The sequence below is a fragment of the Plasmodium coatneyi genome, chromosome 9 (assembly GCF_001680005.1).
Source record: "Plasmodium coatneyi strain Hackeri chromosome 9, complete sequence".
Lineage (NCBI taxonomy): Eukaryota > Apicomplexa > Aconoidasida > Haemosporida > Plasmodiidae > Plasmodium > Plasmodium coatneyi.
In genome coordinates this window covers 19,212-82,562 of record NC_033564.1, presented here as the reverse complement: position 1 = coordinate 82,562, position 63,351 = coordinate 19,212, and the positions used below count along the sequence as shown (strand labels likewise).

The 63,351-nt window shown below is 35.2% G+C and overlaps 7 protein-coding genes across 7 annotated transcripts; 3 read left to right on the top strand and 4 right to left on the bottom strand.

Annotated features, from left to right (window-relative positions):
- Nucleotides 1–13,262: 13,262 nt before the first annotated feature.
- PCOAH_00023470 (Uncharacterized protein) lies at nt 13,263–14,917 on the top strand (the record flags this gene model as incomplete). The annotated part of the gene is made up of 3 exons (XM_020059154.1): nt 13,263–13,409; nt 13,567–14,436; nt 14,675–14,917. 3 exons carry the CDS (start codon nt 13,263–13,265, stop codon nt 14,915–14,917), a joined length of 1,260 nt encoding a protein of 419 aa, XP_019914975.1.
- A 1,062-nt stretch (nt 14,918–15,979) lies between these two features.
- PCOAH_00023460 (SICA antigen) lies at nt 15,980–17,213 on the bottom strand (the record flags this gene model as incomplete). Its single annotated transcript, XM_020059153.1, has 3 exons — nt 15,980–16,318; nt 16,353–16,664; nt 17,208–17,213. The coding sequence occupies 3 exons, from the start codon at nt 17,211–17,213 to the stop codon at nt 15,980–15,982; spliced, it is 657 nt and encodes a 218-aa protein (XP_019915112.1).
- Nucleotides 17,214–21,629: 4,416 nt separating this feature from the next.
- PCOAH_00023450 (hypothetical protein) lies at nt 21,630–24,305 on the top strand (the record flags this gene model as incomplete). Its single annotated transcript, XM_020059152.1, has 3 exons — nt 21,630–21,635; nt 23,387–23,419; nt 24,030–24,305. The coding sequence occupies 3 exons, from the start codon at nt 21,630–21,632 to the stop codon at nt 24,303–24,305; spliced, it is 315 nt and encodes a 104-aa protein (XP_019915189.1).
- A 727-nt stretch (nt 24,306–25,032) lies between these two features.
- Nucleotides 25,033–25,914, bottom strand: PCOAH_00023440 (SICA antigen; the record flags this gene model as incomplete). Its single annotated transcript, XM_020059151.1, has 2 exons — nt 25,033–25,527; nt 25,894–25,914. 2 exons carry the CDS (start codon nt 25,912–25,914, stop codon nt 25,033–25,035), a joined length of 516 nt encoding a protein of 171 aa, XP_019914847.1.
- A 92-nt stretch (nt 25,915–26,006) lies between these two features.
- Nucleotides 26,007–29,015, bottom strand: PCOAH_00023430 (SICA antigen; the record flags this gene model as incomplete). The annotated part of the gene is made up of 7 exons (XM_020059150.1): nt 26,007–26,060; nt 26,098–26,231; nt 26,496–27,368; nt 27,582–28,128; nt 28,273–28,364; nt 28,592–28,605; nt 28,810–29,015. 7 exons carry the CDS (start codon nt 29,013–29,015, stop codon nt 26,007–26,009), a joined length of 1,920 nt encoding a protein of 639 aa, XP_019915032.1.
- Nucleotides 29,016–53,130: 24,115 nt separating this feature from the next.
- On the top strand, nt 53,131–55,047 carry PCOAH_00023420 (KIR protein; the record flags this gene model as incomplete). The annotated part of the gene is made up of 3 exons (XM_020059149.1): nt 53,131–53,916; nt 54,761–54,934; nt 54,955–55,047. 3 exons carry the CDS (start codon nt 53,131–53,133, stop codon nt 55,045–55,047), a joined length of 1,053 nt encoding a protein of 350 aa, XP_019915173.1.
- An 880-nt stretch (nt 55,048–55,927) lies between these two features.
- PCOAH_00023410 (SICA antigen) lies at nt 55,928–58,222 on the bottom strand (the record flags this gene model as incomplete). The annotated part of the gene is made up of 4 exons (XM_020059148.1): nt 55,928–56,359; nt 56,871–56,977; nt 57,232–57,285; nt 57,490–58,222. The coding sequence occupies 4 exons, from the start codon at nt 58,220–58,222 to the stop codon at nt 55,928–55,930; spliced, it is 1,326 nt and encodes a 441-aa protein (XP_019914767.1).
- Nucleotides 58,223–63,351: the final 5,129 nt, after the last annotated feature.

Here is a 63,351-nt window from a genome sequence, read left to right as displayed (position 1 = left end):
TTCCTATATAAGGTAGTAGTAATTGTAGTATAAATATAAATAATAATAATTTTTTCAGCATTATTTTTATATGAATAATAATAAAAGTATAAAAAAAAAAAAAAAAGAAAGTGCCTTTAGTTACACATATATATATATGTGATATGTGTGGTATGTGTTATATATATATTTTCACCCCTAACGCCACCTTCCTTCCTTACACCCTTCATTCTAAGACCTCTAACAATCATCCTTCCCTTAGGAACTACCTTCCTTCTTCCTTCACACCTTAACATCACCTTCCACCTATCACCCCTAACAACCTTCCACCCCCCTCCTCTTTACACTCACCTGCACTATTTTCTTCCTTAGTATACAAATTTATTCTCTGGAATAGATGGCACCTCCCGTAAAAGCAGAAAAAGAAGATCGGCCATCTCTAACTTTGACAACACTCTAACAGATGACACCTCAACGTATGATTCAACCGACGTTTCGACAGTAGCATCTGTAACAGATGAATCTACCGTATATGGTGGGTCAACATCCACAAGAGGAAGGGGAAGGACAAATAATGGTAGAAGAGAAGAAAACAAGGGCAGGAACATTAGTTATCAAAGCATGTAATGGCACTTCCATCAAAGAACTACACGAACCTGCAACGTGTTTTAAATGCCTTGTATAACAGAATATTCCATAGTGCGTTACAACAGAATATTCCACAGAGAGTATTATTCTCTGTGCAGTTCAGAAGAAAAAAAATAATAATACAAGGAGTGAGCAAAGACGAAGAAATATAAATTACCGTCACACACACATATAATGTTTCCTTCCCCTTCGTTAATTATAATGATATACACTTTTTTTTAAGTGCACATTACCACAGAAAATATGCTATAACACAGTGTCTGAAAGAATAAAAATGATGGAAAAAAAAAAAAAGGGAATAATATAGATTACTGTAGCATATAATACTCTCCCCCAAGAAAACTATACAAGGACTTGCAAGTGTTTAGGTGATTTATCTGGGATAAAAGTACGCAATATTAACAAGAGCATTACAAAATTCTGAAGAATCAAGAAAAGAAGAAAAACAATAAAAAGAAAAAAAAAAAAAGAATTGAAAAAAAAAAAAGTGTAAAAAAATGAAGCAAAAAGGAAGACGACTAAGAAATATTTTCGAAGAAGGTGATCAAACTCCGCGTAATTAGGCGGGGCGTAATTTCTACATCAGCTATTTTTGATTAGCAAATTTTTTCTTTTTTTTTTTTTCTTTCTTTTTAATCTTGTTTTTTTTTGTGCGTTGAATCTTTAATTGTTTTTCTTTGCAACATTAATTTCATTGATGACTTTTTTTTTTCTTTTTTCTTTTTTGTAACATCAATTTTACTCATGGTTTCTTTTTCTTCTTTTTTGTTGTTTGATTAATTTTTTTTTTTTTTTTTGTAAATATTTTACGCCAAGTAATTTTCCTTTCTGCGCGCGCGCTGGTGCACGTTGCACTTTTTTCCCGCACAGCTCCGACGGCAAGGACGGAAATCCTTTTCCCACGTTTCATCATTCGCAGTTTTCATTTTAACTGTGTTCACATTTTTACACAACTTTCATTGTTAACTGTGTTTACACATTTTACAAAGTTTTCATTTTAACTGTGTTTACATTTTTTACAGTTTTTCGTTTTAACTGTGTTCACATGTTATACAGTTTTCACTTTAACGGTGTTCACATTTTTGCACAGTTTTTCATTTTCACTGCGTTCACATGTTAACACTTTTCATTTTCACTGCGTTCACATGTTAACACTTTTCATTTTAACTGCGTTCACATTTTTTACAGTTTTTCATTTTAACTGTGTTCACATTTTAACTGCGTTCACATTTTTTACAGTTTTTCATTTTAACTGTGTTCACATTTTATACAGTTTTCATTTTAACTGTGTGTTCGTCGTATTTGGAACAATATCATCATCAGTAATTCCGGAACCATAAAGGAGGGTATACGCATAAAAAGAGGAAAAAAGGAATGAAAAAAAATATAAAAAAAGAATGAAAGAAAAAGGAAGAAAAAAAAACGAAGAACGAGAAATGCTATTCTGTTCTTTACACACTGTATGAACTACCTTGTCATTTATGTCCCCTAAAAGGGGAAAGGAGGAACATTGCAAATTCAATGTGTTACATTCCAAATATGCGTGTTGTGCTCTACATACGTTGATAACGTATATTTTTATTATGCGGTTGTCTTCTATTAGTATTTGCCCCACTTCCCCTAAGTGTTCTGTGATATATGGTAGATTCATCCGTAGAACCAGTGGTTGAGGCATCTTCTGTGGAATATTCCGTTAAGGTCTCTTCTGTGAGCGCATCGAAATTGCGTCTGATGGCAGATTTTTTCACTCTTTTGTTCATAGTACTGCTATTGTTCCGAAAGAACATGTTTTTTATGCCAGAAGGCAAAAGATCATACTACGAAGGATGTTAGGGTGTTAGGGTGGAAGGACATAAAAATGTGTAGTTATATATATATATGTCTACATATATACATATGCAAGTACATATATATGTATTCAGATATATATATGCATATGTATATATATAGTTATATATATATACAATGTATGTAAATATATATACATGTGTACATTATGTACTTATATATATGTGTGCTGTTAACATATATAAATAATACTAATCCGTTTCTATTATGTATGTGGGTGCGTGTGGACGTGTGGGTGTGCTTATATTTTTATTATAATTAGGATTGTGATGGTGAAGATGATGGTAATTACTTTGCCTACTTTATATAGAAGGAATACCATTGTTGGTAGTGCCAATGTACCCAGTATAGAAGAAACCACTGTACCAGTGGGGGTGGAGGTGGTGTTATTCGTACTCCCTTCCGTCCCTGAACGTTGTGACGTTGTAGTATCGACCGGTGTACATTTTAAGTTTAAATTAGGGGTATTCTCATAATCCCAGAAATATGTTCCAAAGGGTTCACACCATTCCTTCCATTTGTTCCCATCGTTTTTCACACAATTTGCACGTACAGTTTCATAAGCATTTTTTACTTCCTCCAGGTAAGTGTGATATTTGTCATTACATTTTTTATTCCCTCCTTCTCCCAGTTGTGTACCTATAGCATCCTTGTCTTCCTTATAATCAGCTATTATTTTCCATGTTTGGAAATCTCTTTCATTAGTACCGTAAGTTTCTGGGAAGAAGGGAGGGATATAACCCTCCTCCCCTATGGTGGAAATCATATCTTTACACTCGTTCATAATTTGTACAAAATTCCCATTCTTTTTGGATGTGGCCACTTTTTCTCCAAACCAATAATAGAGAAAATTCTCATCGTCAGCGTTCTCATCTGTGGTCTTTAAAGTACCAATATAACATAATGTGCCTACGATTTGATTAATAATGGTTTCATCCACTTTAGCCGTTTTTAATGTGGACTTTATTCCAATTGTTGACTCTGCTTTTTTACATTCCCTCGAGTATGTATCCAGTCTGGTGTATATTTTTTTGGAAGGTAACCCTTCCAAATTCTTTTCCTGCATATATGTGAAAATGTGGCGAAGAACATATACATATAGACATATGTGTATATATATGAGTACATATATGCATGTGCATATTTCCATCTTCCCATCTGTTCATTATTATGTGGAATATGGAAATATTCCATATGTGCAATATGGGACTATTCGTTTGCACAGGATGAGGTGTTTTTTTACCGTTAATTCCGCTTTCGCCAGTTCTGGCATTGTTTAATTGTACATGCACTCTACATATGTAATGGAATTTATGTTATGAAATGTGCGCTCTTCCTCTTTTTGTATATTGCGCATATTTGAGAATTGTGCATATTCCATGACTATTATTCATGAATACATATATGTCAAAATTTCTCCTTTTTCCTTTAATAGTACAGATTGATCATTTTCTAATGCAATTATAACACATCATATATGTATATATGTAAGCCAAATGTCTCTTTTTTGTGTACATATAGTTAGGGGAGGGTAAAAGTAAAAATATAGGAACAACTGTGAGAGGGAAGTAAAATGAAATAGAACAAAATAGAATAATAATGGGCACAAAGAACGGGAAGGAATTGAGAGAAGGGAAGGAAGGTTGGAAGAAGAAATATATACACCTGAATAATACTTTTATTAGCACAATATTCTACACTCCTTCATTCTTTTTCTGTTTATAATAATATAACAGTGATAACATTTTTTTCCTCTTTTTCTGTTTATAATCGATGAAATATAAAGACTTTTTTTTTGCCCTTTCCCCTGCCATGAGTAAACTATAAACAACTCATTCATGCAATATATATATATGCATTATGTATACCATTTTGAGATATTTCCTTCCCTCCCTTTTTTCCCCTCTTATTTCTAAGTGTAGATTATATTCTTTGTGCACATATATATTAATATATTCTTTATTTCCTTTTTATTTTTTTAATTTTTTTTTTTTTTTCCCATATACATTCTTTATAGATTTAGTATATTATTTCATTGTATCGTATGTGGTTGTTCGTTTGGAATAGTACATTACTATTTACACACTCTACTTATTATGTTTACGGAGGAGCGCAATTCTTCCTTCTTTTATTTATGTGTTATTTAGTAATAAGAAGTTTTTTTTTTTTTTTCCTTTTTATCGTGATGAATATATTATATACATAAATCATTTATATAGTATTTATATATATATAAAATATACATTTTACATTATTTGAGCTGTTCCTTCACTACACCCCTACCCTTCTCCCTCGCCTCTTTCTTTCTTCTAAGTGTAGATTATATTCTTTGTGCACATATATATTAAAGTTTGCTTCCCCTTCCGTGTTCATTCCATTTTATTTTTTCTTCTTCTTTTTTTTTTTTTTTCTCATGTTAAAATATTATTTTGATCACATGAAAAATTTGGTGCATTTGTGCATTTTATGCATGTAGGTCCTACATATACGAATATAAACCAAGAAAGGAACCTACAGAGTGAATTTTATTTTGGGTTACTTTTTTTTTTTTTTTTTTTCTTCCTCTTTTCCTTTTTTTTTTTTTTTTGTTTTTGTTCCACTTTGAGAACGCTAAAAAAGATCTTTGAAGGATGTTAAAAAGGATTTTTGAAGAAGGTCCAGGAAGATTGAACAAGGTTCAAGGGAACGTTTCTACACGGTTTAAAGGAGTATTTAGCACTTCCGTACTCCTCCCTTTTTTTTATATACATATAATACTTCCAGCACATGTACATATAACAATGATAATATATACACATATACATGTAGATATATAACAATGATTATATATGTACATATATATGTAGATATATAACAATGATTATATATATACATATATATGTAGATATATAACAATGATTATATATACACACATATATGTATAATGGTCGTCATCTAAAGTGAGGTTATTACGGCCATTTATGCCGTTTTTCCTTCTTTTCTCCTAAAGAAAGAAAAGAACTTATCTAATATATGGAACAGAATACACTGTGTTGGCATCCGACATAGAATCATCGTTCGTTGCTGTGGAAGAAGCATTATACGAATATTCCGTTGTTGTGTCGTCGTCGTCTGTTAAGGTGTTTAAATCGTGTTTAATTGATCTTTTCTTCCTTCTTACACTGGAGTGGTTATTCCCCTTAAGGAAGAAGAGGTGTGATTTATATTTGTAAAAAAAATATGCCAATGTTGGTAGTCCTACTGCAGCTAATGCAGAAGGAACTGCAATGGTGGCAGTGCTGCTAGGACCAGACTCTTCCCCTTCTTTTCTGTGACTACCACCACCGTCACTCCCTCCTTTTCCTTCTCCACCAGAGACACCATCTGCTAAATCGGCATCGGAGAAGCTGCCACTACTACCAGCTTGATTTGGATTGGGATTTGGACAAGAGGAACCTCCTGTGCAGGTTCCTGTAGAACCGGAACCAGAAGAACCTGGGTTCCAAGTTCCCGTAGAACCGGAACCGGAAGAACCTGGGTTCCAAGTTCCCGTAGAACCGGAACCGGAAGAACCTGGATTCCAAGTTCCTGTAGAACCGGAACCAGAAGAACCTGGGTTCCAAGTTCCCGTAGAACCGGAACCGGAAGAACCTGGATTCCAAGTTCCTGTAGAACTTAATACCGGTCCTTCTCCATTTATTGCAGTACATGTTTCTTTCGATAATGTTATATTACTGTATTTATCATACTTGTTATAGAATTCCGTACAATAGGAACTTCCACTACCTGTGCGTGCACAGTGGGTGTTCATACCGCCGTAGGCTGAAATAGCTTCCTTTAGTTGGGCGCTGTATTCTTCAATATAGGAACTGCTGCTCCCTATATATTTGCATATAGTACTAACATTATAATCACAATCGAACATATTTTTCATTTGATGGAAGTATAGTTTGTCGAAGTCAGGGTGCAGATTTTTACAGTTCCCTCCGGGTATCCAATTCTCCAGTGATCCATATATATTATTCATAACATCATTAAATTCAGCTGTGTTTCTGCATGCCCCATATACCATATCCCCTACCCAATAATAGAAAAAATCACAACGCACATTATGGTTTGGATTACTACTACTCATTTTGGATACATAACACCAGGTGTCCAGAATTATATCAACATCCTTTTTAATGTTACGGTGCCCTCCTAACTTCTGGTTTAAGATAGTCTTCTTTTGTCTGGTGTCTATGCTATAGTGACTGCATGGAAAGGAACGCCCACTAAGATCATTGTACATTCTCTTCGAATATGAACTGTTCCCACATGGAACCTACAAGTATGAATGGGTAAAATATGTGTATATGTACGTACAAATTCCTCCTATTATTATATGATATACACGCGGGACATTATAGGTACTCATATATTACTTTATATATACGTTTCTTTTTAATAGTGTAAATGAATTGTGGTATTATGAAAAATTTCTGAGTTACCATGGTTCCTATATGTGGATATATATATTCTTCCTATGTATATATATAATTAGATTCAGTTTAAAATGTGCTCCTTATATTTTTATATAATGAATATTTGAGAATTGTATACACCTTATAACAGTAATTTGTAAGTAGCTATTAAATTTTTTACCTTCCCCAACAATGACCACATTTCATGTTGACCAAAAAGAAAGTGTCAACATATATATTTTTATGCTTAATTGTTTTTTTTTTTTTATAAAAAAAATTAATCAAATAACTTCTAACAATCATTGTGTAATACATATATATATATAGATAGATATAGATATATGTGTGTGTATAGATATATATGTATGTATACTTGTATATGTATATATATGTACATAGTACCCCCATCTCCTTTCCTTTCCTTCCCCTTTTTCATGGATGATCATTTTAATAACAATATATATTACCATTTTAATAACAAATATATATTGTCATTTTTATAACAAAAATATATTATCATTTTAATAACAGAAAGAAGTTTTTTGCTTGCTACCCCTGTATATTTTTTTTTTTTTTTTACAAGTTGTTATCTTTATAATTCTTTTCCCTGTTTGTGTTTTTTTTTTCTTAAAAGGAATATAGAAAAGGAAGGAAAAAATATACAGAATAAAAAAAAAAAAATAAAAAAAAGAGAAAAAAAATAAAAGCGAAATAGGAAAGAATAACGGAAATAAAAAAAAGGAGGAAAGCCTATTTTGCCTTTTATATACTTTTTACACTTTGTGCGCGGTTATTTTTTTTTATCACCCCCTTCGCGAGGCGGAGAGGGGGGGGGAGAGGAACGCATTTACACACGATGGTAAGCTACATTTTGGTGATTTTGCCCCCTTCTTCGTGGTTGCTGTTGTTGCGATCTGCTATTTCCTCTTTCTGTTCTTTCTGTTCTTGTGGTGGTGGATGATGAAGATGGTGGTGCACTATATTCGGATGCTGTGGAATATTCTGTTCCATCATCGTCATCTATTGTTAGAGAAGCACTTTCTGTGATAGAGTCGTCCAATTGTGTTTGTTGTTGTCGGGTGGTAGATCTTTTCTTCTTTCTTCTACTTTTATTGTTACTTCCTCCAAAGAGGTTTTTTATTCCAGAAGGTAAAAGATCATACTGAATGAAAGAGTAGTGTAAGGGAAGGAAGAAGCGTGGATGGAAGGATGGAATATATACTTCATATACATACATATATTAAGTATATATATACGGTCTATATATACATATATGTGTATATGTATATATATAGGTATATTTTGTACATTTTGTTGTGGTAACTTTACCTTATATAGAAGGAATGGAACAGCGGTCATTCCGAGTGTGCCAAAGATGGAAGAGATAGAAGAAGTGGTGGTGGCTTGACGAACAGCTTGACGTACAGCTTCGTCTTTTTCTTTTGTTGCTTTGGTGGCAGCTGCTTTTGCTTTTTGCAGTGCTTCATTTTTCTGCTGCTCCATATCTCTCCGTAATCGTTCTAAATTAGATTCCAGTTGATGTTCCTTATTACAGTAGAATTCTGACAGTTCTGCCGTATTACAGGGGACCCCATACTTCGTTCCGAAATCCTTACAATATGCAGCATCCTTTGTTGTACCTCCCCCTGTTGTGCAATATGTGCTCATAGTAGAACATGCTGAAGAAACTTTCCCTAGGTAAGACGACCAATCATCATTATCACGGAACTTACATTCCTTTATATTCTCTTCTATGGTATTATAATCGTAGTAATAATCGTGGATTGTTTTTCTATGAGTGAAAGTGACTCCGTCCATCTCTTTACAAGGAATTCCACATTTCCCTCCATCACAGAGCTTATTAATCTCATCGCATATAGATTTTATATCACTTCGGAAGTTGGTATCATTCTGCCCACTTTTGGGTAATTTATCTCCCAACCAATAAAATAGGAAATGATAGGCTTCTTCTTTGAATAGTTTGCTACTGTTTCCCTTATACTTCGTGCACGCATGGCATATTGCGTTCTGTACTTTGTCCTTATTTGCTCCTACTTTGGTGCTGTAACTGTTGAGTTTATCTTTTTTCCCATCGCATCCATTTCCACAGGTTGCCGTTCTCCCTTCTTCGTTTTCGAATATACCATAGAAGTCGACCTTGGAAGATAATTTATCCAACTCAGGCGGCTACGAATATAATTAAAATACATATATATATATGTAGACATATAAATATACGTATTCCTTATATTCATTATATTATGTACATGCAGGGAAGTTTGGCGTACATCATATGTGCACAATCATTTTAAGGAGGTAGGATATATAATTTAAAATTCTTCTCCTTACTGTTTCTGACATGGCTTATAGGTGTATACTTTTATATATAATGTATCTATATTGGAGTGTGTTCTTTATATATATTCATATATTTCTTGAACACACATACATATATGAAGGAATTTTGAAATAAAAAGGAAGATAGCAAAATTTTCATACATTTATTTTTTATAAACTATATTATTATCTTATACACGTTTAATCCAAATATTGAATTCCTATTTATACACTTCCACTATTACGTGCATGTAAAGGAGAAGGGACGGAATTTTCTCTGAGCAGGAGAAAATATTTGTTTATGTATTCTATTCATTTATATGTTTCATTGTTATTTGAAAAGTGTGGGTTATAAAAAACTATTAACAGGTACTATACACAGTTCATATATGTGGAATCCCCTATGTATTCCCTTTTTCCTTCATATTTACATTTATTTTAGGTAAGATTGTGCATTTACAGAATAATTAAGAAGAGGAATGGGGGTGCAGTACAGGAAGAGCTCACCAATATGGAACGTGCACTATACTACCTGAGCTGCCCTTTATTTAATATATATTATTCCTTCACATATTAATGCGCATTCTTCGTGGGGTTCCCCTTTTTTTTTATTTAATTATAAAGCAATTAAGGAAGATTTGATGAGGTTTATGGAAGGTTCATAAAGTTCAAGAGGTTTATAAAATTCATGATGTTTTATGAGTTCTTCCCCCGTCATGCACAATATTTCATCCAGCACATGTACATATATAACAATGATTATATATACATACATAAATACATGTAGCAATGATTATATACATATGTACATATATAACAACGGTTACATAAATACATATATGTATATATATAACAATAATTATATATACATATATACGTAAGAATGATTAGTTACACATGTATAGTGGTCGTTATTTGTGGGGTCATCATTTATAAATTTATTTACGTGTGGAGGGTTGTTGTTGTTGTCTTTCATGTATATGTGGTACAACAGCAACTATTTGTGTGGTAACGATATATTTGTTTGTAGTGTGGATTATTTTGTTGTGTTTGTTCATTCTTATATATGAAATAGTGTACGTCTCTATATTTTTGCATGGAAGGAAGGAAGCGGAAGTGGAGCAGAGAGGCAAATTACACATTTCTACACACAGAAGGAAAAAAAATTTTTTTTTTTTAAAACTTAAAAAATTTTTTTTTTTTCTGATTTTCTCCACTAACCCAATTAATACAACAGGACACACTAAAACCCAAATCAAAGGACAATAAGAACAGCAAACACTAAAATCCAAATCAAGGTGCAGTATGTTTTTTTTTACATATTGTTATATATATTGTCAGGAGGAAAGTGTATTAACTGAAATTTAAGAGTAGATTCTGCGCATGCCCCCTTTCCTCTTGAGTAGTACTATTGATTTTTTATGGGCCCACAGTACTCTGTATATATATTGGGGAGGAAAATATATTTTTTTGTACACAAGCAATGTGTGCTCCGTTATGTTGCACTATCGATTCCCCTCGATCCATATTACCTTCTATATATGTGGGGGTAGCGAAAGGGAAATTTACCTATTCTCCTGCACACAGTGCATAAATGATAAAACGATACCAACTTCCCCCATAATGTGTAGAAGGCATTTCCACATGTAATCAGTGTACGACCATTATGTATGTCTACTTCCACGACTGCCAATATTTGACACAGTGAACATACTTTATAGTCCTGAACAATGTTAGATTCAGTCTACACAGAGGTATTGTTTGTGTTTCCTATAGACATTCCCTATACGTTGTCTCCCCACATACATATAGGGGGTTCCTCTGTACACATTTATATGGGGATGTTCCTCTCCCACACATACATACATACATACATATATGGGGGGTACCCCTAAATAGGACTGTAAGGTCTTGAGCCCACTTAAATGTTTCCATACTGAATACACATAGGAGGGGGACGCACTCTCTCCCCACCCCCTCCCCTCGTCTTCAATAGAAGGAGTACACCGCACAGTGACCCCAGAATTATTCTTCAACAGAATGAAAAAAAAATGAATGAATGAATGAATGAATGGCATAGATGAACAACAATTTCTAGCGCGACCACATACACATACACAGATGAACAACAATTTCTAGCGCGAAAACGTATACATATGAATAGGGTGTTTGGACGGAAAATGCATTTTTAAGCAGTTCGATACGATCCATGTACTCAATTTCCTTCCTTTTTTACTAAATACTACCTTTACTTTTCACTAAATACTCCTTCCTAAGGAACTTTGTCCATAGTCCTACATATATGATAATATTATTGTTGTATGCGCGACACAACACGCATATGCACATATACCATGAATGAATTATTTATAAACATAGTCACATCAAGCGAATAGAAAGGAGAATGGAAAAAAAATAATGAGAAGATCTATTATTACTGTTAGAATGGTAATAAACAGAAGAAAAGGAAGGAAAAGTGCGGTGCACTGCAAAAAAAAATATTGTAATTGGAATATATATAAAATATTTCCTACAATACATAGTGCAAATTACTGTATTATATCCCTTCCTTTATGCATTCTATAAGTGCACGCTCCATATACCACATATTTTTAAGTGCGCGCACAATGTGCAAACATTCGACAGGAAGGAGAAGGGAAGGAAGGCAGAAGAAAAGTGCTCTATATGTACGGGAATTGTATGTGTTAATTATATGTGTTAATTGTACGGGTTAATAACTCTTAATATTACTTTCTAATAAAAATAAAACAATAATAATAATCTGTGCTGAAATTCATGTTTCAAAAGGGAAAAAAAATTACGTCCCTCTTACATATATATATAATTGCATATTATGAATAATAATATAATGTACCGTAGAATTTTTTTTTTGCGCAGTTCACAAAAAATGTATAATTAAATGAATAAAGGAGTATATATAAGGGGAAAAAAAAAAGTGTATTCTTCTTCCTTCTTCTTCTCTGCCGCCCTTTGTGCTTCGTATTATGCATTACACGTGGGTGGTTGTTCTTGTATTTTTGCCCTAGTTATGTATGTATGATCCTTTGATATGCATGTTATATGATACACTTTAAAAATTGAAAAATACGCATTATATTAGGAAGAAAGAAAAAAATAAAACATTTTTTATATACTTTATTCATTAGTTAAAATTTCCCTATGGAAAAGGCAAGGCAGCTTCCTAAAAATGTATGTGTATATATGTATATGTATTCTGCATATGAACATATATATAAACAACCTTAATATGAACATATTTTAACATAAATTCACATTATACACATAAAAAAAAAAGAACACCATTAAACCATGTCAGGAAGAGGGAAAACAGAACTAAGGGTAAATCTCATCTGCAAAGTGAATGAACGAGCAGTAGACGTGAAGTACTTCACATGTAATAGTGGGAGGAGGTAAAAAGTACATCAAAATATACATATTTTACTTATTACATTTATAGGAGGAGGATTTGAAATATGCACCCTCACAACAAGTGTACAAGGCATTGGACAGCAGCAAAGTCGTGTATGTTAGCAGTATTTATCCTGAAGTCAACCCAATAAAGAGTAAAATAAATAGTGTAATAAAGCAATATTCATATTTAAGTAGTTGCGAGGATCAAATTTCAACAGCATGGTATTATATAACCGCAATGATGAACAGCAGTAAGGATCCTACTGCTCATAGGGAACGTTATCATTTCTTCTATTGGTGGTTGGGCCAACTCATATATAACAAAATATCGGACAAAAGTCAATTTAGTACCGCTTTAAATGCAATAAGCCAAAAATTGGATTCATCTACCTATGGTCAGAAATATGATTTTAAATATGAGAATAGTAGCAAACACGGGTTCGATCAAAGAAAAATCATCTTTGATTATTGGTACAACCACAAAACTATAAAAAAGAGTTGGAAGAGGAGGGTGGCTACGGCTGTAAGAGAATGTACTTGAATTACCTAACAAAAATTGACCATGACTACAATGAAATGAATAGTTATTGCTTGCGGCAGAGTGGGGGGAATGATCCCTACTGTACAAAAATTAATGAAATATTTGGTAGTGGGAACAGCCCAGGGGAATTAAAATCAAAATGCTTATCATTGTATAATGCGAGAATTGCCTCATTGACAGGAGTAAGGGGGGGAGTATTGACCATTATGTCCTGTTCAATGAATATACACAAATACTATAAATGTACTACTTTATTCGTATTTTAATATGAGTACAACAATGCAGGTGAACGTATACTCATACACTCCACTCTTTTCTTTGCTAATTACATATTTATAGGAAGGGGAGGAAGACTGTTTGAAGGGTTTACCTTCACGGGACATGTACAATAAACTTAAAAGTGAAAAATGCGACAACTCGGATATAACTATCTTCTTCAGCAGGAAGAAGCCTAAATTGGAGAGTTATTTTAGCCTTATGACCATTGAGGATTATTTGGACCTTATTGTAAATGCTTACTGCTACTCAACTATAGGAAGCAGCGAAAAGACGGTCGACGCGCAGCGTTGCACTGCCCTATACCACTTTATTGGAAGTTTGCTACCTAACCATTCCAATACTAATGGCTTCTCACAGCAAATGAATAAAATTTACAGCGAACTGAATATGAATTATTCGCCTAAAAATTGTTCCCTTGATGATGGTGGCTGTTTTAATGATAGTAAAATTCCCTTCCCTGAAAGAAAAACCATCTTCGACTATTGGCAAGACTACAGTCAATTACAATCACTAATAAAGGATAGTGAGCAGTCCTCATGTGGTCAAAAATATAGGGAATATTTGGACGCAGCTGATTCAGCTTATCAATCTATAAATGGAACTTGTACCAGCACCAACACCGGCACCCCACCAACTCCTAATGACATTTTCTGTACAGAATTTAATAGTAAATTCAATACTACTGCTCGTAGTGACAGTGGTAGTGGAAGTATTAAGAAACCATCAGAACTAATATCCGAACTGGAACCTAAGCTGCAGCTTCAGCAGCAGCAACAACAGCAACAACAACCTCAACCTCCACAATTACCATTCCCTGCTGGTGGACCACCAGCAAGAAGAGGAGGAGATGCTTCCAGTGTCGTACCTGGTGCTGTGTCTGGTGGACTTGCTGCAATAGGACTTCCTGCAGTTCTTTTCTTTTTATATAAGGTAATAATTATAACTACAGTGGAATTATATAAAAATATTTATTATTAATTCTTCCTTATTTAAATATAAATGTAGAATAAACAGTGCTTTATTGTACATATATAATGATCACAATCTATATAATAATTAGTATATATACACATATATATAACACTATATATATATATACATATGTATGTGTATACAGAACATATTTTTACACTCTCCTTTCTTTTTTTTTTTTTTTCTTTTTCCTTAGTATACCAATTTATTTTCTGGAATAGGTGGCACTCTTTTCAGTGGGAAGAGCAGAAGGGGAAAGAGATCTGTTAGGCAAAACTTAAGCACATCATTCTCAGACGACTCGAGAACAGAATACTCCACAGAAGCTTCCACAATAGGAGACTTGACAGATGCATCTATCATATATGATAGGCAGCACAATGAAAGGATAAATAATAGAACACCAGGAAACAGGAATGTAGCTTATCAACGTATGTAAAACACAGCACACATTGTGTGTGGAATGTAAAACGTCACATTTGTAATGTAACAACACACATACATTGTTTGTGTGGAATGTGTAAACAACAAAACACACATTGTATGTGGAATGTAACAACAACACACACATTGAATGTGTAATGTTCTCCCTCTGGGGGGAAGGACATTCATTAATTACGGCGCATTATGAAAAGGGCATTCTGCGCAGAGGCAAGAGGAAACATTGTATGTACGCATCCCTATCGCCTCCTTAATTTCTTTCCTTCGTTTTTTTTTTTCTATTTTTGCATCCTACATGTTAGCCAATTATTATTATATGACATAATATTCTGTTCTTCTACTTTTCTGTAATATTCCTTTGCTACACCTTCCTGTTACATTTTTTTTTTTTTTTTTTTCTTTTTTGGTTGTGCCAGTGCTTGTCCTTAAAATATTGATTCTTTTTCGTATACACACATACATGTGTGAAATGGTAAAAAATTTGTGTAATTGTGTACACAGTTCTTTCTTCTTTTTTTTTTTTTTTGTAAGAACACACTCTTTCTTTTTTTTTTGCGAAGGAGAAGCAGAAGCGCGCATGTGTGACATGATAAAAAAATTGTGTAATTGTGTACACAGTTCTTTTTTTTTTTTTTTTTCTTTTTTGTAAGAACACACTCTCTTTTTAATACACTTTTTTTTTTTCTTTTGGGGGAAGGATAAGCGCCAAGCATGTGGCATGGTAAAAAATTTGTGTAATTGTACACACAGTTCCGTTCTTTTTTTTTTTTTTTTGCGAACCTTCGCGAGCCCTCGCGCACAATTTGAAACACACTTTTCAAATGTCCATAATTAGAATTAGGAAATAGAAAATAATTAAAACAAAGAAAAATTATGAAAATAAAAAACTATAACAAAAAAATTTAACAAATTTTTGATCCTTCAATAAAGAAGAAATTCACCAAACAAGTCAGAATAAAGTGGCCAAGAAAATTTTTTTTTCCGCTTATATATACAACACATGAAAGTGCGCAATTTCATTCAATACAAAAAAAAAAAAGAAAAATATATTTACTACACCCTAAAACCCGGAATCTGAACTTGGAACATCTTCCCTAGAAACACCTTCCTTAAGAACATGTTCCTCAGGGGCATTAACCCTAAACCCGGAACCTGAACTTGGAACCTGTTCCTTAGGAACAAAGTCTTCCTTAGGAATAAAGTTTTCCTCCCTAAACGCGGAATCTGAACTCGGAACAGTTTCCTTAGGAAGACTTTCCTCCGCAACAAAGTCATCCTCCCTAAATCCGGAATGTGAACATGGAAACTGTTCCTTGCGAATATCTTCTGTAGGAACAAAGTCTTCCTCCCTAAACCCGGAATCTGAACTTGGAACATCCTCCTCAGGAACATTTTTTTTCTTTTATGAATTCGGGTCCCATAAATTGCTCAACCAAAATTTCAAAAAAGTCTTCCTTCGTCGAATGCAAATCCATTTTTTGACATTCGTTTAAGACTTCTAAATGAATATCAATAATCATGCGGCGACGTACACCAGGGTGACGACCAGCACGGCAGCGACCAACGCCCCGTTTTTTCCTCCTTTTTATACTCGTAGAATGAGGTTTGCGTTCCTTTACTAAATAATATTCATGTGGACCAACGTCGTCCACATGGTCAACAATCTGCTGTTCTAAGGGAAGTGGACCACGTACCTGATGAGCTCTTTTGTAACGTTTTCTTCTCTTACCAAGCATTACAAAGTACTAAAAAAAAAAAAAAAAAAGAAAAGAAAAAATATTTCTTTAATAGGGATTCAAAATGTTACTCACACCACAGTAATACGTACTTCACACCCTAAAATGCGAAATCCTACACATACACCCCTAAAATATCAAATCCTACACATACACCCCTAAAATGTCAAATCCTACATACACACCCCTAAAATGCGAAATCCTATACACACACACCCTAAAGTGCGAAATCCTACACACACACAACCCTAAAATACGAAATCCTACACAGACACCCTAAAATACGAAATCCTACACAGACACCCTAAAATACGAAATCCTACACAGACACCCTAAAATGCGGAATCCTACACAGACACCCCTAAATGCGAAATCCTACACATACACCCCTTAAATGCGAAATCCTACACATACACCCCTTAAATGCGAAATCCTACACATACACCCCTTAAATGCGAAATTAAACACATACACCCCTTAAATGCGAAATTAAACACATACACCCCTAAAATGCGAAATTAAACACATACACCCCGCCGCTAATTTATTCACATTCATTTTTTTTTTTTTTTTCCTTTTATTCTTTTCCTTCCTTCTCTTTTATTCCTTTTCTTTTCCTTCCTTCTCTTTTTTCCTTTTCTTTTTTTTCCTTTTCTTTTTTTCCTTTTCTTTTTTTTCCTTTTCTTTTTTCTTCTTCCTTCTTAAAATTCTTTGGCCCTTTCTTTTTCTTTTTTTCTTTTTTTTCTTTTTTTTTCTCTTTTTATTTCTCTTTTAACTTTTGTTCTTTAATTTTTTTCTATTTTAGAAAAAAGAAATCCTTCGGTGCATTTCTTACCTTCCAGAAGAGATAACTTATGACGGAGGTGGCGATAGTCAGAGGAATTAAAGGAAGGTATGGGATTAGGAGGTCAATCTTGTTATGAACGTGGGCAGGAACAGGAGGGGTGGCGGTGGCTCCGCCATGTCTTCCTGGACCACCTAGTTTTTCTGAAGTATCAGCTCCAGCTTGATGCTCTGGATTTTTTTGACCATTTAGCTTATCATCCTGAGCGCTTGGAGTACCTGGCCCAGGGACTACTGGAATAGCTGCTCCTGGGACACCTGAAGCACCTACGCCAGCAGCATCGAGTGCTACGGCGGGGGATTCCGGTTTTTTCTTGGGCGTTTCCTTATTCACAGATATTTTATGTCCAAATATTTCTACTTCCCTTTCTCCTCCTCCATATATAGTTCGACCACATTCGGCCTCTGATTTTATTTTTTCTATTTGTTCACTTACTCCATTTTTCAATAGCCACTCCTTAACTTTAGAGGTCACGTCCTCCTTCCCCACGTAAAAATTTTTATCCACCCCATATTCACACTTCTCATAATCTATTCCCATAAATTTCATAGGCCCTGCAAAATTTCCCATTACATCCTTAATATACTTATAAATACCCTCTGGATCACATTTCGTATCTTCTTTATATAAGTCTATCCATAAATTTAGAATTTGACACCGTACATTTGGATCAATATTTTCCATATATGTCTCTTTATTCTTGATTAATTGGCCAAGGTCCTTTATGGTTGTCTTTACAAAATTCCTTAACATTACTTTACAGAAATATTTGTCTTTCTCTTCTACACTTTCCTTTCTCCTTCCTTTCTCTTCATCCTCGCATACACTTTTTAGTTCTATTATTTCATTGTTGTCATTTATTTCTTCCGACAGGTCTTTCATAAATTTTTCAATTTCAGTTGCATCTTGCTCCTGTAGAGAAATAAATTATATTCATAGACATATACATTCCTTAATGAATAATACCACTTAAAGTTCACTGTTCATATATAAATAGTATAGTATTTCCTTCATGGACATTCTTCATTCTATACAAGTAGATAGGTCATTATATTATACCTGCCACAATTCTTTAATTATTTCGTCTATTGTCTTCTCTCCCTTATTCTCATTTAGAGTTGCTGGTTGTGGAGATTGTGGTGGTTGGGGCCTGTTCAGTAACCCTGGTACGATTTCTTCAATAATTTCCTCAAGAAACATGCGTTCTGCTTCCTCCTCCTGCTTCACTATGTCCCCTATCTTCTTAAGATCATCTTGCAATTTCCTTAACTCCTGATTACTCTTCAATACTATATCATCCTTTCCATTGTCGTGACGCGCACGAACCTGAAATTCTGGTGCATTGAAGCGAGTCTGCCTTGTACTATAATCAGTACACCATTTATGTTTGGTTACAATTCCTACTCTATTCATAATAACATTACTGTGCAATAAATCCCATACCTCAGGTAGCAAGTCCGTGTCTTCTCTATAAAGGCCAAAATATTTTGTATAATCGCACGGTACATAGTTCTCATTCTTAAAAAAATTCGTCTTCACTTGATGGACTCCTTTAAAAGCGTATTCCATAACATTCCTAGGAGCACACAGATAATTCATGTATTCCATCCACACCTTCAATAAACTGCATAGTGGAATGTTCTTTACTTCCCTTTTGCATGGTTCCTGCCCCGCTTCCTTCCTATGTTGGTTTCCAGCAGATGTAACTAACATGGCGTTCCTAACCATGATTTTACAGAACTCACCATATTTCTTTAAGTCTACTTCAGTATTATTCTTAGAATCCTCATCAGGTTTACACAACGCTAACATATGTTCCAATTCTTTATAGTTTAATTCGTCCGCGTCGGACACATTGTTAGAAAACTGTGTGAACCATTCCCCAATAGTGACTGTAAAAAGAAATATTAGAAGGGACACATACAGTGCATACATTTTCCCTTATACTCCCTATAGTTCAATTTTTTATGAAGAGAAATGAAGAAATAAATAATTACTCCATATATATATATTCCCTGAATACGTTCAATAGGTTCAAATGCACTCTTACGTTCTTCATCGTCGTCGGCAAGTCCATCAGCGGTGTTGTTACTTTTGGGACATTTGTATTGAGTACCTTTCTTCCTCTGTCTTTTTTCATCTAATTTTTTCAATACTTTGTCTATACTGTCCTTATCTAAGTTTTCTTTACTCTCCACCATTCCGTTCCACTTCCCTTCCTCAGTATCTTTTATAACTGAGAAAATATTCTGTGTGTTCATCCCTTTACTGTCCTTTATTCCTTTCATACTTTCCCCCGTTGGACAACTTATATTTTTCCCTATGTTATTCAAGTTATTCATGCTCCCCTTCCTCTCCTCTATCCATCTTTCTATTTCTTTCCCTACAAATTTATTTCCTATTCCCCATGTATCGAAGTCTATACCTGCGCACTCTTCACTTGTATCCTTAAGTTGTAGTGCCTCATTGTCCTCCTCAATCGCGCCATAGATATATTTTGCCAGATCCTTCATTGCGCAATGTGAACCGAATAATTTCAATATGGTTACACTCCCCACAATACACTTTAAATAGGGCTCCCCCTCCCTTTTGTGCCTCCATTCCCATTTATGGCCTCTTTCATTGAATTTTATACCATTCATATAGTGATGTACTTTCATTATCGCTTTACATAATTCTTTCGTGTTTTTTGTATTCGCGGCATCCCCATACACTATATCCTTACATAATGTTTTCACATGCTCTGGATCATAGTTCCTTGTGCTGTCAATTAATTCTTCGAATATATTCTTCATATCCTTCCAAAATATACTCTACGAATAAACGTAAGAATATATGCACATGAACATTCCTATGCACACATACACTTCTTCCGTTCCTTTTTACTATGTACAAACAACAGTAATCGCCACCATTCCATTCATTCCGTTTTAATATACATACCGCATACTGCTCATCCTTTGTTATGGACCGGTCGTTTATCCATTTTGTTAGAAAGTCTGTGAATTTCTTATATCCCATGGGTCCCACTGTTACATGCGATCCTTGTTGTTCTTGTTGTAGTTGTCGTGCTGTACGTATGTCTGCCCTAAGTTTTTTTACCATTGGTAACTTGAATTCTCTAACTTCCCCTACTATCGGTTTCCTCACTTTACTACCTACATTTGCAAACACTTCCTCAATTTCTTTATCTGTTGTACTCTTATCATCCTTAACTAATTTATGCAATTCATCCATACCCCTTTCTCCTATAACTCCCAGAATACCCATCGATTCTTCCTCCCCGTTCTTCCCATTTACCTTTTTCCCTATATCCCTATCTTCCTTACATTTCTCTTCCTTCATCAGATTTTTAAATATACCATCCTTCCTTACATTCTGCCCTATCCATTCTTCCATTTTATCCTTAAATAATATTTTTCCTACTTTAATACTATCATAATCTACCCAATCACATATACTACCATTATATGAACTTTCTCCTGAAATAGCCTTCTTCTTTACAACTTTATATGCGTAATTTATATATTTCACCACTTTACACTTATGTCCAAGCATTCTTATTAAAGCCATATTACCTATGATGCACCTCAATAATGGTTCTAATGGTTCTTCCACTTTCTGTCGTACCTGTCTATTCCTTTTCCTGGCTTCACCTAATCCCTCTATCCAAAAGAATATTTTCATTATAGCTTTGCACAATTCTTTTTCCTTCTGAGGAAATGAGTTCCCATTCGTATGATCGTGTGCACACATCTTGACTTCTTGCGTCCTTAGGTGTCCTATATAATTCCATAATTCATGGAACACTTGATCGACATCTTTCCATATTTCCTTCTACAAGAACATATTATAATAATATAAGGATATATACAATATCAGCGTTCCTCTATTCATTTTCCCCCCACATATATATATTAACTAATTCAATACATGAACATTCATTTATTGTTAGAATTATTGTAATTACATTCTGTTTAATTTTTCCTTCCCCCGCTAGCCATTCTAACAATAATTGTATGGAACCTACAGACTCCATGATGAATCTAACGTTATATTGTATGAATCTATCTTTTTTTTTTTGTATTATTCATTCTTATATGAAGGCGTATTATATATTTTCTTTAAATATGTACGTACTAATTCAGTGTATTACACTAATTCAGTATACACTTATTTCAATGCATTCTACGATACAGGGTATTCCACTAATTCAGTATACACATATTTCTCCCTTACGCTCTACTTATTCTTGTTCTTTCCTTTTTCTCATTATTTCATTCTTATTTTTCTTATTTTTTTCCTCAATTTTTTTACAATTATTTTATTCTTCCTTTTTTTTTTTTTTTTTTTTTTTATTTCCTTAACCCTTTTTTTCCAAATTTCCCTATTTTTTCATGATGCACCCTCAGCATTGCCCGCACATGCACAACCTAAAATGCTAAAAAAAGAGGCCATATTGCTGTTCAAATAACCTAGAAAGGAATCTTATCCTTACACCCTAGACCCTTCACTCTAACAACCCGCGGCCTACCTCCACACCCTGAACATCTCATTCTAACAACCCGCGGCCTAACTCCACACCTTGAAACCCTCATTCTAACAACCCGCGCCCTACCTGCACACCCTGAACCCCTCATTCTAACAACCTATACCACACCTCCACACATTAAACCTTTCGTTCTAACAACCTGTACTCTACTTTCACACCCTGAACCTTTACTCCAATATCCTTAACCCTACTTTGAGTCCCAGAACCCCACACATACACCCTGAACGCTTATTCTAACACCTTGAACCCTTCATTCTAATACCCTGAAATCTACTCTCACAACCTGAACCCTATCATCACACCATCAACCTATATTTTCACACCCGAACCCTTCATTCTAAGAACTTTAAAACTATTGTCACACCCTGAAACCTATCATTACAGCCTTAACACTATTCTCACAACCTGAACCCCGTTCTCACAGCCTGAAGCCTATGCTCACACCCCTAATTCAATTATCATGCCCTTAACTCTATTCACACACTCTGAACCTTCACTCTAATACCCTAAACCATACTATCACGCCCAGAAAATTCACTCTAATACCCTGAACCCTACTCCCATACATTGAACCCTCTTTTTTTTCCTTCCTTCTTCTTTCTTTTTTCTCTTTTTCTATTTCTTTCTTTCTTGTTTTCATTCCTTCTACTTTTTTCCCTTTTTTCTTCCTTTCTACCTTCCTTACCTTTCTTCCCCTCCCCCCCTATGTAGCTAAGTACCATTCCACATTGTTCTTCAAATAACCTAGAAAAGAACCATACCCGCACACCCTCAGCCCTACGCTCACAACATCAACCTAATTCTCGTATCCATAACTCTACTCCCATACACTGCACCCTCTCTTTTTTCCTTCTTTTCTTTTTTTTATTTTCTTTCTCTCTCCTCAATTTTTTTTTGTTCTTACTTCTTTTACAAATATTTTTCCCTACTTTCCTTCGCTTTATTTTTCTTGTTCTCTAAAAAAATAACTAAAGGAAAAAAAATTCTTGCATACAACCCTCCCCTTCTCTCCTTCCATAACCATTTTACCTTCTTCCCTCACTTTTGTTTTTTTACTTTTTTTTTTTTTCTTCCTCTTTTCTTTAATTCTATTTTTGCTTCTGCCTTATTCACTTTTCCTTAACACAAAGAATATTACCCCTAAGAAACTAAATATCAGGCCATATTGTTATTCCTTCACCTCGAAAAGAACCTTATTCCCACACCCTGAACCCTACTCCCATACCCTTAGCCCTATTTCTACAACATGAACCATTAATCTAATACCCCGAACCCTCAGTTCTCTTCCTTCGTTCCTTCTTTTTCTTTTTTTTTCTTTCTTTTTCTCTTCTTAAGCCAAACGAACTTCCTTCTACCCTAACACTCCTCGTTAGGTGCAACCTACAGCATAATCTCCTCAACAATTTTCCTTCCACTTTCGACCCACATGCCACCCCTAACAACATCATTCTACCACCCCTAACAACATCATTCTACCACCCCTAACAACATCATTCTACCACCCCTAACAACATCATTCTACCACCCCTAACAACATCATTCTACCACCCCTAACAACATCATTCTACCACCCCTAACAACATCATTCTACCACCCCTAACAACATCATTCTACCACCCCTAACAACATCATTCTACCACCCCTAACAACATCATTCTACCACCCCTAACAACATCATTCTACCACCCCTAACAACATCATTCTACCACCCCTAACAACATCATTCTACCACCCCTAACAACATCATTCTACCACCCCTAACAACATCATTCTACCCTACCACCTAACATAACCTTCCTTCCACCCTGCCACCTTAACACCTTCCTTCCACCAACCACGACTAACAATCTTCCTTCCACAAACCACCTAACAACCCACCTACCACCTAACAACCCTTCCTTCCACCTAACAACCCACCTACCACCAACCACCCTAACGCAACCCACCTACCACCCCTAACAACCTTCTTTTTCTTCAGTATAAACCATGGTCTTCTTGGTTTGGTAACCATTCCAATGGAAGAAGAAGAGGAAAAAGGTCTACCGAACGGAACACCTTTGATACACTCACAGAAAACAGCTCAACATATGATTCAGGAATTGAATCAACAATAGGTGATTCAGTAGCAGAAAGTTCAACAGTTCGATCTGCTGCCAAATACACAAGACATTCTACCAGAGGGCAAGGAAGAACAAGAGCAGGAACAAATAGGACGCCGCCGGATCGTACAAATGTAGGTTATCAAAACATGTAGCACCATTGTAATGTAACACCTGAAAGGGGAAGGGATGGGAAAGGTTTCCGTTTCCCGCCCAGGAGGCACATAAATGACCGCTCACATTTTATATACAGTGTAAGGAAGAAAATGACCTTCCTCCTTTTTCATTCTTCTCTTTTCCCCTTCCTTCCTCTCTTTTTCTTTTTTATCTTTTCATTTCCTTCTTTCTTTTTTTTTTATTTCTTTTCTTCACATTTCTTTCTTTTCTTCCTACATTTGGTAAGTTTGAATAAGCACCTAAGGAAAGAATACCCCCAAAAAGGGGCACGCAAAAGGGTACTGCTATTTTTGAAAAAATATTTTTTTTTAAAAAAAACAAAAAAAAAAAAAAGGTGCCAACCTTTCTAAAAAAATATTTAAACAAAAAAAAGAATTATTAACGCAAAACAAATAAAACCCCAAAAAATTTAACATTTTGAATCTTAAAAAGTTGCAAACAAATAGGAATCATGTGAAATTTTTTTTCTCTCGCGGCTCATATTAATTACACATGATCGTGTAAACAATTTGATAAACAAAATGGAAAAGACGAAAATATATTTACTACACCCTAAAACCCGGAACCTGTTCCTTAGGAACCTCTTCCCTAGGAACACATTCCTTAGGAACAAAGTTTTCCTCCCTAAAACCCGGAATCTGAACTTGGAACCTGTTCCTTAGGAATATCATCCCTTAGGATCATCTTCACCCAGGAACATCTTCTTTAGGAACAAACTCTTCCTTCCCTAAACCCGGAACTTGAAGTCGGAACCTGTTCCTTAGGAACGTCTTCCTTCCCTAAACCGGAATCTGAACCTCGAACCTCTTCCTTAGGAACATCAACAATAGAAACTTGTTCCTTAGGAATATTTTCTTCCTTGATAAATTCGCTTCCCATAAATACTTGAACCAAAATTTCAAAAAAGTCTTCCTTCTTCGAATGCAGGTCCCCTTTTTGACATTCGTCTAAGACTTCTAAATGAATATCAATAATCATGCGGCGACGTACACGACGACGACGACCACCAGCACGGCGACCAGCATGCCGTTTTTTCCTTCCTTTTATAGGCGTAGAACGAGGTTTGCGTTCCTTCACAATGTAATATTCATGTGGACCATCCTGGACCACATGGTCAACAATCTGCTGTTCTAAGGATGGACCACGTACTTGATAAGCTCTTCTGTAACGTTTTCTTGTTTTACGAAGCACTCCAAAATACTGAACAAAAAAAAAAAAAAAAAAAAAAAAAAAAAGGGAGAAAATGTTTCTTTAATAGGGGTGAAATGTTGTTCATCCAACAAGAATTACTACTTCACACCCTAAATTGCGAAATCCTACACATATAACCTCTAAAATGCGAAATTCTACACATACACACCCCTAAAATGCGAAATCCTATACGCACACACCCTAATATGCAAAATCCTACAAACACACCCCACTGATTCATTCACCTTTATTTTATTTTATTTTAATTTTTTTTTTTTTTTTTGTTTGTTTGCCATTTTGCAAAACTTTTTCTGCCTAGCGCGAAGAAGGAAATTTTTTTTTTTTTCTTTCTTATTCTTTCTTTTTTTTTCTTACCTTCCAGAGTAAGTAGCTCATAATAGAAATACCAAGCACGGCAGGAGCAAGGGGGAAATAAGGAAGGATGGGGTGGTCAAACTTGTGAACAACTGGAAGAGCCTTGGATGTTTTTAAATCAGCTTCGCCTGTTTCTGCCCCTCCTTCTCCACCTGGTCCTTCTGGTGCTGAGGGTGAAGGAGGTGGAGGAAGAGCAGGTTCAACGGGTTGATCTTGCTTAGTGTTACCCCCATCAGCATCTTCGCCTTGCTCGTTTTTTGATGGGTCTATATCCGTCACAGCACCTTCCTCTGGGGAACCTAATTCATCAGAACTCTCGTCCGTCTTAGCATCAGCACCTAAAGCGATGAAAGTAAAAACAGTGTTTATAAACAGTAGTACCCGATTTACTACGTGGCATTCCCACTCTCCCCATATGCCATGACCCCTGTATCCCTATCCCAATTCTCATACAGGGTATTAGTACTAGTACGAATTTGAGTACTTTAACCCTCCAGCATATTAATACATACAAAGACTTCATCAGAAACTATTGAATTCTACTTTACTTTTACATTACTCCTTAGTGGGAGTTGCCACCTTAGGACATGTTGTACTCTTACCTGAACTTGTTTGATCAGTGACTTCCGACGCTGCTTTCTTTTCTTCATCAGGAACAACCTCCTTCTGCGGTGGTTCCATTTTCTTCTCTGTCTCTTCCGTTTCAGCACCTGGTTTAGGAGGTGGTGATATGGCGTCCTGAACGTTTTTTTCTAATTCCCTTAACTTCTCTGCCTCTTCTTCTTTTTCCTCTTTTAATGCTTCGTTAATTTCGTGAACAATTTCCTGCACGTTATTTGAGTTGTCATCATCACTGATAATTTTTTCCTCCTCCTCTTCCTCCGCTCGTGGTTTGATTGAACCCTCCCGAGCACGGTCCCGATATTGCCATTTACTGTCTTCACACAATTTTTTCTCGTTAGTTGCTTCTCTTATCTTAGCATGCAACATATTTGTGGAAAATAGTTCGTACGCTTCGCCTACCCTATACCTTTTGTCGTCTGTAGGAATCCTAAATGCAGCATCATAAGCACATTCCTCATACTTCCCACCTTTGTTAATAAATTCCGTCCTTAGACCATTCGCCCCATCAAGGACATATTTTATAACCTTAGTAGGAACACAAAACCAGTGCATATACCACATCCATGCTTTTAACAGGTTACATAGTGGGATATCTTTCACTTTCTTCGCACATGGCATTTGTCCCTGCCCCTGATTCTGTTCTTTGTTTTTATATTGCTTTTCAATGCCTGTCGTCAGCATTATGTTTTTCATCATAATATTACAGAAATCCTTATACTTTTCCATATCATCACCAAGGGTACTCTTCATCTCGTCACATAAAATTAAAAGAAGTTTTAGTTCTTCATAATTATTTTCGTCTTTTTCTGTTGCATTGTTCGAAAAACGTGTGAACCATTCCCCAAGAGTGGCTGTAAAGAAAGGAAGATTGTGTTAGGGGTGTTTAGTGGAAGGAAGGAGCGTTGTTAGTTGGGTGGCGGTTGGTGGAAGGAAGGTTGTTCCTTCACTTTTCCTTCTCTTTCTCCCTCTCCTTTCCCTTCCTTTCCTTCTCCTTCTCTTTCGGGGTCCTTTTTTTTTTTTTTTTTTTTTTTGTTTTTTTTTTGTTGTTTTGGTTTTTGTATTACCTGTTTTGGAGCTGGAGGGGATGGAAGGTGGGTATATATCTCCCAGTGCTTCCTGTATTTGTTTGTCCTTATCGAAGTTCTCCTTTAACTTCTCCCTCACTTGTTCTTTTCCCATTTTACAGTCTGAATAATCCCACTGTTTGCACTCAAAACAGCCAGAATCAGTCTTGCATGCATCTGTTTTTATTTGTGAACTGGAATTAAAGGCTTGTTCTATGCCTTCTTTTATGCTTATCTTCTGGGTACAAGAATTAGCCTTGTCCTTCATTTTCCTTATGAGTTCATTTAATATGATACATGAAGCAGTGGCCCTAAATTTTCTGTTATTTATTTTGGCCTCCTTGCCCTCTTCACCCTGGTTCACCCTTATTTCGTATATATGTTTTAATCCTGCAGTAATGAGCATACAAGCGTTCCTATCTGCTTCTGTCCATGTGGTGACTTGTCCATTAGGGGCATTACAATAAGTGTCCATATTTGATTTATAGGTAGATATGTCGTTAGACAGTGGCTGGATCCTTTCCTCGATTTCACTCCAAACTGTCTCCTACAGACAGGGAAAAAAAGGAAACATGTATATATATCCTCCCGACTTGCATGGAAGTATTATTCATTCCTCCCCTTAAGTATATACATCCCCTTACGGCTACTTCTCTGTCCCTAACTGAAGTTGGACAATATTTTTCTTTACCCAGTCTTTTTCTTCCTTTCCCTTGTCCTTATGCCAGTTATCTATTACTTCCTTTAAGCGACTCTGTAATTCATTGTTGCCACAAGTAACATCTGTAAGAAAAGGGGGGACAAAAGTGGGAGGTAGGAATAAATAGTACTAAGGTAATGGAAGAATGATAAAATGGTGGTACAGTGGAAGGGGCATCTCAACCACCACAACAGCCCACCTACCCCCCTTTATGGTAGTGGTGATGAAAGGTTGTTAGGTGGTAGGGTGGAAGGAAGTTGGTGTTAGGTGGTGGTGAGGTGCCCCCTTCCACTGAATACCAAAAGTACACCATCTTTACCTTGCCTATAGGAAGGATGGGGAGAAAAAAGAAGAGAAGTGTATGAGAGAGAAAATATACTTTTTTTTTTTCCCTTTTTTTTTGCCGTACAACTACTTTTGTGAAGCATATATATACATATGTAAATACATATACCTATATATATAGGCATATATATGTATATATACACACACACATATATATATATGTAATAGTAATGGTAATCATACTCGTCACTTGGATCATGCGTTTCTATAACTCCTGGCACTCCTGGCCTGAGAGTCCACGTAATGTATCTCTTCTTACGTACACGAATTTTGTTATCTTCATTGTTTGTTGCTGCTTCTGCACTAGGTGTACGACGTACACGAGGCGGATCATCATGTCCTTCCTTCGGATGTTGTTGTTCATATTCACTCGTCTTGTGTGGAGCCATTTTTACCATTTTTTATCTCACCACCACTATTTATTATATAGAATCGTTACTTCCTAAATGGAAAATAGTATTTCACTAAGTATCTACATGTGTGTACAACAGAACGTACACAAACATTCATTTTTCTTTCTTCTTTTTCTTCTGAGAATACTTTTTTCTTTCCTTCTTTTTTTTTTTTTTTTTTTTTTTCTTCTTCTTCCTAAAGGAAGAAAAAGCAACCTTCCTTCCACCCCTAAGACCCCTTCAAACCACCTACCACCCCCAAAACCCCTAACAACATTCCTTCCCTCCTTAGACCCTTCCTTCCACCAACTACCCCAACAACCTTCCGTTCCTCCCTCCACCCTAAGAATCATCCTTCCACCCCATAACAATCTAACACCACCTTCCTTCTTTACACCTTCCACCCCATAACAATCTAACACCACCTTCCTTCTTTACACCTTCCACCCACATACTACCCCTAAATACACCTCCCTGCACACTTTCCTCCCTTCCTTTTTTTTTTTCGTTTTTTTTTCGTTTTTTTTTCGTTTTTTTTTCGTTTTTTTTTCTTCGTTTTTTCTTTTATTTTTTTTTATACTTTTTTTATTTTTTCTTCTTTAAAAAGAAAATAGAGCAACCTTCCCTTCACCCTAAAATGCATATCCGCACCCCTCTGCACACCTTCTTCAACATACTTCCTTCATTATACCTTAAAACTTTCTTTTTTTTTCTTCCTTAAGCATTCCTTCTTTACATCATCCTTCTTGTTTTTTTCTTCCTTACAACTTTTCTTTTCTTCTCTTTCCTTAAACCCTCCTTCTTTACAACTTCCTCCTTTACCTCTTCTTTCTTGCTTTCTTCCTTAAACCTTCCTTTTTTCCTTAAACCGTCCCTTCTTACACCTTCCTTCTTTTCACCCGTAACACTCCTCCTTAGGTGCACCTTGGTGCACACTTACACTAAGCGCACTTTCTTCCCTCCTACCTAAGAACCTTACTTCTACCCCTAAAAACTGCACCCCCGTACACACTTTCCTCCCTTCCTTTTTTTTTTCTTTTTTCTTTTCGTTGCTTTTTATTTTTTTTTTTTTTTTCCTTTATTTTCTTCTTTTTTTCTTTTATTTTTCTTTCTACCTTTCTTATTTTCTCTTCCCAAAAAAAAAAGTGAGCAACCTTCCCTTCACTCTAAAACTCAAAACTGCACCTCTGTACACACTTATAACCTTCCACCCTACCACCCCTAGCACAACGTTCCTTCCACACCTACCACCTCTAAGAAACTTCCCTTCCACCCTACCACCTCTAGCACAACGTTCCTTCCACACCTACCACCTCTAAGAAACTTCCCTTCCACCCTACCACCCCTAGCACAACGTTCCTTCCACACCTACCACCTCTAAGAAACTTCCCTTCCACCCTACCACCCCTAGCACAACGTTCCTTCCACACCTACCACCTCTAAGAAACTTCCTTCCACCTTATTACCTAACAACCTTCTCTCCACCTACCACCAACAACAACCTTCTCTCCACCTACCACCAACAACAACCTTCCTACCACCAACAACAACCTTCCTTCCACCACCATGCTGTTCCAAACCTAAACCAAACCCGAACCCAAATCAAGCTGGTAGTATTGGTTCTTTTAGTGATGCTGATTTAGTGGATGGTGTCTCTGGTGGAGAAGGAAAGGGAGGGAGTGACGGTGGTGGTAGTCATAGAAAAGAAGGGGAAGAAGCTGATAGTCCGGTGTGGTACCTGCTGCTGTGTCAGGTGCATTTGCTGCCATAGGATTACCAGCAATTGTCGCTTTCTTTTTTTACAAGTTCAAACCTTTCTTCTTGAGGAAACATAATCCTTCTTGGGGAGGAAGGAGCGGAAGAAGAAGAAAAAGGTCCCTTAGTAGAGAATTTAATGAGTTTGATGATGACGACGACGATACATTAACAACAACAGAAACCTCAATAACAGACATGTCCACAACAACAAAGACAACAGTAACAGAGGGAGCAACAGAGGAGAAGTCACCGAAGGAATATACGCTATCATCCTACATAAAAAAAAGTGGCCCCCTTTTTTATTTTGCTCTATTTCTTTACATTTCACAACTATGACATTTCAACTGTGACATTTCTCAATTCTGTGTGTGTGTGTCATTCACACTTTTTACCCTAAAGAGAAAGAAGGGTGATGGTAATAATAATCTGCAATAGGAAATTGATATCTGCGTATGAAGATCTTTCCCCAGTATATAAATATATATATATATATATATTGCAAAGAAAGGTTATTACGTATAAGTGAGCAAATTTCTAACATCTGTTTTACATTTGTTTTTACATTTGTCAACATACGTTCACTGTTTGTTTTTACATTTGTTTTTACATTTTTTAATATACGTTCACTGCTTGTTTTACATTTCGCCCAATTATTTTTTTGGAAGCATTATTTGGAACCATTTTGAAACTTTCCCTAAAGGTGCATATGAACCCTTTCCTTAGTCATTTCTCTCTGTTGTTTTTTTTTTTCTTTTAATTTGTTTCCACTTCTACTTTAATTATATATATCTGTACTAATTTAATACACATACATAGAGCGCATTATTGTTAGCTGAAAAATTAAGCAATATATATTATTAAAGGGAAAAAATAGAACTTCCATATACATAATAATGGAAGAGTATAAATAATAGTGTACATTTGCGTTCGGTATATAATTATGCGTGAAACCAATTCTGAGTAATGTAATCAAATGAATGGAAGAAATATATGACGGAATTCCGTTTTTTTTTTTTTGCTTCTTTTTTTTTTTTTTTTAAGTTTACCATTATGGCACAATCGTACCCGTTGTTAAATTTAATTACATATGTATATAATGATTTGAAAAAAAAAAAAATATACGTTGAATTATGTTTGTTTAAGAAGGGAGTAGTTTGTACGATCTAAGTTCGAATTTAATATGCATGATTGTATCAGGGAGGAAAAAAAATGTTCTTCTGCATTCTCCATATGTATAAATATATGTATGAATAAAGTTCTTAACATAAAATATATATAATAATATACAAAGGAAGAAGAATAATACCAATATCGGAACAATGACAGGTGTAAGTATAATGGGGAGGTGTAAGGAAGGAAAGCGATCAACATAAGGAAATGATTCTCATTTTACAGCTCATAATTGAATATATATATATATAACACTTTATGCACAGGGTAATAAATAAAAAAGTAAAAAATACATATTCTACTTCCATACGCATTTATATTTTTATAGGGCGGAAGTGCCGTTAAGTTACCCTCACAAGTAATTTACAATGGTTTCGAAGGAAGAGATTGTTCATTGTCCCATGGGAGGGAGAATTACTGTATGGGGGCAGTAGTAGACGGTGTAGAGGACGCATTAAGTAAACACGGAATTAATGATCAAAATTTGGCCGCTAGAATTGTCAGAAACTATTATTTCTCGTGTACAGAGGTCGCGAAGAAGCAGGAACCCTACTATAAACCTTGTTATTTTTTGTTCTTCTGGATTTGTGACAAAATAAAGGAAAAATTGCCTGCACATCAAATTTTTGCGCATGCCATGAAAGACATTTACAATGCACTAAAGAAATTTTCATGGAAGACGGGTCAATATCAAAGGAAATGTACTAATATATATCCTGATATTTTGAAATCTTTGTTCATATACCCTAAAGATTTTTTCGATTACGAATTTAACATTAAAGTTCTGAAGGAGGACGAATCGAATTGTAGTACACGCTCTACTAGTGCAGAGTACCTTGCACATCTGGAGGAAGCTAAAACAGCATATGGAGCGGTATGTCATTATTGTAAGGATCCTAAGAATGAATATTGTGACAAATTTAGAAGTACATATATGAGCGACGGTAAAACCTGCAACCAACCGAAAGAACTACCAAAATTAACATGTACTCCACAGGAAATACCGAGACCTCCACGAACGGTAAAAAAAAAAAAAAAAAAAAAAGAGAAGAGGAGGAGTAGTGTTAGGGGTGAAGGGAACGGGCACCCATATATTAGAGCCAGTTCTTTATTAGGACATGTACACATACACATATTATTCATGTAATATTTGTACGTGCAATGTTAAAAGGACAATATATGGTGTACATACATATATATATATTACTCCTTCTTAATTACATTTTATAGGGAGGACAATGTAAGCAGGAACTACCTTCAGTAAGAATATATTGTGAATTGGGAAGTACCGACCAACAATGTAATGGTGGAACTGAAACAGATACAGTAAAAAGTTCTCTTACAACTATAATAAAACAGTACGAGGGTACCCCTAGCTATGAGGAAACTACTATGCAAGCCTACTGCTATGCGTGCAGTAAGAAGCAGCAGCCACCGGCCAATACGGATTATTGCAAATATTTATATTATTGGTTAGGAAGTACACTATTCGAAACTTCAAACAAAAAAAAAACAATTCTCTGAGGCTATGGGAAAAATGTACCAGGAACTGAAGCAACTGAGTATTAATAACCACTGTGAGGTTATATACCCTACCATCCCTTGGGAAATTTTCACCCAAATGAAAATACTATTCGATTATCAAAAGGATAAGGATACTGTAACAGCGGGAACAAATACCGGGGGAGCGAAACCTTGTCCTCCACAACATGAAGATTACCTACACAAAGTAAAGTGTGCCTATCAAACTGTACAGAAGAAGTGTACACGGGAAAACAGTGGGAGTGAGTGGTGTGATAAATTTAAGCAGTGGTTTTCGGATTATGAGAGTGAGCATGAATTAGTTTTAAAGTGTACACTGAGTAATACAAGGGAATGCACACAGGAAGGAAGTAGTTCTGAATACACATTCCAGGCGGATTCATTCCAATCCACTAGTGGAACCACCTCCCCATCTGGGGGAAGCGCCGTTGCTGCTGTCTCATCCGTCTCTGCATTAGTAGGACTTCCTGCAATGTTGTTCTTTTTATATAAGGTGAGTACAATAGTTATTACCACTACATATATTTGAAATATGTATATATACTTATATACATACGCCATATATATATATATAACGTACATATGTATATGTGTAATATATAATACACATTCTCCCATTTCTTTCTTTCAGTACGGTCTCCTACCCTCCTGGTTTGGTAACCAATTTAAAGGAAGTAAAGGAATAAAAAGAAAAAAGAGAACAACAACTATAGTTGAAAGCGACTTTGATGACACATTAACAAACGATAAAACAGACATTTCCACACTATATTCAACGGACGAATCTACCATATATGATCGTGGTAGATCACCACCACCAACCTCCAAAGGAAGAAATAGTAGTAACATGAAACCGAGAAATATTCGTTATGAACGTATGTGATGTAATGTACCGTATTAAATGTGTAATGTTCTCCCCCCTTTCTTTTTCAATTCGTTTTTCTCATTTTAATTGATGTATTTGTAATTCGACAGAGGAAAGAAGGAAAGTGGTATTTCATGCCAATTTTGCTTTATTCTTATTTTATTTTTTATTCTTACTTTAATTTGTTTATATGAATAACTCTCTGCATGAAGAGGACAACACTTAAAACGAAATGTGAATGAATAGGGCGCAAGAAAAAAAAAAAAAAAAAAGAAAATGTTCCGGCCTTTTCCTATATACGTATGGATAGAGCCTTATAAGAAATAATATAACATTCCAAACGAACACAATCACAAACAACTTCAGAAACAATCAGTCCCAATGTACAATGTAATAATATAATAATGTAAATAAATAAATGCAGTGCAAGGAAGGAAGCAAGCAACGATATGAGAGAAAAAGAAAGTTGCTCGCCCTGTGACATATAGAGTATTTTTTGTGTATTTGAAGGAAAAAGGAATTAAAAAAATATAGAAAAGAAAAAAAAAAGGAAATAGAAGAATTACTAATTTATAAGCATATATTCCCCCCCAAAAAATTTCCCGTTTTACTAAAAAAAAAAAAAAAAAGAAAAAGAGGGAATGTTCCGTTCTTCTATATACATACTGACGGGAACTTCTAAATAATAATTGTAGTAATACTTTGGAATAAAATAAATATAATACCAATAATGCAATGGATAGAAAATGCGGAAAAAATTCCATTTTTTTTCTTATTTTTTTGAAACTTCTATTAAATACATGGTAACATAAACATTTTAATCAAAAAGGAAGGAGATTAAGAATTAAAAAAAGATAATAAAATAATAAAATAAAAAATTATTATAGAATAAATAGTATAGCGCTATGTATTCGTCTATAACATAACAAACCTTCCAAAATATATATATTTATCCGCATATATATACATATATATATATGCTAAACTCACAAAAAAAGTATACTCTAAAATTAATAACAAAAAAAAAAAAAAAAAATGTTTGTGGAAAAAAACTACCTTCCTATATGGACATATTACATAAACGCATACACCACATATATATACAACCAAAATGTATACATGAACAACACACGGACAAATTTTTTTAACATGTATTTATTAAATTCAATATAAAATTCGAATTATATGTAAAGCAGGAAGAGGAGCATATGTACACACATAGGAACCACAATGGTAACCAATGTTGATTACGAAGGAAGTACTACCAAGTTACTTTCTCCTTCTACATAGAGGACGGGGGACATTAAATTAATGTGCCTTTAATATTTTATTCATGGAATGCAGTACACATATAAGAGCACAACTATTTTTACAATTACACTAATAGGTGGATGATTTAGAGTGGTTACCTTCAAAAAAAGCGCATAATGAACTCGCGAAAAAGGAGGGACGCTGTTCGGATAAGGGCAGTTTCGATACAGGAATAAAGACGGCACTGGGGGAAGATTCAGATGAATGGGAATATGCTGAAGATTTTGCGAATTACTATTGTTACGCATCCATAAAAAAACAATCACAGCCCAATGATAATACACCCTGTTATTATTTGTACTATTACCTAGGGGATATGATACGTAATCATGAAGACATGAGTGATCCTTTATTTAAGAGTATTATGCATATTGTTTGCCAAGAATTGAATAAAGTGCCTAGTAATAGTGAGTGCAAAATTGAGTGCACCCCTGCTGACAGGAACAATTTCGATTCTGAGAAAAAAGTCTATGATTTTCATGGAGACTATTCAACTATAGAGCAAAAATTACAGGAGGACGGATCCACGTGTAGTCCAGAATTGAACGACTACTTGGACGAAGCTATAACAGCATATAGGGTTATAAAAGGGCGTTGCCCAAAACAGGGTACTACTAGTGAAGATGCATATTGTACTAAATTTAACACAGACTATGAACAACGCAATCCTTGGAAACTCCCACGTTTGAAGTGTACATCACTACAGGAATTGGAATCCGAAACAGAGGTAAAAACTCTAAATGTACTTTCCAGTAGTGAACCAAGAAAAGAGGACTACTCAGTATCTACTACAGCAGCAGCAGCTGCAGGACCTATCGTATATTCCATGGTGCCTATATTGGGAATACCATTCGCTGCTTTTATGTTATATAAGGTACAATTGTAATAGTACATAGTTAGAAACACATAATTATAATTACAACAATTATAACAATTACAATTACGAACAATTACAACAATTATTCCCCCTTATGATTAGAAAAATATATGTATATGTACATACATGTATGTATGTGTATATGTCTACATATACAAGTGTATATATACATATTTTTACACTTTGTGCCCTTTACAATTTTCAGTATAATCTTCTACCTTCATGGATACATAGCACACTTAGTGGAAAGAAGAGAAAATCCACCACGAGACATCACCTTGATACATCAACGGGCGATGCTTCCACGGATGACACTTCCACACTTTATTCAACAGCAGATTCGACAGTTGATAATTCTATCATCTATAATGAACTACCACGTGGCGTAAGAAGAAGGAAGAATGAGTTCCCTGAACAGAAACAAGGAAGAAATGTGGCTTATCACCCTACATAAGGCCTCTACAGAGGAAAAGGAATAAATAGAAATGTTCTGCACGCTCCAATTTATAATTAGTATGCCCATCACCTTTCCCCCCTTTTGTTCATAACTTACCTGTGTACAAACACTCTTCTATATATATATATATATATATGTGTTTTCAGCAGGATAAGTGTGCATAGTGCATCATCATTTGGTTTAAAATGTTCCTATTTCGAGGTAGTCAACCATATGAAATTCTATATATGAAAAAATACTGTGATGATCACGTATACATATATCTAGTACGAACACACTCCTGTTCGGACAATTCACTAATTCGACATCAGACCGCAAATTGGGGCTCCTATATATGTACCCGCAGGAGGAAAATGGGTTCCTTATTCCAGCGGATACATATATAGAAGCCCCTAATTGGGGTCTGATGTCGAAGGACATGGTTTCAGCAGTTGGGTAAGCAGTTGGAGGAATGCAACGCAGGTTTTTTTTTTTAATTGGGAAGGACACATGTAAGATTTGTGCAACTTTATAAGTGCAACCTGCTACTATTGGAACTGTCATAGGTGGAACTGTTCTTAGTGGAACCTATACCTATATTACATAATGGAACTCCACCATCGAACTTATACATATATGTGATCCTAATTTATCCTTCCTTCCACCCTTTATATGTGTGTATAATCAGTTATTTCCTATTTTTATTTGTGACACCCCCTAAGGACGTCGGAAGAAGAATATAAATATGTAGTACTTTGAACTTCATTTTCTTCCCATTTATAATATAACACCTTATATTCTGCGATAGGTAAATATGTGAATAACGATCATGATACACACATATATGATTATATGCACCTGTATTTATGTTATACACTCAGGAAATAACACAAATGAAACGTTGTGTAGAACTTCCTTGAATTTTCGGAGCTTCATAAAATTTCATGGAGAAATAAGAAGAGGAAGGAAAGAAGGAAGGAAGCAGGAAAAAGTAGCTCAAATGGCACAACATATATACATATTGCATATAAAGAGGAACCATTTATGGTGTGCTCATTAAAGAACAAAAAAAAAAAAAAAAAGGGAAGAAAAAGAAAATTTTTCATATACTGAGCGAGTATAAATAAATAAGAAGGAAGGGATTTATCATAAATGGAATGACTACTATTATAGTGCTGCGTACGCACATACAGTACACTTTTCTTTCTCTATCTTCTTCATATATGTATATAATTAATATATATACATATATACCAACATATATATATATATATATATATATATATATATATATATGCAATAACTGAAGCGAACACATGTAAATAATAATAATCATATAATACTAATAATAGTAATAATAGCAATAGTAATAACAATACTTCTTGGGGTGCTGTACATAATGCAAGAATAATGGAATAAATGAATGAAGGAAGGAACTGTATATGAAGAACATTCTTTTCTCCCCTCGTCATTCTATTATTACAGCACATTTATTCGTACTTATTGCCTTAATTATATATATTTGTGCTAATTTGACATATATGTGCACTTGTTCATAATAATTACCAGAACAAACAAAAAAAGTGCCTTCACACACACATATATATCTGTTCTGAACATATATATGAATGCACATATATGAATAATTCCTAACATGAATTTATAATATATATTAAATAATGTACACATATATCATAAGGAAGAATGGTGACGACGCAGGTAAGGGTTCGCTTTTTCTGTTTGAAATGGATATATATATGTGTTCCCCATATTATCATTTTCCCACAGCATAATAAAGTAACATATGTGTCAACATTAAAATATATATATTCTATTGTTCCTCCCACTTATAGGACGATGCTTGTTTAGCTAAATTACCTTCCAAACAAATATATGCTCCATTCGAAAATAACAAGGATGGTAGCAAACATCAACATACATGTACGGAAAGCAGTTCTTGGAAACAAGGAATAGAGGAAATTTTAGAGGGTAAATTAAGCAGAACCTGGAAACATAAAGCAAAGGAATATGCGGAAGAAATTACAAATGTTTGGTGCCTCCTATCTAGAATGAACACAGAGAAACAACAACCTTGTGAAAGTATATGCTACTTCTTTTATTATTGGTTGGGGAATATGTTACATGACAAATTGAGTGAATGGGGTACTTCATTCGCCGACGTTATGAATGAAATTTACACCGTATTGCAGCAATTACCTAAGGGTAAAAGTCCATGTCCAACTATAAAAACTGGTACTTCTACTTATAAAACATTCTTCGGATATAGAAAAATAATATTTGATTACTTATATGACTGCAGTACTATAAATTCTAGCTCACAGCCTAGTGGCGACAGTTGCACTAGTGCCTATTCTAAATATAAACAGGAAGCGGAGGGAAAGTACCAAATGGTTAGGGCAAATTGTGCAAATGACACAGAAACGAACAGTGATGATCCATGTTGTAAGAAGCTCAAAGAACAAGGTGGAGAACAATTTCCGGGGGGACCATCTACATTAACATGTACTCAAGTACCCGATCCGGAACCCGTTCAACAACTTTTAGCATGTATAAAGCAACAACCGGAACAGCAGCAGGAACAACAACGGGAACAGGTACAGTTTCTACGTCCTGCTTCTGGTGGAAGTGCCGTTGTTCCTGCTGTGTCCTCCATCTTAGGAATAGTAGGACTACCACTAACCACATTTTTTTTATATAAGGTATAGAATTACAATTACATGTACAATTACAACTGTAATTACAATTACCATTTACATAGACCTATTATATATAAAAAAGGAGAAAGGGGAGAGGTTGACGGAATACTATCACATATACATGTGTATGTATATATATGTGTGTATATATATATATACATACATATGTGTATATATATATAGTGCATGCCTATATGACCCTTCCCTTCCATACACCTCCTTCACTACATTAGAATAATCTTCTACCTGATTGGATCAGTAACAACGTCTTTAGAAAGAATAAAACAAGAAGAAGAAGATCCGTTGAAAGAAGCTCGGACCTGTTCACAGAGAACGGCACTTCTTCCACATTATATTGCACAGAAACAAGTTCAACAGCGGACCCTTCAACAACAATAGCAGATTCGACGGAAGGTGACAACTCTACCATATATAATGGTGGTAGGCCAACACCACCACACAGAGGAAGGACGGCAGCAAATAATGGTAGAAGAGAAGGAGGAAATGAAAACAGGAAAAACATTAGTTATCAACGTATGTAATATGTCACATCATATGCAGCATTGGACTGTAAAACACATTGTGGAATGTGGAACATTAAATATAATGTTCCATTAAATGTGATGTCCACGCCCCATCCGTCCTGGGAGGAAAGAAGGAACAATAAATAGCCCCAAGGTCCGGTACTGCATAAGGACAGTATGGTATTCCTTTCCTACCATTCCTTTTTTTTTTATATGTATATGTGCATGTGCGTATCATCGTCACATTCACATTCCAAACTGCCTTGCATAGAAAAAATTGTAGAACTCCTTCCATATTCCGTATTTTATGTGTTTCACTTAAACATAAATTAATGAAGGGGAAAAATTAAAAAGTAGAAATTTAAAAAGTGAAAAATTAAAAAATGAAAAATTAAAAAGTGAAAAAAATAAAGAGTAAAAAATAAAATAAAAATAGCAGGCATACTTTAATATATATGTGCAAAGAATATAATCTACATTGGAAGGGAAGGAAAGAGGGAGTGAATGTTTGCTCATAAATAGTAAACATAATGTAATGTGCACATTCAGGAAATGAGGAAAAAATGTTCTATATATATGTGAACTATATAATATTTGTTCATTACTCGCATTTAACTCTTTTGATAATAACAAAACAGGAATGAATGGTACATGATAAAATTTTCTAAAAAAAAAAAAAAAGGGTGGAAGGTATGCTTGTATGTGCATGGTAATAGGAGTGCATAAATAATTATATATAATGTTACAAATAATTACACATACATATGATAATAATATAATGAATAGGGAATGAATATGTGGGGAAATATATTTACATTTTTTTTTTTTCTTTCCTCCTTTATTCTATTATTTTGGCATATTTATTCATGTGTCCCGCTTCAGTTTGGTACGCGATGATTTAGTATATATGCACAATATGTTATCGTTAGTGGAATAATAAAATGTACTATTCAGAAAGAACAAAAGTTCGATATTTATAATCATCGTAGTGCGAGCAAAAATTAATACATATATTTACTTTGTATGAATGTATAAGGAAGAAACAGCACAACGCAACCCTTTTAACGTATAAATTCACATTACGTATATACAAAAAGAAATGTACAATAAGGAACAATGACAAAAGTAATGCACAAACTATTCTACACTGTTCTAAATAGATGTACATTAATATGCCCACACATATAGGCAATACTTCTTATATGTACACATAATATAATGATAATATCGAAGTGTACATACTTCACATATGTATATATACATACATATATGTGCATTTCCACTGAATTCTACGCTTGTAGGAAGATCCCTTAGGTGAGTTACTTTCAAGACAATGGTACAATCTCTTCAAAAGGGGCCTTAGTTGTCAGGTAAATATTGATGGTAGAGATGGCACCGAGCAGGTGAGGAGTAGTTTGCACGAGAAATTGGAGCAGTACCCAGATCTCCAGAAGAACGTCAGTCAGATTCTGAGTGATTGGTGTTACATAGCTAAAATAAAGGGAACCGATTCGTATGACGTTGCGTACTGTTATTATTTCTATTTTTGGATAGGAGATATATTAAATAATGAATTACGCGTCGGAACATTTGAACAGCATATGGAAGGAATTTATGACAAATTGAAGGAGTTGGGGATTGGGAGTCCATGTGACATCATATACAAGGACATTGACGTCGACCTCTTCAAAAATAGAAAATTAATATTCGATTACTATCAAGACTATGGAAATATAAAGCATAATTCAAGTAGTTATAAACCCTTATGTGATACAAAATATGTCAGTTACCTCAATGACGCTGCTGGAGCATACGCAAAGGTAAGTGAAAACTGTGGAGACAAGTCCAGTGATTCCTATTGTACCGAACTTCAACAAATTTTTGAAAATTTGGAGGATCCAGTCCAGTTAAAACAAATGTGTACATCATCACCATCTGAACTAAGAACTGAAGAAGATGGGGACAGTACCAGGGATGAAGCGGTCGCCTCTACAAGCACCACCCCTACCATCACCGGCGCTGCTACTGCTGTCTCTTCCGCAGCTGCACTATTCGGACTACCAACAATCACCTTCCTCCTATATAAGGTAAATAAAAAAGAAAAGGAAGAAAATAAGAAGAAAAGAGAAAAATTTTTTTTTTTTTTTTTGCATATATATGCATATGTACATATATATATATACGTAAGTATATATAAGCATATGTGTCTACATATATACATGTACATATATATATGTATATATAAGTAAGTATATATATATAATTATATATATGTGTTATATATGCTGAATATAATACATATTTCCACCCCCTCACTTCCACTTCTTTTTTTTTTTTATTATTAGTATAATCTCCTACCTGATTGGTTAGGTAGTTCATTTGGACATAACGGTGGTGAGGGGAGCAGGACGGGGAAACGATCTAGCAGGCGTACTTTTAGTACTTTGACAGATGACACATCAATAATAGGAGGTTCTACGACAACAGATTATTCCACAGTATCAGAATATAATGCACCACCACCATCACCCAGGAGAGCAAGGAATAAAGGTCCACGAAATATTAGTTATTATTCCACGTAGTGTACCTCCTTCCTTCCCTTAGGAGAACTATAATGGCTTGCAATGGTGTGCGAATTATCGCAATAGTTATACAAATATGGACATCCAGAACTTTGTACAAGCATGTGCGTGTTCGCGCATTTCCCATTATTTAGCACAATTCTGTGCAAAAGTAGGAATGAAAATTTTGGATCTTCTCAGTAAAAAAAAGTTGACCAAACAAAGTAAGAATAAAATGAATTTAAAAAAAGAAAATTTATCTGCAAACAACCAACCAACCAACCAATCAACCAACCAAACCAAACCAAACCAAGTCAAAATAATGTGGAAGAAAATTTCTTTGGCTTATATTGATTACACAGTAAAGTGAATCCTTTAGTCAAACAGAAAAAAGAAGGAATGTATATTACAAAAGAACACTATTATGAGGGGTGCAAACTTTTTTTTCCCTTTTATGTATAATGAATGCACATATATAATGAATGTACATATAAAATGAATGTACCTATATGATGAATGTAATATATAATGAATGTACCTATATGATGAATGTAATATATAATGAATGTACATATATATGAATGTACATATATATGAAGGTATATATATATGAATGTATATATATATGAATGTATATATATATGAATGTGTATATATATGAATGTATATATATATGAATGTATATATATGTGAATGTATATATATATGAATGTATATATATGTGAATGTATAACTTCTGTATTAAAATTCTTTGTGTTGGAACATATTATAAATATGTAAACTCATTATGACATATTTATAAATAAGTTCAGATTCGGCAGAAGGAGAGGGGAGGGAGGATAGAGTATTTTCTGCATATATATAAACTGCATTATGTATGTATGTTAATATTTTTTTTACATAATATTCCAAAATTTTAAAAAGGGGAAAAAAAAATAAAATGAATCATACATATATTAACATTTTTATAAAAAGAAGGAAGGAAGGAAACAAGCACACGCACCCCTTTTTTAAAAACTCAAATCTAATTATATATATATATACATACAGAAAAAGAAGAATATATATATGTATATATACACATACATACCTAAAAACACAAATGGTAAGAATGGTAACGCAGAAAATTTTTTGATAATAATACAACCAATACAATTCATTCATTTCCCACTATTGAAAAAATGTATACAAAGTAATATATGCATATACAATGTTCCACGTGTATATCATATAATAATAGTGAAAATGTATGGATATATGCACACATATTTCAATTCTACACTTTTAGGAGCAGGGCGCTCCGGATAAGTTACCTTCACAGGAAGTATACGATGCGTTAAACGAAGAACAGGGGCTCTGTACATCCGGGAGGGCAGGATGGAATCGGAATGAACTAGAAGGACAAGTGAAAATTTCATTATTTTCATACCATGGAAGTAATTGGGAGTTGATCAGTACAATTGTACAAAACTACTGTTTAGCATGTACGTATAAGGGGTTGGATATGCTGGGGGATGATGACCGTTGTCCTTTTTTTTATTATTGGTTAGGTGATAAAGTAAAGGGAAAGTTTAGGGATACCGACTTTCGGGCGGTTATGAGGGCAATTTATAACAAGCTGAGGGGGTCTACATCCGGATGTACGTGCACCAATTTGTACGATGGTATCAGCAAAGAACGCTTCGAAGAGGCTAAAGTGCTGTTCGACTGGTATTATAACTATAGGAAACTACAGAATAACGACGAGTGTAGTAAATATTGCAAGAATGGAAAATGCAAGCAGTCCTACGAGACAGCCCTATCAACATATACAACATTAAATTCAACTTGTCGAGGAACTGCCGGAAATCAGTATTGTGACATATTTGATAAGACCCAAAGAGGGAAGAAAGAATATGCGCAACCACAGCCATTACCATGCTTTAAACCTGATGCTGCTAAACCAGCACCAGTACGACCTCCCGATGTACCAGCACCATCACCATCCATACCACAGGTTGGTCACTACTTCCTTAGAATAAGTGAATATTATGCAAACAACATTATAAATATATATAAATATTATAAATATTGCGCATATTATGCACACAATTTATATGTATACGCACACTGAAATAAGAATTTTAACGTATATGGTAAGCACCCTTTTATACACAATATATTTTCAACTAATTCCACACTTTTAACAGGCGAATTCCACACTTCCCTTACCCTCACAACAAAGGTATGATGAATGCAATGATAGGAAATGTCTCCAGTGGGACCAGCGGGGGGAGCAGTACTGTAAGGAAGAATTAAAGCAAAAAGTAAAAGGAGCAATGGATGTATGGGGTGGCAGTTTAAGGCAGGAAAGTGAGGACATGGCAGATAGGATACTGAAGAACTATTCTTACGCATGTTATAAGGGTGTGAATGAACCATCCTACTATGATCGTTGTAAATTTTTATATTATTGGATAGGTGACAAAATAAAGGATAAAGTTCAGGAAGTAAACCAATTCTCAATGGTTATGAATGCAATTTATGAGAAGCTGACGGAATTCGGCCTCACCTGTGAGTGTACTAAGATATACTCTAATATTAGCAAAGAGCGTTTCGGAGAAGCTAAAATACTATTCGATTATTATTATGACTACAACAAACTGAAAGATGACAACGAGGAATGTCATAAATATTACAATACTGATGAATGTAAGACCCACTTCGAAACAGCTAAATCAACAAATACAAAATTAAGTTCATATTGCTATACCACTGCCGGAGAACCATATTGTGACGAATTTAAGGAGAACCCAAAAAAGAAGCCGGAATATAAGACACCAGAAAAATTAACGTGCCCTGTTGCTGCCAAACCAGCAGATACAAGGGAAAATCTAGCATCATCAGGTGAAAGATTAGGTAGGAGTGGTGAGGATCTCTCAGATAGGGTAACTTTACCAGGTAAGGGAGGGAAGGCGTAACATGTGAGTGCAGAGAGGGTGTGTGCTTCACGGAGGACAGTCTTCCGACTGAAACAACTTTCCTATAGAGGGGGGAGGAAATATGAAGAAGAGCAAAAAGAGTTTAAGGGGGAAAGAAGTTTAAAGAAAAAGAAGATTTAAGTGAAAAGAAGTTCAAAGGGAAAAAGGTTTAAGAGAGAAAGGTTTTAAAGGCAAAGGTTAAAAGGGGAGGAATTACACTTAATGAATTTAGGTGTAAGCATTTGCATATTACACTAAAAAAAGCAACAACTCTCTCTTTCTATACTTTATTTTTCAGGTGGAGGGCAGGGTGCAAAAGCGGAAGGTGCTCAAAATCAAGGAAAAAAAACCGAAGGAACTCCTAACCAAGGAAGGAAAGTGGAAGGAGCACAAAATCAAGGGAAAAAAGCAGAAAGTGACCGAGGACAGGAGCAGCAACAACAGCAACAACAACAACAACAACAACAACAGCAACCTCTATCTCCAGAGTTAACAGCACCAGTACCAAGAGGAGAAGTAGTTATTACAACTTCCGCTGGGCTGGATATATCCAATATTGGTATTGGCGGTGGTGCTGCTGCCGCTGGAGCAATAGGCCTTCCAGCAGTTGCCCTCTTTCTATATAAAGTAATGATCATTTCCACCATTAACACAGTTAAAAGTATATAAATAATAACAGTATTTATTAATATTTGTCTTTCTTATATTTTAAAAAAGGGGGGAACAATATAGAATAAACAGTGTTTTACATATACACTGTACACCTATCTACTCCTCCTTCCTTCCTATTTTCTTTTTAGTATACCTCCTTATTTTCCGACTTACGTAACACATTCTTTGGAGGAGGAAGGAGCAAAAATAATAACAGCAGAAGCAGTAACAATAGGAACAATAGAAAAAAAAGGTCCGCCATTCGAGAAGACTTCGATTTAACTGCAACGGACAACTCCACATTAGACGACTCTTCCACCATGGGCGGCTCTACCACAGAAGGCTCTGGTACATTATATTCTATTCCATACACTACTTCATCTACCAGATGATCATCCATCATCTATTAAGATGATCATTCATCTACCGGATGAATCACCATCTAAGTTGTTCATCTGGAGAAGATGTTGTTGTTGTTCGTTATCATCTAGGAAGAAGATGTTGTTGTTGTTCGTTCATCATCTAGGAAGAAGATGTTATTGTTGTTGTTTATTCATTGCCTAAGTAAGAAGATGTTGTTGTTGTTCATTCATCGTCTAAGTAAGAAGATGGTGTTGTTGTTGTTGTTTGTTCGTTATCATCTAGGAAGATGTTCATTCATCTGGAAGATGAATCATCCATCATCGTACCACACGACCATCATCATGTACCACCATCATCAATAGGAGAAGAAGACGAAAAAGTAGGGAAATAGTAACAACGAAGAAGGGGGAATAAAAATATACGTTACCAACGTATATAATACATCGCATATAGTGTTCCTCCCTCTCCGTCCCCCCCCTGAAGGGAAGCATAAATAACTGCAAAGTCCGTACACAGTTTATATGCAGTGTACAGGAACAGAATAACATTTTTTTCCCCTTTTTTTCCGTCCCTTTCTTTTTTTTTTCTATTATTTTTTTCCTTTCCTTTTCTTCTTTTTTTTTTCTTTCTCTACTTTTTTTCTTTTTTTTAATATTTTTAATTTTTCTCTTCCTTCTATATACTTTTAAGAAAAAAAGGAAGAAGAAAGAATAAATAAGTACTGACCTTTTCGCAAAGGAGTATTTATGAATTTTAGCAAAGAAAAAGAACAAAAAAAAAAAAAAAAAAAATAATAATAAAAAATAAAATAGAGAATAAGAACAAAAATTAGAAGGAATACATTGATATATATGTGCACAAATAGGATCTACATTAGAAAAAGGGTAAAAAAAAGCTCAAGGGCATAATGCTCATTGCTAAATATGAACCTATTACGCACAGTATACATAATAAAATGAACAACGGAAATAGGAACAAATTATAAAAAATTGAAAGCTCACGAAATAAAAGAAGAAGGAAGGGGAAGGGTGGTGGGTATACCACCAAAGGAGAGGGAGGTATTAGTATTATTATTATAAATGGGGTACGCACAATTTTCTTTTTCTTCTTCCTTTATATGTGGAATGGATAATGATTCCATACAATACACATATATATATATGTGTAATGTAATTTGTTATCATCCCCACCTCTTAGAGGTTGAATAGTATATGCATTTTGACCAAAAAAAATTTTAAATTCAACATGCCTTTTCTTTTGGTAGTTTTTTATTGAACAGATAACATTTTAAAGTGTCCATTATATATACATGTGGGAGAAAGCACATATTTGAAAAAAAAAAATTTTAATCCACATATATAAAGAAAAATATGTAGACATAAAAAAATGGGACAATGGCAGCAAAAGTAAGAATAATCGTTTTTTTGTGTTCGTTTGTATCTTATTCAAAATGGATATACATTACTACAAATACAATACATTATTCCTTATATAGTATTCTTCATATATAATGTAAGTAAAGTGTAAAAGGAGCATGTGGAAATATGCATTTCTGCATACATTCTACTTCCCTGCTCACTACATTTATAGGAGGAGCAGCGTTTAGGTAAACTTCCATCGAAACAAATATACAAGGAATTCGATAACCTCCAACAGGAATGCAGTGACAAGGTCAAGGCTACCACTGTGCAAAATGACATAGACAGTATCTTGAGCAGTTTGCAAGTCCATGGAGTTTATCCTGATCTAATTGTAAAAGGTTGGTGCTACGTGCCCAACATGGCAGAGAGTATTGTGACTAAGAGTGAGCACTGTAACTATCTCTACTATTGGATAGGACATACACTATTCAGGACTTCAAACCATCCTGATCAATTCTCCGGAGTTATGAGTAGTATCTACGGAAAGTTGAAAGAACTGGGAAGTAATACTACGTGCGGTATTATATACGATAACATCAGCTGGGACATTTTCAGGAAGATGAGAACAGTATATGAGTACTTCCGGGATCAAACAACTATAAAAGAGTGCATAGAAAAATTTAAGGAATGTGGGTCCCACTGTGCTAAGGATTATATCGATTATCTGGAACAAGCTATTTCAGCCTATGATTACATGAGCAAAAAATGTCCACAGGGAAACGATAAAAAATGGTGTACCCAATTCAAGGAAATAGTTGCTAATCATAGTCTTCAGGAACTACTACAATTGAAATGCTCCTTAAGACATACAGAAGAATGTCCAACCTCCATCATTCCTGCCATATTCGGTACACTGGGCGCAATCGGACTACCAGCAGCTGCTTTGTTATTATATAAGGTACAAAGTACATCTACAATTATAGACTATGGTATATTACAATAGTGTAGTGTATACATATATAGCATATATATATACATATATAAACATATATATATATGTCTACATGTATATATAATGCATATATATTATGCATATTTTCACCCCTTCCTTTTTATTCCCTTTTATTTTAGTACACTTCACTATTCGATTGGATAAGTAACATCCTCTTTAGAGGCAACTCCTATAGAAGAAGAAAAAAAAAAGCGGCGGTTGGACGCCGCGACTTCGATACATTCACAAACAGCGACAATTCAACAATAGGAGGTTCCACATTCGATTCCACAGATGAAGCATCTACCATATATAATGGACGACAACCACCACAACCAACATACAAAGGAAGAAGTAAATGTAGAAGTGAGCAGGAGGGACAAAGGCAAAAAAATATACATTATCAACGTATGTGATACACGTAATGTGATGTGCTGATGGGGGGGGGGGGGGGGTTAGAAATGGATAACTTTGCGCGCAAAAAAAAAAAAAAAAAGAAGGAACAAATATGTTGCTATTAGTTATACATAAATTCTGTTCGTTCACATAAATTGTGTACACAAATTCCATTCATCACAAATTTCATGCATGGAAGTGGCATTCATTAGTACATTCATGAGTTCCCTCCTGAATGGGTGGGAAGTACTCACATAAAATCCATATACATATATGTACTTACATATATATATATACATACATATGTGGACATATATACATGTATATATATATATGTATATGTACATGTATATGTATATATGTGTACTTATATGTAAGGAAAAAGGATGTGTGATCATCCAAATTGAACAATTATTTAGAATTTATATGTGAAATATGTGAATTAATACAAAAAATATCAGAAAATATATCAAAAAATAAAAAAAAAAAAAAAAAAAGAAATTCTACCAAGTGCTCTTCATATTTTTTTCAATGGAAGGAAGGAAAAAATAAAAACATTCCACCCCCCTACCTAAAATGCTCATATATGTAAAAAAAAAACCTAACCTATTCCTTCAAACAGTTCTTTTTTCACCCTTTTTATATCTGAACACTTATATAAAGAACAACAATAACACAAAAAAAATACAGAAAAAAAAAGAGAAAATTTTTTTTTTTTTTTGAGCGAATATGCAAACACATGTACAACTCTAAACTCTACATGTGAGCATAATTTGCTACTCCTCCTTTCACTTATTACACCGCTAGAAGAAGTGCGTTGTTGAAAGTTGAGCAACATTGTCCTTGAGAGAATAATGACCACATTGAATATTATTTTGTAAAAAATGTAATATTCAATGTAATATTTAATAAAAAAAAAAAATATATGTGTGTTTTGTTAATTTTGCATGATGACATTTTTCTGTATTAATGATTATGCACTTTTAATTACTCTTTCATTTGAAGTTCATTTACACATCTTCAAAATGAAAAAAGCAGTAAATCGCGAACTGCATACGCAAATTATGTTATTAATGTTTACTAATAATAATAAAGAAAGAAGAAATAATCATACAACGTACTAATATACATAAGAAAGGAGCAAATAAAGAAAATGGCACCTCTAAAACATTTAATACTTATCTTTACGCTGTACTATTGGCCATATCCTAACTGCGTATGACAATTACTACTGCATCTTTAGAACGAACATATATTTATTATGATTAGAAATTTTTTACATTTTGCACTAAAAATTGAAAAAAGAAAAATAGAAAAAAAAACTTTTCACCACCCTTAACAATCTTACTTCCTACCAACCATAAACATCATCCTTTCTTACACCCCTAAAAACCTTCCTTCCACCTACCACCACTAAAATCCTTCTTCTTTTTTTACTTATTTAGGTAACTGCGCTAGGGAAAAAAACAGCGCATAGTAGGAACAGTAACCGTCAACATGATCACCACGTTGATGGAAGTGTGAGCACATTACTAACGCGAAGTAATAATATACCAACACCATCATCAGAAGATGGGGATGATTTTCCCCTTCCTTCTGATTTTAGTGAAGATTCCCTGCTAGAAGGGGTCATGTTAAATAAGGACTTAGAGAAATTAAAATCCACCACCAATAGCAACAACAGTAATCCATCAGGAGGGGCACAACGAGGGAGGAATGAAGCAAAAAATGAAAGAGCTTGGATAAAATGTAAAGAATTCTGTCGTGGACTGTCGCGTTTCAGGAATAATCACAAATGCGCATTATATCTAATGTTGGTTGCTTCAATTTTTTACCCAATAATCTTGGCATACATAGGTCCTATACTAATGCTTCTGCAGAGTATTGGAGGGGGAGATACTACAAGGTTTATACTTATGCTTGTGGTTCCCGCAATTTTAGGATTAATATATATAGGAATATTAATTTGGTTCTATCGTTCGAAAGTTTGGATTAAATGTATTATAGAAAATGAAGAAATACAAAAATGTCTCAGGAAAAAAGAACTTGCAGAAATAGGACACCTGAGGAGTAGGAAATAATAAAGTTGTTCTTCCATCCCTTTTTTTTTTTTTATGAACAATGTTGTACATTATATGATAGTATTATCATGAACTTCCCATACATTAGTCTTATCATGAATTTCCCATGCACTATTTTTATTTACATAGGAACTATATATAACACCCTCTTTTTGTACAAAGTTGTATATATATTATGAATATGCTACGGGGGTTGTTCTTCTTCCTAATACACTTTTTTTTTTAATACACTTCTTTTTTTTCCTTCAATGTACACACAAATGCTTTGTGTACATACATATGCTCAACTGTAATATACACACATACTTTTGTGCATACATATGCTCAATTGTAATATATACATGCTTTGTGTGCATACATACATATATATACTTAACTTTTTTCTATTTAAGTTAGGAATTATTCTTTTTTGCATTATAGGTAGCAAAGTACCTTAAAAAGGGGCGTGGGTGGAAATGTGTGTTGTACACATAGAACTTACTACCACCCTCCGTACCCCACTCTTAGACTGTAACTCTTTTAACAAGAACAATTCCATATAAATTGCATACGTAGAAAAAAAGAATAATGTGTGGTTCTACACACATATATACATATATATATATTTTCATATATATGTATGCGTGTATGGGGAAAAAAATAATTACTTTGTACTTTAGGAGGTATGGTGAATATAACATATATATACATGCACATTTGATGTATAAATGAGTTGCTCATACATTGTACTCACCCCAAAAGAAAAGGGTAAAAAGGAAGATAAAATAACTTCTGAAATATAGAGCATACATAAAAAAATAGGGAGGGGCGTAAAAAGGGGAAGCAAGCGGTTGGGGAACAAATATCACATTATTCTTATTACATATATAAAGAGAGCAGCAGCTACAATGTGTATAAAATAATAGAGGAATGGTACAAGTAATCACCTGCAATACAACACTATAATATAATGAATAAGGAATGTATATGAGAAGTGAGGATTCCTTTCTCATCTATTTTGTTCCTTTGCCTCCTTCCTTGCCTAATTCCTCATTTTGAACTCGTTTTAATTATATATATATTAAATAATTCGACATACATACGTATGTGTGTATAATAAGGTATTATTCCTTGAAAAATGAGGAATATGTGTATTATTAAAAGAAACAGGAACTGAATACTTATTTTCTCATGTTTATTTTTTTTCTGTGCACTGTACAAAAAATTTTCACACTCTCCTTCAACATATACAAAACAACCCCTTCAAAGGAAAAAGTTCTTTACATTTATAAAAAAAATATACACATATACCAAACCATGTCAGGAGGACACGTAAGGAGAAAAATTTTTAATTATATATCCTACCTATGTAAAAGTAGCTATGCACACATATAATACACTTCATGTGTACACGCCAAACTCTAAGTGCGTAATATAATAACATCACCGAAAGTAAATGAAGGTACACATATAAACACTTACACATATGTATTCCACAATCTCTTCTTCTTTCCTTCTTTGCCAATTATATACTTACAGGGTGAATTTCCAAAGAGTTTACCTTCTAAAATGAGATTTTATAGTGGGTTCAAGGAAAATCCGTGGAACTGTGATGACAGTTTTGAGAAAAATGAAAAAGGGGGGGACAAATTGAAGGTTGCATTAAATGATTATCCTAGAATTCATAGTGAAGCTAAAAAGATCACGAGTGCCTACTGTTCCGCATGCTCGAAGAATGGAACCCCGAATTATGGTAATATACCTTGTTATTTTTTTTATTATTGGTTGGGAGTTACATACTGGAACAAGTTAAATGGTAAACCACTGTCAGAACTTCTGGATGTAATTTATCGAACGCTGAAAAGTGCTCCCTATGATCATAAATGTAATGTTACATACGAAGATACTGACGAAATTTTTCTCAAGCAGAAAAAAACAATATTCGAGTATTACTACGATTACAATACCATAGAAGACGATTTACTCAAGAAGGATAAACCCAATTGTACTTCGGACTGGTTGAGTTATCGTCAGAATGTTTCTACAGCGTGTAAGTCCGTAAAACAAAATTGCAAGGACAAATATGAAAATGATTCATATTGTAAGAAATTTAAAGCAGATTATAGGGTATATTGCGATTCGGCGGAATTCCTAAACTCCTACTGTGACGCAGAACCTAAATTAGGATTACTACGGACCGAACTCACCGAGGAAAAAAAAGCAGCACTCTCTGAAGCACAAACAGCGGCATCCTTAGCAAAAGAAGAAGCTGTTCGTTCCGCCACAACCACTTCTTCCATCTCTTCCATCATCGGCACCTTAGCAACAATAGGTACCCCGTTTTTATTATACAAAGTAAGTATCCAAAATTTCAAAATTTAAAAAATAAAAAAATTGAAATATTTAACAACCTTCCTTCCACCACCTAACAAGCTTCCTACCACCCAACCGGTTAACAACCCACCTACCACCCAACCGGTTAACAACCCCCCTACCACCCAACCGGTTAACAACCCACCTACCACCCAACCGGTTAACAACCCACCTACCACCTAACAACGCACCTACCACCTAACAACCCACCTACCACCTAACAACCCACCTACCACCTAACAACCCACCTACCACCTAACAACCCACCTACCACCTAACAACCCACCTACCACCTAACAACCCACCTACCACCTAACAACCCACCTACCACCTAACAACCCACCTACCACCTAACAACCCACCTACCACCTAACAACCCACCTACCACCTAACAACCCACCTACCACCTAACAACCCACCTACCACCTAACAACCCACCTACCACCTAACAACCCACCTACCACCTAACAACCCACCTACCACCTAACAACCCACCTACCACCTAACAACCCACCTACCACCTAACAACCCACCTACCACCTAACAACCCACCTACCACCTAACAACCCACCTACCACCTAACAACCCACCTACCACCTAACAACCCACCTACCACCTAACAACCCACCTACCACCTAACAACCCACCTACCACCTAACAACCAACCTACCACCTAACAACCCACCTACCACCTAACAACCCACCTACCACCTAAGACCCCTTCCCCCACATAACACAACCTTCATTCCACCACCCTAACAACGTTCCATTCTAACTCCCCAAACCCTATAAACTTTCTTTCCCTTCCTTTCTTCTTTTCCTTCAGTATAAACCATGGTCTCCTTGGTTTGGTAACCACTCTTCTGGAGGAGGAAGAAGGAACGGAAGAAAGAGAAGATCAGTTGGACGCGAATTCGACACATTAACGGAAGGCACTTCAACAGAGAATGATTCCATACTAGACTCCAAAACAGACAATTCCACAGTAGACGATTCTACTGTACGCTCTAACGCATACAGAAGACGGTCTACCACAGGACCGTCTACAGGACCGTCTACAGGACCGTCTACAGGACCATCTACCACCAGAAGAGCAGGAACAGGATCAAATAATTATACTACAACAGGTCGTCCAAATATAGGTTATCAAAACATATAACACACATTAGAATGTAACACCTGAAGGAAGGGCAATGTTCTCCCTTCCCATCCCCCTTCGGAGGAAGGAATATAAATAACCATCATAGAGCTTATATGCAGTGTAGGAAAAAAAAAAGAGACACTTTCTTCTTTTTTCCTAAATTCCATTTTCTTCCATTCCTTTTTCTTTTTTTTTTCCTTCCTTCTTATTCCTTCTTTTTTTATTCCGTCTTTCTTTTTTTATTCCTTCCTTCTTTCTCTTTTCCTACATTTGTATGTTTAAATAACTGCATCAAGGGAAAGAATACTCCCAACGCGGATGCGGAAAAAAAAAAGGAAGGTGTTGACTTCTTGGAAAAAATATTCATGTATTTTAAAAAAAAAAAAAAAAATATTATGAAGTCAAAATTTTTGTAACAAAATGAATAAGCATTTTTTTTAATTCTTCAACAAATAAGAAATTTATCCCAACCAATTAAAATAAAGTGAAAAAAAAAAAATTTTTTCCACGTATATTAATTACACATAAACGCTTACACCATGCAATACAAAAAAAAAAAAAAAAAAAATTTACTACACCGTAAATCCGGAATCTGAACTTGGAACCTGTTCCTTAGGAACAACTTCCCTTAGGAACACCTTCCTTAGGAACAAAGTCTTCCTCCCTAACCCCGGAATCTGAACACGGAACCTGTTCCGTAGGCAATTCTTCTTTAGGAACAACTTCCTTAGGAAATTCTTGCACAGAAACAAAGTATTCCCTTCCTAAACCCGGAATCTGAATTTTGAACCTGTTGCTTAGGAACAAAGTCTTCCTCCCTAAAACCCGGAATCTGAATTTTGAACCTGTTCCTTAGGAACAAAGCCATTCTTCCCTAAACCCCGAATCCGAACATTGAACCTGCTCCTTAGGGACATCAACCATAGGAACACGTTCCTCCTTTATAAATTCGCATCCCATAAATTCTTGCACCAAAATTTCAAAAAAGTCTTCCTTCTTCGAATGCAAATACTCCCTTTGACATTCGTCTAAGACTTCTAAATGAATATCAATAATCATGCGGCGACGAACACCACGACGACGACCAGGACGGCGACCAAGGCCTTGTTTTTTCATCCTTTTTATAGGAATAGAAGGAGGTTTTCGTTCCTTTATTAAGGTGTATTCATGTGAACCATCATCTTGGTCCACATGATCAAGAGGTTGTTCTTCCAAAGTTGGAGGACCACGTACTTGATGAGCTCTTCTGTAACGTTTTCTTCTCTTACCAAGAAAGGCAAAATACTGAACAAAAAAAAAAAAAAAAAAAAAAAGGAAAAAAAACGTTTCTTTAATAGGGGTGCGAAATGTTTTGTTCACACGCAACAGTAATTACTACTTCAAAATCCAAGTGTGAAATCCTACACATACACCCCCTAAAATGCGAAATCCTACACACACACCCCTAAAATGCGAAATCCTACACACACACCCCTAAAATGCGAAATCCTACACACACACCCCTAAAATGCGAAATCCTGCACTCCTTTACTCATTTGCTCATTCATTCCTTTTTTATTTTTTTCTTTTCTTTTTATTCCTCTTATTCTTTTTATAAGTTCTTTTTTTTTTTTCTTTTTCTTTTTTTTTGCGGAAAATATTTTTTCCTTCTTTTTATTTACCTTCCAGAGCAAGTAGCTCATAACAGAAATACCAAGCACGGCGGGAGCCAAAGGAAGGTAAGGAAGGACGGGGTTGTCCTTCTTGTCAATAAGTTTGGCAGGGGAAGGGGTGGTGGCTCCGCCATCCCCAGTACCAGCAGGAGGTAGAGGTGCAGCTGGTGCTCTTTCTGTGTTTTCAGCAGCTGCTTCATCTTTGGTTTCAGTGTCTTCTGCTGCTGTAGGGAATGAATAAATAGAAAGACTAGAAGGAGTAGAAGGAATACGTAAAAAGGGAAGGATTTTTTTTTTTTTTTTAATGTGATCTCACGACCTATTATGGAACTGAAATATTATGAATCTAAAGTGATGTGTGCTCACACAGCAGGGGTGGACATGAGGGGTGGTTGTTAGGGTGGTACGTGGAAGGAAGGTTGTTAGGGGGTGGACATGAGGGGTGTGAACCCCTGATGGGAGCACAATTGTTGAGCAACTGTTCGTATTTTTTTTCCCCTTTACCTGGATCTTCTTCCTCTTCCTGAACTTCTTGCTCTCCCTCAGGGGTCTCTGCATCTATGAATTGAGTAAAAAATAATAAAGGAACGTTGGTTTCAGTGGGATCATAGGAGGGGGTGATGTGCCAGATTTAGTAATTTAAACAATGGAAATGGCAATGGAAGTTAGGATGGAAGTGAATGTAACTCCATCAAGGAGATTTATAGTGGAAGTGAAGGTAACCGTGTCCAGTTCCTGTGGAGAAGGTGTGTGTGTCCTTACCTGAGGTCGTTTGTTCAGGCTTTTTTTCCCCTTCTTGCGTTTTGTCTTGAGAAGTTTCTTCCTCTTCAGGTGGTGCCGCTGCTGGTGCTTGGGGTGGAGGTTGAGGTTGGGTGGACGCTGATTCCGTTTCTGGTTTCTTTTTCTTTTCCTCTACTCTATCTTTAACTTTCAAAATAATTTCCTTCAAGTCTTCAAATTCCTTATTACCATTCTTTATTTTATCATCCACTTCTGTTTCTGTGCGTGCAGGGTCTGCACCTGGTGGCGCCTCTCTCCTTTGTTGCCATTTATCCCTATTGACACACCATTCCTTGCTAGTTGCTTCATTCATTATTTTAAAAAACAACATATATGTGTCAAATAGCTCGTAGTACGGGTCATCTAAGTTATAAGTCTTTCCCGTATACGCAATTCTTAGTGCAGCTTCATATGCACATTCCGCATACTTCTGACTCTTATTTAATATTTTCCTTACTACTTTCACAACACTCAGGACATATTGTATAACTGCTTCCGGTATACAGAAGATAGCCATATAATACATCCATACTCTTAATAGTTCACATAGGGTAATGTCCTGCACTGTTCTCTGACAATTTCTTCCTCCATTTTCATATTGATTTTTCTTATCTGTTACCATTAGTATATTCCTCATCATAATTTTACAGAAGTCCTTGTACGGCTCCATATTTATTCCGGATGTATCCTTGTCCGCAGTACATAGTGCTTCCATCATATCGAACTCATTGTACTTTTTCTTTTAATTCTCTGTTACTTCGTTGGTAAATCTTTTAAACCCCTCCTCAAGAAGGACTGTAAAGAAAGGAAAGAAGGTTGTTAGGGGTGGTTGGCATATATATATCCTTGCACCACCCTAACACAAACTTCCTTAGGGATTATTTGTATAATGATGACTTACGTTCCTTGCCGTCATCGTCTTCGACAAGTTGTTCTACAAAGGTTTCATCGGAACATTTGTACCTTGCTGTCTTTTTCTTTGTGTTCTCAGTGACTGTGCTCACTTTTTCCTGTGGTCTTGCAGGACCTATAGAACGTACATTCAAGTTAACCCCACTTTCCGTAGGACCTCCTTGTTCACGTAATACCAGAATTAAATGTTTACCATGTTCAATTTGCCTATAGGAAGGACGGAAAAAAAAAATGATGAGAACAGAAGAGAAGAGAATATTTCTTTTTTTTTTTTTTTTTTGCCGTACAACCACTACTTTTTTAAAGCATATACATATATATACATATATAGCATATACATATATATATATATATATATATATAAATATATGTATGTATAAGTAATCGTAATCCTACCCGCTACTTGGAACAGACTCTACTGTCATTGGGTCGCGTCCGAGTTTTATTAAAAATTCCCCATCAATTTTAATACCTTTGCTATCTTTACTGCTTATTCCATGTGCTGCACGACGTGGACGACGTGCACGAGGCGCAGCACTACCAGCACCATGTTCCACTTCATCCCCTACCTCCTTCGTATGGTCTTGTTCAAATTCACTCGTCTTAGGCTGAGCCATTTTTATCATTTTTTTTTTTTTTTTTACCACACTATTTATTCAATGAAATTGGTTCACTTACTAAATGGAAAATAGTATTTCATTAACTATCAACATGTGTGTACAACAGAATGTACACATACATTCATTCCTTACGTCCTTTTCTTCTGAGAATACTTTTTTTTTTTCCTTCTTTTTTTTATTTTTTTTTTTCTTCTTCTTCCTAAAGGAAGAGAAAGCAACCTTCCTTCCACCCTACCACCCCTAACAATAACCTTCCTTCCATCAACCACCCCAACAACCTTCCCTTCCTCCCTCCACCCTAAGAATCATCCTTCCACCCCTAAGTGCATCTCCCTGCACACCTTCCTCCCTTCCTTTTTTTTTTTTTTTTTTTTTCTTCTTTTTTTCTTTCATTTTTTTTTATATTTTTTTTATTTTTTCTTCTTTAAAAAAAAAAAAGAGAAACCTTCCCTTCCACCTAAAATGCATACCTGCACCACTCTGCACACCTTTTTCAACATACTTCCTTCATTACACCTTAAAACTTTCTTTTTTTTTCTTCCTTAAGCATTCCTTCTTTAAACTTTTTCTTTAAACTTCGTTTTCCTTTTAAATCTTAATTCTTTACTTAAATCTTCCTTTTTGTACCTAAAATTTTTTTTTTTTTATACACCCTTAGGGTCTACCCCTCCCTAAAGGAAGTGACCTTCCTCCCTACCACCTAACCATCTTCCTTCGACCACAAAACCATTATTCTAATACCCTTAAACCTTCCATACTACCACTCTCGACAAACTAACATCCAAATGTGCACCCCTCTGCACACTACCCCTAAGCATACTTCCTTCCTTCTTTCCTCTCACCTAACAACCTTCCTTGAAAGTTGGAATCACGTACCACCCCTAAGTGCACCATCCTACACACTTCTCTCCCTTTCTTCAATTTTTTTTTTTTTCTTTTTCTCTTGTTCTTCTTTCTCCTTAAAGGAAGTGACCTTACTCCCTACCACACCTAACAACAAACCTACCACGCCTAACAACCTTCCAGCTACGACCTTCGAACGACCTAACACCCCCTGAGTGCACCATCCTTCCATCCTTAACAACCTTCCTTTCATCTACCACCCCTAACAATCCTCCTTCCACCTACCATCACCCTACCACCCCTAACAACCTTCCTTCTTCCATCATCTGGATGACGATGAGGTATATGGGATTGAATATTCCGACGAATATTCGGTTGTTGAGATGTTGTCATCATCAAACTCATTAAATTCTCTCCTAATGGCGGACCTTTTACTTCTGCTTCTGTTCATTCCTCCCGCAGAGGAGTTATTCCCCTTAAGGAAGAAGAGGTGTGATTTATACTTGTAAAAAAAGTATGCCAATGCAGGTAATCCAACTGCAGCCAATGCACCAGACACAAGTGCAGGTGCCACGGCACTTCCGCCAGCTTGGGAATCGGTGTTTTGGTTTCCCGTAGAACCTGTACCAGAAGAACCTGGATTCCAAGTTCCAGTGGAACCTGGTCTTGGACTACCAGTGTTCTGGTTTCCAGTACTACCGGTACCAGAGGAACCTGGGTTCCAGGTTCCCGTGGAACCGGGTCTTGGACTACCAGTGTTCTGGTTTCCGGTGGAACCGGTACCAGAAGAACCAGGTTCTACTTTTGTGCAGGTTAATTTTGATAGTTTGTTCGAATCACAGTATGCATCTTTCTTCCCTGCAAACCATGTACAATATTGACCGCTGCTATTACCTGACTCCTGACAATATTGACTTATAGGAGTACATGCCCCCTTCAGTTTTTCTAAATGTTGGTGATACTCTACAGTACAAGATTTGTTACCTGGACTTGTATACATTTCAATAAAGGAATAGTCCTCAGTGAAATCAAACATTCTTTTTCCCTCGTCGAACGTGTTTTGGTCAATATTATGGTACAGGTTAGTGCACTTACTTCCATCAATTAACTTCTTTAATTCGTCGTAAATGTTCTTCATGGCAATTGCAAATGCATCAGTGCTGTTTAAATGGTTTGATACTATATGTCCTATCGTATAGTAGAGGGCATAACATAGTTCATCATCAGACTTATTAACCCTTCCTGTTCCGTGTATATTACACCAAGATTTTATAATTTTATCAGCATGACCTTCTCCATTCTTCAGATAAGCTTTTATTTGATCTTTAGCATGCCCTTTATTTTCTGAATGAGCACAGTCTTTTCGTTCTTCCATCCTTAGTATTTTATCGTACAGTTCCTTCCTTGAATTTAATTGATTCAAATGTTCTTCCTATAAATAAGTAATTGGCAAGAAATATATATGTGTGTCACCATATATTTTATATTACTACTTATTCTATTATTCATTAGCTATTATATATGTATATGATTAGGGTCTCTACCCTGAATGGAAATTAACCCTCAGATCCGGCTGCGTCCCCGTCATTGTTAATGTGCATATGTGTATATATATATATGTATGTATGATTTTTTCTCTTTTTCCTTTCCCCCCTTTTGCCTGTTATAAGGAAATTTTTGTGTTATAAAAATGTTGTGCGTGTTGTGTGTGATCACACCTTTATCGAAATAAAGGGAAATGTGGGAATTGTTAGAATTTCTGTTCCGTTTCTATGATGACTTCAACTAAAAAGAGTGTATATATCCAATTTTTTAATTTCTTCTTCCCACTAACAATTCATATATTTCTCATTCACTCAGCAGCGACAGAACACATTAGGTGTACACATATGTATGTATGTCGACATCATTACATATGTATATATCATTTAAGCCAGACATATGTACTGGAACAACTAAGCATAAGGTCCCAAATGAAATAATAGAATAATAGAAAAAGAGAGGAGATGCAAAGGGATTCCAAAATTTTATTATTTATTTTTTTTTTCTCTCTTATACACGTTCCTTCCTACGAACGTTCATTCGACCATTCGTTCCTTTTTTATACATTTTATTCTTACAATATTGGATTGTGTATTGTGTACGGCCATTGTTTGGAATATATGATATTATTATTATTTACTTCACTTATTTGTTATGTATATGGAAAGGGAGGGAGGAAAGAAGGAAGAAAGGAAAGGGCGTAAATTCCTTTTTTCTCTTCCTGAGCAGGAGAAGAATTTTTAGCATGCACGTTGTTATTGCATAGTTCATTCTCACTTAAATGGTGGTTATTAAGAAGTTGTTGACACATGCACATATATATATAGTATAGTTTATATATATATATGGAGGAATCTCCACTCCATGCGTAGGGTATACATTTTATTATGTGTATATAATTAAATAGCTCAATTAATAGAGTAGAATTAATTCTATATAGGGGGGGGAAGGAATTGTGCAAATTATATATATATATATATAGTGGAAGGATTCGGGAACACATATATATATATGTGGAATAAATAAGAACCACATGTATTTAGAGAGAATTGGATTAATTATATATATGTTTAAAAAAGAAGAAATATATATGTGCGCGCACGCATAATAACATCTTTTACGAAGTACACTTTTACTCTCTCCATTTATATGATTATATTAGCAAACAGTAGTAATTCTTTTTTTTTCCCGTGCTCTTTTTCCTTTCCTTTTCTTTTCTTCCAAATTTTTAGTATGAGGACCACATGAAGAACGCACTAACTTCATATATATATATGTATACACATATATATGTGTATATATATGGGGTATATGTGTATGTAGATATATATGTATGCAGACATATATATATATATGTATGTGTGACTATAATATTTTTGTGAATACAATACTTGTAACTACAATGAATATTATATATATATGTAGGAAATAGAGCAAGAACTGTATGAACAATATAGTAATAGTGTGCATATACACACAAACACACCTCGTGATAACAGTAAAGGTACATATGCTTTACAGTACTGTTCTGGAATACAAGTATCGTGGTCTGGAATAAATTGGTGTCCCATATTCATACTTTTCCTTAAGTAGTGCAGGCAGGAGGAAGGAAGAAATGTCCCCATGTACAAAAAAACAGGAATGGACAACTTTGGAAGAGAGATCCCTTATGTAGAACGCCGTTCCCCCCCCTCAACCCAAAATTGGATGCCCCCCATCCGAACGGACTATTAAAGGGAAGTGCCCCCTCCTTCCCTTCCTTCCCTTCTTTTAGGAGGTGGTAGTAGTGGGGGAGAACATCATCACCCCTTCCCCCATTATGGTATCCGTGCATAAAATTATGTACTTATGAGAAATGTGTATTCCTCCTACAGGAATAAATACTTGGCCCAAAGGGGAATATTGCCCTACACAGAACTGCTGCTAC